Raw genomic sequence first — 60948 nt, forward strand, 5'->3', positions numbered from 1 at the left:
TTCCCCATACTGAGAGACAAAGTAAAGCCCCACAAGTTCTTTTTCAAAGCCCTGGACAAATGGCAGCTGATTCACTGATCCCTGCCCACCCAAAATGTTCTTTATGCTCCATAGTTTCCCTGCAAGTGCCACTCCTGGGTGTGCAAGATTGCTGAGCCATTTCCACAACCAGCTGGCTTTTGGAAATCCTGGCTTTTTAAACTCACAAGGTCACTTTGACACATGGAGAAAAGCTGTATCTTTACTTTTCCCCTACAGTGATGCTATGCACAGAGCAAATTGAAGATAATTAGAAGAATTGAGAATAAAAACTCCTTTTCAGCTTGTGGATTCTCCCTCACACCATGACATTGGTGATCAGTCAAGGAAATGCAAAATCTGGGCTCACATCCGTGAAACCCTTGCTGGCAGTAAGAACATCCTGCTGCAGGACAGGAACACAATGGCACAACTCAAATTCCTTTGCTGGTAAATCACAGAACATCATATTTTGAGATCCCAAACTCTTCACAAATAAACAAGCTTAGAATATTTTATGAAGTTTCTGTAAGCTATTAATTTATTGTGGTCTATTTAGTGATTGCCCTTTATTACAGGGCACATTTCACAGTTGTCTTGACTACAGACAAATCAGGAAAAATAAACAGGCCTATTTTCATGCATTCAGAAATAGAACAGATCTAAATTTAGCTTAATAAGGGCTGTTTATTCAAGTACTAAAATGCTTAGAATGGAACACTTATAACCTAATCATCATGTAAAACTGTAGACTTCAGGGTTGCCTTGCACGACTTTGGTTGACCTCTCACTTTTGACTTTGCAAAGTGAGGTAAATTCACTCTGCTTCTCATCTGTGTCACTGAAACCCTCTGACCAGAGCACATAACCACATCTAAACCAGGGCTTTTGTGTTAAAGGCAAAAATATGTAATACTAAATTAGCTAAAACTGGTGAAAAATAAACATCAACAAACCAAAACCACATCATTTCCACTGGTATTTTAGCTCTGACTTGGGGAAAATGAAGGTGTGTATCTCCCTCTCTTTGTGGGATTTTTTTGTCTGCATTCCAGCATGGTCGCTGGAGAGCCACTGTGAACTGAATGATCTTATCCAGTTAATTCTTTTAGACTTCATTTTAGCAAAATTTAAAATTAAAATTAGCCTCACAAATAAAAATGTTGGGATATTTGAATTCACTGGAGCTTCTGAACACTGGTTAAATTTTAAAATCGATGCTGGTTAAACATGAATTATCATTTTACTTATGAATTACTTTTTAAAAATATTACAATATAGAAGAACTGTAGAGCTACACAGCCATCTACTAAAATGAGATTTCCCAATCTAATAATTATTTGACTGAGCTAATATTGAAACACTTAATAGCACTTAAACAAAAAATGTTCAAATTTCTCTAAAAAGTAGTACTCTGATCATGAGATTTAAATTATCATATTCATTAGAGAAATCCTGTGCTGTGAGCAAAACTCTAACATTGTAGTGAACCAAATTGACACACAGAAATATATTTGCCTTAAAAAGAAGATAGACACTAATGTGGGATATATTGGCACATGGAAATATTCTCTGTCAGGGCTACTGTGTTTTTTTCCCCAGACCAAGTTATCATTTAACTTTTCCCCCTTTTTTTTTTTTAATTGAAAATACAATATTTTGAAATAACGAAACAGCAGCAGCTTCACACAGGAGCGGGCAGCAAAGAAACGCATCTTCATTTTCATCCAAACAAAACCACGAATGTTTATTTTTTTAGCCCGCAGACCAGAGCATCGAATTGATCCTACCTGGGAGACAGGGCCTGAATAAAGGGCCTTTATGCTGGGATGAGATCTTGAACTTGCCAGGAGTTCAGGTGGGGTGTCCCCGTGGCCCCAGCCCCGCAGGAATGCCGCTCCCGCATCTGCCTCGTGCAGCCCTTGTAGGCACCGGCTCCATTTCACCAGAATAACCTGGCCATTCATCAACAATGAGGTTCAAATTGTACTTTCTCTTAACACAACATTAACTCTCAAAGGGCTGGGAATTCGGTATTCTGTTCCCCGAGCTTGGATTCCAAATCAGTCACTGAGAACATTATATGAGCAGTAATCCCATTAAATATATCATCTTGCAAATATCTAAATCCAGTTAATTAACTTGTATTGCAAAAGAACTCCAAGATATAGTTTTCACTGAGCAAACTTACATTTTAGGTTTCTAATTATGTCAAAAATAAGTTTCATAGCTCCTTTTCACTTAAAAAATTAGAGCAAAGTCAACTAGAAAACTATAAGCATAAGAAGAACAGGTGTTGTACAAAAGTTTTAAAAATCTGAATGTTCCTTATTAAACTCTATTTTTGTGGAGAGACTATATACCCTAGAATAGAGGCCCCATAAATGTTGACAAAGACAAACACTGTCTAAGACATTTGAAGACATTTTGTACTTATTAACTAAACAGGAACAAATGACTGGACAGGAGATAACTGAGGTAATTTTGCAGTTTGTGCTGAATGCAGTATTGCAATTCCTCCACTTGGAAAGCTGTTTACTGAAGGCCAGAACTGGAGTAAGTTTCCCAGATTTTTTATTCTTTTAATGTTTCTCGACAAGGTCTCTTTTCTGTACATGCCAGGCAATGTTGCAACATCACTTAAACCAGCACTGCTTTACGTTCATAAATAAAGTCACACATGATTTTAAACAGAACTCCCACCAGTTTCAGGCATAAAGGGCCAGGCCCTTTGTTTTCAAGTCGTGGATAATGGCAAAGATTTAAAAAATGGGGCAGAAAGGATAAACCCTGCTGCCTTTAAAAGATTGACCACAACAAACAACATATTTTCCTATTAAAATAGAAAAGAGGATATTTTAGAAACAAATCAGACACAGTATGTGGTTTGGTGTTTTATTAATTGAATTCTGCCCATATTAGCAAGTATTACTACTTTTTTTTTTTTCCTTCAAATTATTCCTATTATGATTTCTCTTATGAAAATAATGATTCATGTTTCAGACTGGGCTGTGTGAACATGAAATAAAAGCAGTATGGAGTAAAACTGAAAAGAATTCTGAATTATTTCCCTCCAGTTTATCAGCACTTCAGGTCACAGTCCACTCACCAATTATCCAAATGGTACCCAGGCTCAAAAGCACTAATAACTATTTATTCATCAAAGAGAAGCTTCTGGGATTCACAAAACCACTGTAGCCACATCCTCACTTTAAACTGCCATGAGCTGCATCGTGGAGCTGCAGTGTTGCTGGCTGAGCATCACAAAAAGTCAGGGATGCATGAACAGTGTTATTTTCCCCCATTTTGTGGAAATTCATCTCCCTTCCCAGCTGCCCAGTTTCCTTTTGCCTTTATGGGTTTTGCTGTTGTGGTTTCTGATCTGCTGGCCTTGCTCAATTCCCTCTACTGGAAACTCTCATTTCTCCCAACACTTAGGACATCTGCCTCAGGGGTAATTCTGAGCTCCAACATTCCTTCCTCTAGGCATCTCTCCCTTTGATTTGATGGAAGGTTTCTAATTTTGCATGTCCTGGAGCAGCCCCTGACTGGGGACATCTGATGGCAGAGCTCCAGCCTGCCTAACCCTCTGAGTAACTCTGTACATGTGCAGCCCAAAAGGTTCAAGTCCCCTGCCCTGGCTACCTTGAAGATGACGTGCCTTTGTTCCATACTGCCAGAACAGTCTATCTGCTCCTGAAGAACAAAACATGAGCTAAAATCCATCCAGAGCAGTGAGAAATCCACTGTTTGTCCTGGACAGAGCAAGTTTGAGACAGGGATGCAGAGTCAACTTGGACTTGGGAACCAAAGTCTTGGACCATTTCAGCACTGGTGAAAACATCAAAGAGAATCTAATCTTTAACACCTTGGGCTGGGGCTGCTTGGGATTTTGTATCCATTTTGGATACAGGGGTTGAACATCCAAGAGAAAGCAAAGAGAAAGCCTTGAGGTTATATTACAGCATCATCTGCAGACTGCAAGTTATAAAAAAGGCAAGTATTTTTCACCTCATTGATTAAACAGCTGCTTCATGAGTTGAAAGTGACCTTGCACAGCTCTGCTGTCTGCAGCCCAGTGCTGTTATCTGCTCTTGGCTCCTTTCAATGGTTTGGACAACCCAGTGCCACAAACTTCACCTCACATTTTCCAGTCAAGCAACAATTAGATCAGCCATAAAGCACATTTTCCTTCCCTTTTGGCTGCCTTGAGAAACACATGCCATCATTTCTTCATCTTTGGCCTCTGGCAAGAATGCACAGTGGCCAGGTAATTTACTCTTCAGTATTGTTTACTACTTGAATTTAATACAAACAAAAAACCCTTGTGAATTTTCCAGAAAAATCAACGATATTATGACTTGACTATGAAATAAAATATGTTCTTTCAGCTTGCCTAAATATCCAGCTGTATTCCCAGTGAAAGGGTTAATTCCTGTATTTTACCCTTTTTGGATCAAGTTGTTGAAAGAGGGAAAGCTTCATGCACCATAGGAACCTGCACTAGTACCCTAATGACAGCATAATTAGAAGTATCATTGTGGTAATGATTCTTTTCATCTGGCAAAAGGCCTCCACTAAAAAAGATCTCTTATTCACTTAGCTTCACCTGCCCATTTTCTTACCTCTGCAACACTCCTTTTCTAGGTCAGCACCAGAAGTTAATACTGGGTGTTTGACAAGGCTTCAGATTTTGTGCTCATCAAACTAATTAAAGAGAAACACATCCAAAGCCTAGTGAATTATTTTACTTTTTAAAAATGCTGCCCATTCATCTTGTTTAAAGATTTACCTGGCTCAGTGGGTTTGATTAATGAAAAGGACAATGGGGCTCTTGTCAGTGTAACCTGCAGTCACTTGGTTCAGGGTCAGCAGGTTGAGGGAGAGGCCTCCATGTCTATATTTAGTCTCTCTCTACTTTAAAAATCCAAAGAATTGAAACGTTACTGATTTTATCATGATGCCACGGTTTGGAGGAAAAGACAAGAACCATCTTGATCTCAAACATCATTCAACTCTTTTTTTGTTTGTTCCAGTTAAATGGCAAACAGCAGGCTGTTCTGGCTGGGCACAGGTAGGATGGCTTTATGACAACACCAAAACCAAGTCTAAAAGTGGGATATGGGCTTCAAGTTAACTTAAAATATAAATTCTTTTAAATTGCTACTGGGAAAAATGAACAGTAATATAGATGTTTGCATAAACTCTGTAGGGACAAAGCAAAAACAAACCAAAAGGAGGAGATATGATACATATTTAAATGCCAGTGAGGTTATAAAATTATCATAAATGCCTTGATCCTGTGAACATTTTGGCATACAACAAGCAACAGTATCACAAATACTCCTATCAATAGACTGGGGCTTTGATTCTGCCATAAATTGGAAACCAGATAAAAAGCCACGTTCTTATACTTCCAGAAACAGCAGTAAACAGGATTTCTGCTAAAAGTCAGAGTGGTCCCCTTTGTTTCAAGAGAAGGATGCAGCCTCCTTGCTGGCCTCTGGCTGTGTGTCCCTGTCCCTGCTCTCTGCTGATGGTTGGGAAGGGCTGAGTTTGTCCCTCTGCTCCCCACCTGCTGCTGGGAGCTGCTGCCTCCCTGTGCCACAGGCAGCCAGCAGGGAAGGACCCAGCAGGGATTATAATCTGCCCTCTAGTGATTCCTACAGCTCACATTTGGCAACATTTAATGTTATTTATGCATTACATAATGACATCATTACATAATGGCTCCATTATGCAACAGCGACTGCGCTCCTGCTTTGCACCTTTCCAAGAGGTTCTTGAAGGCAATCAATGGACTGAGCATCCAGCAGATTGCTGATAATGATGGCTTGTGATCATTAATAACTCCTTCTACTGATAGGTTTATAGGCATATAAGACACAAATCATGCCTATCGTCCTGGGACAGCTACTGTTGCACAAAGCCATCTGCAAGCACGGGCTGAGCTTGTGCAAAACAACATCCAATTGCTTCACTCCAGGGCCTGGGGCCAGTGTTTTCAGTTGTGCTATTGAGCAATAATGCCCAGATCCTCTCCTGAGAGGCTGAGTGAGATTTTTCTGACCAATTTAACCAAGCAGGGCTGAAACACACCTTGGCATCTTTGGCCACAAAGGTTGTGGTTTGGAGGGAAGGGCGTGGTCCCTGAGTACTCCTTGACAAGAAAAAGGTTTTGTTACATGTCACTGTACCTCGATTTTGAGACAGGCTTTGAGGTTCTTTATCAGGAATTAATTGCTCCATGCCAGAAAAAACCAGCAATGCATCATGGCAGAGATCTCCTGCCCCGTGACAAGCTCTGATTCAGGAATCATGGAGAGCTTCCACTGTGATCCTGCTAATTCAGCTGGGCAAAACAAGCAGGTAAAAGCTCATGGGGGCCTCAGTCCTTAGTTCTGTCTGTGATGGACACAGGCCCCTGAGTAGAAATAAGAGAACAAATCCTCCAGGAACACAACCAAAAGGAAGGTTTTCCACTCCCACCTGCACCCAGAGGAGCTGTGTGTGCTTTGGCCCCAGGTTCCATCTCCCCAGTCAGCTCTGGCTGCAGTGTCTCAGTACAGCTCTGCAAACCCACCCTCATTCAACAGTCACTTCATTCTTGCAAATAAAACACTTTTGGGTTGGCTTGATCATTTTATCATCCCTGTCATCTGGGAAATGCATTTGGATAAAGGGACATTTATTGAACTGTCTTTTATCACACAAGTATTTCTACCAAAGAAAGATTTCCGAGATTCAACTCTGTGCATTTAAAATGCAAAATTCAAAGAAGTTTTATTGCCAGACTTTCACTTTTCAATAATTATGTCTTAATTGTTCTGCAAGTTTACATTACTATTTGTCACACATTCTTTGAATTAGCATTAAAAATCCATCTTCCTTCTGCTTAATAAATCAAGAAGTTGTATTTTAAATGCTGCTTTTTAAATGCAGCTATGCTCTAGCATTCTCCCTAGGTTTTTAAATAGGTAAATACTACACTAGGCTGTTTGCAAAGGAAAAAAAAAAAGATTAAAAAGAGATGAGATTGTTGGGGGAAAGAAAAGTGTCATCTTTTCCACATAGCAAGTCAGATAGCAAATATAGTCAGCTAAGTAAAAGGAGATCAGACACTGAACTCAATTTTTGTTGTATTATATTTGAAATACCACTTCACTTCATTCCCATGAGAGAGAGAATTTTATGCAATCTTTCACACTGTACTTCTGCAAGAGCCATTTGCAACCATCCTGCCTATGGCTTTTCAAGACCCAAATTTCCAGCACAGGGAGGTAAATTTTTCCAGTATGTCATCAGTCAGAGTGCACCCACCCACAGAATCCTGAACATTTCCTGCAGCAGCTTTGAGATCAAGATTTCCTGATACCTGCAAGCCCTGTAAGAATGATGTTGTTTACAAATGACAAGTTCTGGGGCCTGATATTCCAGGCCATGCAAAGTGTTCGATCTTCCTTCTCGACATAGTTCCGTGTTTCCAGGTGTTAGGCTTTCCATTATTTAAAAGCAGGTAGGAAAGAAAGACAATAAATATTCCTAAAATGTCAGACATTCTATAAAAGGCTGTTTGAGTTAACAGAGGCCATAAAGCTCTCCCTTGTATTAGGTCTGAAAATGATAGTTATTTAAAGGAAATTATGTCACCGCTTAAAATATTTTACCAGAAGAAGCTGCTTAGCACCATATCTTTAAGCCACCAAGAAAGAAATTCCAGAGAGTTTCCACTTCTCCACAGTCTCCTGACAACTCTTGTTAGTATTGCAAAGCAATGCAGGTAAAACAAGGAGTAATCTTCCCAGTCTGGGTCAAGAATACCAAGGCCATCATCACTGTTTTTGCTCAGGACCTGCTCCAGTTGATGTGTTCCAAAGCTGCTTGGTGATTGCCCATATTACTGCCAGCCCTCTTTGTGAAGTCCTTTGCAGCCCTTCAGCTGCATCCTGAACTCTCCAGGTGACCCTGGAGGCCAGCTCACTTCCAAAACACAGAGCCAAGGTGTGGGGAGACAGTGCAGGTGACAGGTGACTCGAGATTAAACAAAGAGCAAGGATCAGGAAGCAGAAATCACATTTAAAGTGTTCCTGCTCTTGGTAAGATGTGGGTGTAGAACCAGAACCAATCTCCCTGGGTTTGGATGCAGAATGGGCTCCAGCTCCTGCCAGGATTTTGGGTCTGTGACAAACACTTGCAGAGTGTATTTTTTGAAGTCTGCAGATCAAAGTCAGCGCATAAACCATGCTGCCACTTTCACCTTCACAAAATTCCCAAGCTACTGAAGAACCCACATGGCTGGTGCAAGGAGAAAAGGAATTCTCTGAAACAGCTGAAAACTATGTCTGTGCTCCAAGATTTCACACTGACATAAATAGATGTAACTTACCTCTATGGCTTTCCAACACCAGCAAGGACTGTTCCCCTCTTGGTGGAGGATCCTTGCTATTTGTACATGTGCATTTTAGAATAGGATGAACAAATAAATGGCACCAAAATGCACTGCTATCCCTGTTCCTGACCTCTCAGGATAGGGTCAGGAATCAGCTACACTGCATAAGATATTAGCTAATTAAGAGGTGGAAATGGACATTCATTCTTTGTGGTATATTCTAATGCATATTTTCTGAGGGGCAATCTAACAGAACCTCTTTATCTGTTATTATAAAATGCTCTGAATTAACAAATAAATTCTGCAGCAGAGCACATGTGCAGCATGTCTGTTGAAGTACACCATCAAAATTGTTGGTGACACAGCGGCTGTGGTGGAGCTGATGGTTTGCCTTTCTGACTTTTGCTGGTTCCTCCAACACAGTCATTCTGAAGGCCCCAGATGTTCAGTCTAACAGCTCACAGGACTTATTTTTGTTACAAGCCCCTCACTCTTCAGGACGGCTGTGCTTATTCCTGTAACGACAAAGTAGGTATTTCTTTCAATAACATTCACTTGCCATTAGAAAAATACCCTAATTATGAATTCAGAAGTGACAGATTGTGAGATTCAGTTTGCAAAGATGATGTCACTGGTGGGGAATTGGTGGGTAACCTCCAATTACCTCCTTGAATAAAGACATCAGTGTTGTATCTCGAGAAATAATGGCTAATGATATGTCTTCCAAAAGGAAATAGTGTTATTAATTACCTTACTGTGAACACACCACTTATTGACAGCTTTGAAGGCCATTCATCCAATTAAGTATAATGACTAAAAGCTTCATTTGGCCTTCATGGTTATACAGATGGGCTAAGAACAGAGAGCAAGATTCTGATTTCATTTATAACCTTCATAAATATTCAGAGAAAGTCACAAACACCCATGGAGCTCCCCTGGTTTCTATTGCTGTGATTAGAGTCAGACTGTGGCAGGTAATGATGGCATAGAAAACGCTGTAAATTGATACCTCTAATACCTTGAAGACTTATTGTTGTGCAATAATACAATCTGTCATCTCTTCTGATTGTTACTAAGCACTTTGCTTCCAAGTACTTTCCTATCAACATTTAGAGGGTTTTGCTTTCCCCAGCTATCATCCAGGCCTGCTTACATTTCAGTGACAGATGATTTAGGTGCAAACACCTCCCTGTATAAATCACTTCTTACTTACTGCGATTTCCACATTTTTTTCCCCTCCCTTAGATAAATCTAACAATAATTCTAAATAAACCTTCATTCACATTATACTTTCCCTCATTTCTACAGATCTGCTTTCTGATTGTGTTCACATGCCGTTGTTAAGAGTAAGCAACTGGAGCCAACAGAATTTCTTTGGAGAACAGAGTCTGGCCTCATGTATAAAGGATCATTTTCATGGACCCATCTAGGCATCTCTAAAGTCCTCATTAACGTGGCACTTTGCTGATTAATTATTTCAATGGGTGGCAGGAGAAATCCTTGTGCACAGCAGAGCTCAGGTAACGTGTGTCTGGGACAGCAGAGTGGCTGCTCACATTGCTTCTGCCACCACTGGCTTTTATCTTTGAGCAGCAACAGGCTGCTAATGACACATGGTTATCATTTTCACATTTTGGAACATCAAAAATGCTGACAGACTAAGGTGGCAACAGTTTGCAAGCACTCAGGTAGAACATCAAAGACCTTACTAAAGGTTTAATACACACCAGCACCAGCAACAGTTTTAGATCTACCTGTACCACGGGTCTAATCGCTCAGAAATCTGATACTGATGCTCACATGACACCCAAGAATTGCTTTTTTTGTTAAGTGGAAAGCAACATTACAGCCAAATGGCAAAGTGTCTGCAAGTGCTTTGTTTCTATGCAACACTGAGGAGCCAAGAAAGTCACAACCTTGTAACAGCTGACATTGTAGAATAACTTAATGCTGCCAACAGGTCTTGAGAGAATGCAGAATTATATGTAAATATATCAAGTGAATGTTTTTAAGCGATAGGTCTTCACCTTGTGCAAACAAGTTGCAGCAGCAGTATTTATCAAAAGGGTGCCTGATGCAAAGAAGTCAGATTAATTGTTTATGCAGAGAAGCATTCAGTCTGCATTGCAATGAGTACAGGCACAGAAATGTTTCTAGAAACCACCTCCTTCACAGGAACAACTGTGGATGAAGTAAACATGGTGGCAGCAGTTTTATGCATGATTTTAATACCTTCTGCCACTTTGCACAGGCTGTGTTCATATGTATTGGGTACACTTAGAGCTGACACCAGGAAAGGAGAATAATTGCTACTAAGCAGGTCAGAAATGTGACCACTTTGTAGATAAGCCTCACACAAGAAGGAACCAAATTGTGGAAAAACACACTCTTGCCTGAGTAGGCCTGGAAGCCCATCAACTCAGGGACAAAATTCTCAGTTTGAGCTTGAAGCCAGTAGATATTAATCCATTTCTGCTGTGTTAACTTATTTCTACTACTAAGGTCTCATACTACTAATGCTACCTGCAAGATGGGCAAAGGGTCCCAGGGACTGGCCCACTTTGCTGTTCCTGGCTGTTCTTCAGAGGCTGCATCTGGCCCCAGAATTTCCAAGGCAGGGCAACCATTTCTGCTAGTAAGAAAATGGGATGTGGGGATGGAGAATCAAAATACAAATAAACCACAAAGGAAGCAGATGGAGCCAAGTGAGAGTCTGGATGTTGGAACCTTGCAGTGCTGCAGGGCTGGTTCCACAGCAGGGCTTTGCAACCTGGCCAGCCTGGATGGAGATCCACACTCAGCCCTGGTGCCAGGATTCAGGGCTTGTTTGTCTGAGACATCTTCATTTATGAAAGCAGGACAGAATGCCTACCCTAAAACCTTCTCTGAGATTTGAAACTAATTAAGCAAGGCCTGTCAAGTGACTTCACTGCCACCACACCCTGTGCCAAATATCAGCAAAGCACAGAGGCTGCACAACAGTGGTGAGACATCTTCCAGCCCTGTGTGCAGCTCCATAATGGATCTCAGACACCAAAACCAGGCAGGGACAAATGAGACATCACCTTTCCTCAGCTGGTTGACACTGAAAGCTGAAAAACAAGTCTGATCAGCATGGCTGGCCCCCCAGGGCAAACAGAAATGTCCTGACCTCTCCAAGTGATATCCTGCTGCCCCAGCTCTTCCCACTCAGAGGAAACTGAGGAAAGCACCAATGACATTTTTTGAACACTTTGCCACCTTCAGCATTTCCTTCTCTGATTCTCTGTTTAACCCAGAGTGAAACAAAACCAGGGACCCCATTCCTCATCTTAAATATCAGTGGATGGCAGAGCTCACACTTGAACTGCCCTAAGCTGGGAGATGCAAATTTTAATCACTCTGGAGAAAACTTGAAGAGGACAGGGTTGCTGTGCTCCATAACTAAGAAAACTGTCTCTTGAAATTGGTGATATGTCAGTAGCTACACATAAGGAGGAAAAAAAGTTCAAAAGCCCCATAAAATCACTAGGGGAACACCTTTAAATGGATCATGTCACATAAAAATAAAATCAAAATTTGTTCACAAAATGTAAACAAAAAATATTTTCCAACAAGGTCTCTAATTATGACAGCTACCATGATGAGTTAAATAAAATAACATTGTGAATTAAAATCTAATTTCTCTACAGTATCTTAATACAGGGCCTCATTTTATAAACCTTTTTAATATTGACATAGTAGTGCCATTTCTTGTTTTCTTTTTTTTGTTATTAAAGGTAATCGTAAATACAAGCTTTTTTCAAGAGTGGAATTTAAAGTTAGCAAATCCGTGATAAAATTTAGGGCTGTCTCCACAGTGCAAAGAGAAGAGTGAAGTAACTTTACCTTCCACAGTCCACAATATTAAGGCAAGCTTTATTTAGGCTTTAAATTTCCTAAACCAACTCACTATCAAAGTGCCTTTGTAGCAAAAGGGATGGATTTGAAGAAAATATTTTAAGTGCCAATGGGCATGAAGAAGAAATCATTGATAACAGCAATGTTGCCAACCAAAAATTACTCAACTCAGTCTCTATGCACAAAGACCTTCATCTAAAAATAAAGTTAGAAGCAAAGCATAGGAGAAGAATCACATTTCATGTTTTACCAGTGCATGGCATATTTATCATCCATGGCAGGTGTTAAAGTGTGGCTGAAACAATAGTGTTGAAAATATATTCCAATAAATTATCTCTACTGCATCACTGAGGCAGAAATTAAAATGAAAAAAGAGAGGCAGAAATTAAAAAATTTGTCAGAAACACATTAAAAATAAAATAAAATCAGGGTTCTGTTTAATGTTTTTGCCCTGAGAAAATCTGCCAGTGGAGTCAATGAGACATTATCTTGGGAAGGGAGCACTGAGCTGGCCTTAACACATTAAAAGATAAATCATATATAACTGATGCAAGTCAGGGGGGGAAAACGTTATGGGAAATGTTTATCTTTTCCAAATCTTTCTTGAGGGCAGTGTTAAAAAGAGGTTGATGTGATTGAAGCATAATGTCATTACTTGCCAGAGGAAATACAGGATGTTAAGAGGCTGATTAACCTGCCTTCACAGCACAAGCATGGGGCCCTAAATTTGTATCACATTAACTTTTTGTCTTCTGAAGTTCTCCAAGTGCAAACACACAAGAAAACTCAAAGGTGCAGCCACTGCAGGCAGAGGGTGAGATGGGAGCTGTGGGACACATTAAAGCCAGAGCTCAGCTGAACTTTGTGCAAACACCAGGAGGGTCAGCTCCAGGAATTTCATTTAGATCCAAGCTTAGCAAATTATGGCCCCTTCAGTCAGAGACTTCAGAGCAATATTGCTTTTGTCAGCATTGCTTGGGCTTGCACTGAACTTCTTGATGTGGAGAACAGAAGCTGATCTAAAACATGCACGTTTATAATCTGCTCTCCATGAACTCTGTGTATAATTTTTTTATGCTCCAGGATAGACCTACTGCTAAATAACTCATTTTCTGCTTTGTAACTAACACTTTTCTTTGGTTTACAAAACAAAGTTCTCACCCTTGGCTGTCAGTTTTTCTATTTCAGGCTGGGGCAGCACTCCTGGAATGCAGCAGAGCACGATTGGGTGCTGCACCTTTGCTCCATGCAGGGAAGAGTTTCCCAGGAGCAGCACCCAAAGGTTCGAGGAGAGCCCAACTGCTCCAGCACAAAGCACCAGAGGCAAATACATGCTTGCCAGCTCATGCCTCTTAAAACTGTAAGAACAGGCTGTTCCAGACATATATAATGAGATTCCCAACCTTGCTGACACCTCAATGCCTGTTGGAACACCAATGAATAGCATCATTACTCTTAAATTCATTAATAAGCTCACTTACTCTCAGATGACTGAAGAGCTGTGAGCTTACCCACCTGCATTAGAGAGAGTCCATAACTCCTCCCAGTGCCAGGAGGAAACAGTATGATGGCAAAATTATATCCAATTTTTGATTAATAAATGTTAAGAATACAAGTTTATAAAGTCAAATGCTCAAAGCTGAGAAATAACAGAATTAGTGTTAAGTGTTAATAATAACAGAATTATTATTCACATCTGATTTTTTCCACAGGATGTACTGTGGAATTAAGAGCTGAAATTACACTTCTTACCCCACTCCTCCCAGCTGCCAGGAGGAGATGAGATTTAAAGACTCATTTCTTAGAGACATTTACAAGCTCTGAGCTGTCTCAGTGCTTCATACTTAACTCACTGTGTTACAACATCCACATGAGTTGAATTGGTGCCTTTGCCTCAGCAGTGGATGTGAAAGCTCAAAGCCCACAGTTGGATGAATGGATGGATGGATGGATGGATGGATGGATGGATGGATGGATGGATGGATGGATGGATGGATGGATGGATAAACAGATTTTGCAGGGAAAGGAAAAAGTGTGACACATATTTGAAGACTATCACACTGGGAGAGCCTGGCTCTTGAGCCAGATGACTTACACTGCAGAGCATGCTGGAGTTTCATTTTACTTCTCCCAGTCCCCATGGCTATAACTTCCCCAAGACAGCTGGCAGGGTCCCTACAGGCTTCTCTGCCCTTTGGACTTGCAGATCCTTGCCCCACCCATTTATAAACACCTGCTTGGGCACACCAGTGGGTCCTAATTAAGCCTTTTCAAGCTCTCCATTGCAGAGTCCCTGAGATTTGTGATGGAGAGGATACCTTACAAACAAACCTGATCCTTTTCATAGGGACATCCAGAACAGAACAGGGCCAGAGGATGATTTGCTAATTACGTCCCCAGCCTGAAAGATGGTGGCTTTGACTCAGTTTTCCTTCTTCATTACAGTTTTTGCATAATTTGTGGCAAATCCCCAAAGCCATCACCTGCCAAAGGATGCAAGTGCAAAAAGGAAGAGAAGAATAAAATGTAGGCCCTGGGGCACAGAAGTGTGACTCCTCAGGATACACCCATCTTTTCAACAGTGAGAAATCCTTGATAATTTTAGCCCAGCATCACCATCACCCTCTGGGGGTTCAGTGCCCAGCTCTAATACTCTGCCAAAACAAGAGTGGCATTGCCTTTAACGCTGAACATCCAGCAGCTCTTGCAGCTGGAAGGCATCAAACCTGATCATCCCTGCATTAGAGAACTGAGATCCTGCCTTTACCAGCTCTGCACTTTGTGTGCTTTCTGCAGTGCTGGAAAAGCTTGAGCTGAGGTGGAGTGTCCTTGTGCCCAGGACTGAAACAGCCAGGGGAAAAAGCCTCTTCCTGGGAAGCAGATGGTTTGGACCCCAATACGGTCATGCAGAGCAGGACAGAGAACCTGAATTTATTACAGCTTGGCCAAGGCTTCTAATCACTAATGTGGTTTTTATCCTCCTCAGATTCCCCTTTCCCTTCATTAAAATTAAATTTTTTAAAGGCCAGTATAACTTTAATTTTTATAAGGAAATACAGAATCATCTTAATTAGAGAAGAGAGTCTAGCTGCGTTATTACTTTGTGTTACACACAAAATAGTGATATACACACACACATTATTTTGGCCAAATCAATCAAAATACCAGCTTCAACATCTCATCCTGGCCTTAGATTCATTTGCATCAGTGAACAGCCTGCAGTGTATTGCAAAAGCACTTTTCCACATATGCCAGTGAATGTAAGAAAACTCAATAACCACAAAGTGTGCGGTGCCAATTAAATATTTTTAAAGTGAATCTAGAGAAACAGAAGTGGTGTAATTTTCCAGCTACAGGGTGCATTTATGTTACTTGATTATCAAACCCTTTATTCCATTTGCTGTAACAAAGGTTCCAAAATTGGAGTGCACCCATGGGAGCACCATTTACAAGATTCATTCAGAGATGTATCAACAGTTCAAGTCCACGAGGTACAGGAGAACATTGTAGAACATTCACAGTTCATAAACCCTAATGTAACAACTGCCAAGCCCTATAATATCTTGCTTTCAGAAGAACAATTCACCCCTTTATACATCAAACAGCAATTTTCCTAACTGCAGTAATTTTATATGCAATGATAAATTCGTGTGGAAATTAGCCTGATAGTTTCTCAGGAAATGTAATGCAAAGAAACTCCCTAAACTTACTGCACCTTTTTCAATATGCATGTATTATTTAAATGCTTAACTATAATTGCATTTCTTTGGAAAAACTGGGTACCTGTGCTCTTGACACCAGCACAGGTCTTTTTCTCCCAGGATTAGTCTCAGTGTGGTTTGCAGGATTTACCATGACTACTTATAATCACTGGTTGAAAAATTGACAGGCAAAGTATTTTTCCAAGAAAAGTACTTTGTAGGGCTTAAGAAATAGATATCTTGGTAATCGAATTCAGAAAGGGAAAGCTCATATGTGTAAAGAGAGGTCATTGTTGGCTGAAGTGTGACAGAGCTAGTCTGCATTAATTTACACTGACATGGTGAAAATCCAGGGCTTCCCTGGATTTTGGGCTGACTCCTGACAATTGCAGATCCCAGCCAAATATAACAGGCTTTTGCTACTGTGACTTTCAGGTTGACCCATTTGGGACAATAAGCTTCACAAAAATGGACAATGAGTGAAACTTAGGAGTTCTTCCAGACTTAAACAGCTCCAAGGAATGAGACCAGCAGCAATTTGAACTCTGATTTGCATAAGACTTTGTGATATCTTGCAGCATCAAAATAAATCCTCAATTTTTTAATTACTGTAACTCTAAGTGCCCTAAGTCTTCCTTAGGAAAAAAAAAAATAAATTAGTTCATCAAAATCAAGTTACATAGAGTCCATTTCAGAAGGAGCCATTTTTTACTGGACTTTAATGATTAAGGAATGCTCCAAAATCTAGATTAGGTATCTTAAATTTCATATTCTTTGTTTTGTTTCCCATTTACCTACTGTAAATTGGGATGAGTAACAGAAGTAATTTAAAAATGTTAGACTTCTATAAAGTCTTTCAAAAGTAGTTACATTTACTAAATTCACAATATTTTTAAAATTAGGAAAAAGTCACACAAGTTTTTTTTAAACTTTGAAAAAAGTTAAGTTACTAAGTTTATTTGAAGTCCTGGCTAAATATCTGTATCAGTTAGTCAAAGTCTAATCCACATTTTGACAACACTATCCTTTTCTATAGTATAAAAATGCCTTCCTTTTTACCTTAGTTTCTTCCACTGGTTCTAATTAGCTCATCCACAGCTGAGAAAAAAATCAAACAGGAATTGCAAAATGGAAGAGATATTATTTTCTTCTTTCTGTCTCTGTATAACAATACAGTGTAAGAGGGAGAGATTTATCATCTCTAAAATTATGACAGATAAGGATGAATGTAAGCAAATTGATTCAATTTTCTAATTAAATACAATATTCACTTTGTTAAATAATTGAATTTAGATGAATTTATATTGTTTTCTTATATATCTAGCCTACCCAGGATAATTGATTTCAGTAGCAATAAGATTAATTCCTACATTTTATATCCACTGGAATTATAATTTATACATAAATGAGAATATAAACATAATCCAGCCCATAATAAATGAGAATAGAAACAAATCTATACAAGAGCCTAAACAATAAATACAAGATAAAGTCTGGCCTATATATAAGCAAGTTATTGCAGCCTTAAAGGTGTTCTGCTTGTTTATCAATATTATTTAAGTTACTTTTTTATTATTTTGCTTTAAATCAACTCAGCATGGCTTGGTCTTTGCAGGCTGCATTGCAAGGCTCTAGCAGCACATCTCCACTCTGATCAGGAGATTGGGCTGGAGGAGCCTCAGTGCTCCCAGGGTGCTGAACTCCCATTTTACTTCTGTTCCTGTTGCAGAATTTTCCATTTTTCCCTCCTTAACCTCATTACCTATCTCACTTTAACTATGCCATTCACACTTTGTTAGCAATCATTTGTGCATCAAATCTGGGGGTTGGTTCATAAGAGGTCACTAATGGTATTTCCATATAAATTTTATATGTCTTTGATTTTTGCCAGTCCAAGGAATGCATTGTTTATCTTACACTACACCCAGAGCTTTAGGGGATACCAGAATATGATTGTCCAGCTTGCCCCCTGAACTTCCTCACTCACTTGTGTTCAAATAGATTTTAGTTCAGTCAGCCCAGCTCCCTTTGTATCCTCTGGCTCTTGGGTAAACACCAATTAAATGCTAACCTCACAACATTTTAATTATTTCCCAAATTCCAGATTATTATCATTTTTATCTCTCTAATATCACTAGGTCAATCAATAAATTGAATATTCCGTGTTCTATTCTACAACTAAATTTATTTATAGGTCCCAGGTGGCTTTTAATTTTTTTCTCCCTTATTGTAATGAGAATATTATTTGACAGTATATTTAGATAAAGTTTTATCATTTTTACAAGTTTCCCTTTCTAACCTGAACTTTGAAGAACACAGAATCATACAGGATTGCATTATTTTTTAATGAACTTGTTGCTGTCTTTATTGCTAATTTTGCTGCTAAAATTGCTTGACTATTTTTCATCAGAATAAAACCAGAAAACTCAATATTATCTATTTTTTAGAGTCTATATTAGCTTTTATTAAATTTTGTTCTTAGATTTCTGGAAGTAATAGTCACTTTTAAACTCATCATGGAGACAATACCAACTTTTACACATCTCTGAGGAGTTCTGCAAAGTTTGATTGGAGTTCATTATTGAGTTCATTATTATCAGCTGACTAGAAGATGACCTAATTCCATTCCCATTCCTGACAAACATAATCCTTTTAACATAAATAGGTCATTGTAAAAGTATTATGGATTTTACATTGCAACAGTATAAGGGATTTGTTGTTGTTGTTGTTGTTTGTTTGTTTGTACATCTTTAAAGTTGGTACCCTGTGCAGTTTTGCATTTTGAAATTTAAAAAAGAGAGCTGCTTATGTTCCTGTAAAGAAATTATTTAATTAGCAGAGATTTCCTGGAAAGGTGATGTTGCCTGAGGGCATGGGAAGCTGGACTAGAAGATCCAGTCTGAGGCCCCTTCCAGCCTGAATTATTCTATGGGAGACATCCCATCCCAGTGAGTCACCAGATATTTTTAAAACTGACTGAGAATTTCTTTCCCTCGAGTGCTTTGGTCATGAAGAAATTATTCAGCTCTCTTGGTTAGACTTGCTAATGGTCTTATTGCACAAACTGTCTCTTCTACAGTGGCCATGAAGAAGAGAGATGCCTGAATTCAGCTTTTTCTCCTGTCCAGGGCCCTGTCCTTGTCTTCCCAGGGGCAGCTTTCCCTAAAGCCCCACCAGCCTGACTCCACACGAGGCACAGGGAGCAGAGGGAGGTGCTTCTGGCAGGTCCTGAAGGGGAAGGAACAGCTTAAACCAGAGTCCTCCTGCAAGCTGTGGAAGGCAGAGGAGATGTCTCGGGGGCTAAACAAATTCCAAAGATCAGAGAAGATCCCAGAGGATGGCAGAAGGAGTCAGGGTTTGAATTTACTTCCTTGGTCAGTGATTCAAAAGGAATTTAAGCAATATTCACAAATAAACTCTCCTTGCATAAGAAAAGGTGTTTGGTGCAGTAGAACTCGTGCAGAATGAACTGGACAGCAAATTCCCAGGCACCCAGATGATTACACAGATGCACAAGGCTTTCCTTCCAGGTGCCTCAGCCCTGCTTGCAAGGAAGCATCACTGTCAAAAGCACTTGAACAAATCCTGTAGCAAATTTGTCAGTTTTGAAACTCAGTTTCTGGTTTTTTTGAAAGAGAAATGCTCTGCAAAAGCAACACATCAGGTTTTTATCTCATCCTTAAGATATTTACAATGACTTACTATTTGTTCAAATGGCAAAAATCCCTTTTAATTACATATATTTTCTGAAAAACTTCAGAGCTACACTAGTTTTATGAGTCATTTGTTAGAAAAAAACTGAGGTTTTTAAGAGGATCCAGCTGTAACTTGCCCTGAGCACTGTATAAATTCTTCAGTAAGTACTTGTGTCTGAGTGATTGAAAAAAATACCCAGTGGTTTTGTTTATCAATGCAAAAACTTGTTTAAACATATTCAGAACTGTGTTTCTGCTTTTATTGAACATAATCTCTCTGTTTCTCTTATTAAGGATGCTTTCATACAAATGATCATAATTATGAAACCATGCACCTCAGAGTCACAGAGAGCTGGAGAAATGTAATGCTGGTAAGTTTTGATGTTTTCTGAAGTAGGAACACTACAACATCTCTCTATGGTGTTTTGCTTGGGGATAAGTTCTTTAAAAGCATAGCACATGATGTTCTTTCACCCAAAAAAAAAAAAAAAAAGAAGAGAGACTTTCTTTGGCAAAATAACAACCATCTTAACTTCCAGACAAATCATCCAAGTAAACTGAGTCTGATCTCTTCATTCCCAGCCTTTCTGGGTGTCACCACTTGGCACCACTGTGTGCTTGTGCTTTCCAATTATTGGAAGGAAAAGTTACATTAACAATAAGGGAAAGTTAAGATCTTCTTTTGAGGTCTTCTAAAGAAACACCTAGGTGTGATGGTGCTTGGTTTAACTATTAAGAACACAAAGAGTGAAATCTGCTCTGCTTTAGTGGGTCACTTGGTGTGCCTCAACTGATTTATTTCTGGATTCAGAGGTGCTGTCTCAATGTTCTGCCTGTGCAAACCAATAAAATGCAACAAGGTGCCAAAAGTCTCCCAAGCCCCGTGCTGGCTTTGCTGCCCTCACTGAAATGCACTCACAAAACATCCCTGGGGTAAGAGTTTTCCTTGGCAGCCACTAACCTCACAAGGAAAGCTGTCACTCCAGATTGCATTGTCCTCTCTCGAGATAAAGGGAGAAACAAAAGAGAACCCCCCCTGAAATTCCTCTGATATTTTTACCCAGGTAACCTCCCAGGTCCCAGTGGAGACTCGAGGCTGTAACTCAACACATGATTTTGCATAATTGGACCCATCTTAAATTGCTGTCTCCTCGTGTTGCTAACCCTGGCTCTGACCTTGGCTTTAATTTTTAAGAGTTTTCTTTGCTGAGACTTCTCCTTCTCAGCTTCAGGGATACTCAAAACAACGACAGAGCAGCTAATAACTACAAAGTGGGCAAACAACAGAGCAATCATCAAACTTTTTTGTTCTCAGATACCATTTTAGACACCAGTGATATTAGGAACAGAGCAGGATTTAAATGTGCTTTGACATGGGAGATGATACCAGGGAAGATAAATGTTTTAAATCAAACTCTGTTTAAGATAAGCACAGCATACAAAGTAGCTACTTGACTCTTGATTTAAAAGTGCAGTTATTCTGATACATACTTAAATATACAGAACTGTCTCTGGAAAATAATTCCAATGAGCTATTATATGAGTAATGAAAACACAACTCTCTTGGGCTGAATGCCATTTTATTTAGTATTATTCTTCAACTACTTTTTACAACTTCCCAAAGTTCATGCTCTGTACTGTTTTGAAGCCAAATACAGGTACAGGTGCACCAACATGTAAAAGTGTTGTCAAACAGCTGAAGGAGAAGCTTAGACTCACAACTGAAGCTGTGGCAAACCAACACCTTTGCCTGCTTAGCTGTGTGCCAGAAGAGGAAAGAGACTCAGAAAGCAACAGACTGGGGCTATTGCCAGCTCACAGGAATCCTGGGCTACAAACACATTGTATTTTGTGGAACTTTGATATCAGACAAGCCAAAATATTTCATTCCCAAGGACCAGGATTTATGTTTAGCCCTAAATTTTCCTCTTTGTCAGCAAAGCTAATTGCTACTTTGAAAACAGGTGGGATAAGGGTCCATTCCCCTGGATCTAATACATCCATTAAAAAAAGGGCAAAGTGGCAATAACTCTAAATATTGGGATTTAGTAGCCTTTTAAGCTCTTTTTGACCTGGTATAACGCCAAATTTTGTGTACTAATACCAAGGTTTGAAAAAAATAATTACATTTGTTAAGGATTCCACAACTTTATACTTAGTAAGGATCTGGAGAAAAAAAATTTAAAAAAAAGAAAAAGGAAAAGAAAAAAAGTTTTCCACAGAACTGAGCCTCCTGAGTTTTGCTGCTCAGGAATAGTGGTCTGATAAAAAAAAAACAAATCATGTTTTTTAGGAGATATGCTGCCAGCTTTTCTCACAGGAAGCAACAGGCATTGTAACCTCCAGGGGCACATCAAAATAAATACATTTTATACCTGTGGGAAGCAGGGAGGTTCACTAAATAATTAATGAACAGCAGTTGAGGGAGTTGGCAGATTAGGAATTAGGAAGGAATTGTTCCCTGTGAGGGTGGTGGGTGCTGGCACAGGCTGCCCAGAGCTGTGGCTGCCCCATCCCTGCAGGTGTCCAAGGCCAGGCTGGTCCCCTGGAGGGTTGGAAGAAGATGATCTTGGAGGTCCCTTCCAACCCCAGCCATTCTGTGTTTCTGTTACACAAGCTGAGACAATGCAGATAACACTAATCCAAGTGTTGTGCTGAGATCCTCTCCTGTGCAAACTGCAAGGGCTACAAACTGCTCAAAGGTTTTCAGACACTGACTATGATGTCCAAGTACCAGTCCCAGGCTAGCACTGAGAAAAAGATGAAATCCTGCATATTTTAAAATGTGATGATCTTATCCCTCAGTAATTCTCAATGTGCTCTAATGAGAAAGTATTGCCTTCTAAAATACTTCAGAGAAAGCATCACTTTGTACCTGGGGCTGATGTGAGTGGTTACTCCAGCTGGCCAGCATCATGTCAGGAACCCTTCCCAAGCTAGAATGCCAGCTGCTTTGCATGGGGATTTATTCAATGGATTTTTTTGTATGGGAAGGACAGTCCCAGGGCATAACAAAAAGCACTCCTGGCAGAAAAGCACCATTGCACTGAAAAATTTTAATAGTAATAATAACAGCTCTGCTAACCTGACATTTCCCCTTGGTAACTGCATTACTCTCTGCTTATATGTCAGTTTTTGAACAACTCCATTAGCCTTGAGTCTAAAATCCACATTTTTTTTCCAGGACAAGTCAAAGGTAGAACAAAATAAAGAAGAAAAGTGTTTTGTTTTTTTTTTTTTTTGTGTGGGGTTTTTTTTGGGGTTTTTTTTGGGTTTTTTTGCATCTGTTATTGTCCAAAGGCTTGTACTTGAAACAATTTACTTTGGAAGAAAATTTGTGTGATTTTATTTTCCCAGGCACTAAGAAAATCTGAGAAACCTGTTACTATTTGTGTTCACAGCATCCACTGCTCTCCTGAAGAATGATGCTTTACTGCAGCCAGCCAGTTATTGCCTCCTGGAAGGAATCAGTTATTGCTTCCCATCCCCTGCCCCTGGAAAACTCAACAAGCTCATTCTCCACCTTTTATATTCTGAGAGCTGCTGTTCCCTTCCACAGCTGCATTGTATATTGGCACTATCAATCCTCATCACAGCCCAAGCCCCTCCTCTCCCTCTAAAATTAACAATTCTCTTTCCAGCTCCCAATTGCTACAGACCATCATTGCTGAATGGTTTTCTCCAGCTATTTCTAAACATCTTAAAGTCTTGTGACTATGAGAGATGCCATGATTGTGAGAGAGGCTTAGGTTTCTCACAGAACTCTCTCTTTTTTCCAATGCCAGCTTTTTAAAACCCGCATTCAACCACAAAGCACAGCCTTCTCCTCAGTTACAGCAGCTGCTTTTTGCAAGTCTACATGTTTCTGTGAAGGATTCAGGGAAATCCTCCTCATTTAGGTCTCCTCTTTAGTCACATGAGCTGCCTAAAACTAATGAATCAGAGCTGAATGTTCTCATAAGCCAGATGAGGAAGACACTGTGAATTTAACAGAACACGCCCTCAGATCTGGCAACTTTTCAAACAAGTCAGTGATGTCCCACATGACATGACCAGCAAATTTTACCTTTCATTTTGAATGCTCTCTGGCTGACACACTTCTGTGTAGTAAACCCAGACAGGAATTGCAAAGATTTGTGGGCTTGCAGACAAAGAACACCCCGAGCAACACATCCTGATTGATATTTGAAATTCATCTGCTGATTTGCTTCCTTTCCCCTAGCACTAAAGTAACTTGCTGGTCTTAGGGGGACACATAGCTTATTCAAGAAATCTGCTCTCACCTTGCCATTCATTTCACTGTGGTTTGCTCTGTTTAGAACGTGGCTTTGAGTCATCCTTCCAAAGTTCAGGATAGTTTTCCAGTGAGCTCCTCAGAAACTTGCTTTGATCCCGGTCTTGGCAGTCAGCTCTTGTCACATATTTCATTTGTTACTTTAGACCAAAGTCCCCGTCCAAAGCAGCCCAAGAGCAGAGAGGAGGAACAGCCTCCAAATACGGTCAGAGCTAAGCCAGTTTCTGGAGTAGTTTAACACATGGGGCGTGTGTAAGAATGAGGAGAACTGGAATGGGTTTTAAATAATGCTCTAAATAGACTGTGCTGAAATGTTGGGCACTTAAAGCTAAACAGAAAATCCTGAAACAGATAAAAGAATAACCATGAGCCTGTCAGCAAATAGAACTGTGCTGATCAACTCCAGCAATAAAATTCTGCTTAAACCCTCTGAAATCATATCCAATGAAACAAAGGTTAAGCAAAAGACCCTTATTGAATATTTGGTTTATAAAGAGCTAATAAAGTTTATACCATTAAGCCCAACAGAGGAGGTTTTTTCCAAAGCAATTATAGTGGACAGTTCTAATAAAAATACTCACCAGGAAAACTACTCTTCAGTATCCACCAACTGAATCTCAACTCAGATCACAAAATTCTTTTGCTTTTAATTAGGATTAGTTCATTTCTCCCCACTATTGATGGATGTTCCTTTCATCAGTCTCTCAACTTCAAATTCACACTATTTCACAGTACTCTGTGTGTGGATTATGAGGCCAATTACAAGAGGGTCTCAGACTGCAGTCACATTAATCAAGTGAAATGTTACATGCATTGTAGCCAAATATAATCTGGCCACTAAGAAAAAAAATTCAAAAAAGTTTTTAAATCTGAAAATATCAGAAAATAGGAAGTTTTCTATCTGGATCCTGGAAATAGGAAGTTTTTTATCTGGATCCTGGAAACATAAAAATGCCTGGTATTCACGTGCCATCTACTTCACAAACACCAAAAAGCAAAGACCACATCTCACAAAGCATCCACGTTTTGTAACTTGGTCCTTACAAGTAGTACCCAGAACCTGCTGCAGAAAGATTCCTACTCTCTTGTCCTTGAGTTATTAGGTAAAAAAGTAAATTTGATGTTATCCTGTTTGATAAAGGAGTGACTGAAGCTAGACACCCAAATTGAGCTGCACTGAAATTCAACACAAAGGTTTCTACAAATTTTGAAGGAAAACCTTACTTCTCCCAGAGTTCACTTTTAACTTTTACAAAACACAAAAGAGTCTATCAGATACTTTGGCTTTGTGTACTTTGGAAAAGAATAATTTGAAGTCTCACAATATATCCTCACAATTTAAAATAGGTAACTGAGGTAGCTTTTGAATCATAACTATAAAATATTGGAGCACATATCTATAAAGGAATTAAAACTATAAATTGCATGAACACTTCAAATTGTTTCTTGTTATAGAAGTTTAATTATTTAGTTTAAAATAGCATGTAAAAACTCCTTAAAAATTGCATATTTAAAATGCTTATCCAAATGCAATTGCTATGCACAAGGCAAGACTTTTCTTTATAAAAAACCCTGACATTTTGTATTTTGTGCTTCAGTGTTCCTTAAAAATAAGAACTAAGTAATCTACAATTAGCAAAATATAAGCATATTTAAGCTATGAATTATAAGTTAATGAAATAAGCTGCTTTAATGGGAAAACATTTTATTAGGAAATGGAAAATACTCATAGCTGGAGAGTCAGCAGTTGCTTTTAAAGGATGCAATTAAGCTGCCATTATTTTGGCAAAGCTCTGGTCTCAAAGAGGCAGATTTTCCTAATGCATTGTAGAAGTCCTTGGCAAATTACACAGTATTCATTAAATTTAAATGGAGACCCTTGATGTCTCCTGTAAAGATGTCCCAGGGAGTCAATTTTCAAGGAATTCATAATGTGAGCAGCAAGTTATCGGAGAAGGAGACACTCAGCACCTCGGAAGGCCCCAGATGAATGATTTAGAGGAGGTGAGGTGACACATTTTGGCCACTCCACCGGACCCTGAGTCAGACACCCACTTCAAGTAACAGCAGAGGAAACCTGGCCAGCCACATGCTGCATAGCCCAAGTTTCCTCAGACACTTCCTAACATTCCTAGGAATGTGGTTTGTTCAGTCCCTGAATTTAACACCAAGCGTCAGCAGGGCTGAAAAAGCAGAAGTGACAGCACTGCTTCTGCCCAACACCTGTCCCACAGCTAAAACTTTGAGAATTCATCCCTCTGATAAACTCCCACTTTTTGGGGGTTTTCACCCTGCCAATAATCTTGTTAGAAGGGATGCTGTGTTACCTCTTCCTACTGTCAACATAACCTGGCTCCTACTGGGCATATAGATCCCTTAAAATCAGACTCCTAGTCCTACTTACCTTTTATTGTTGTTGGGTTTTTGGATCCCAGCAATGGAATCTCCCCAGTGTTGCTTCTACTCATTCCCTGCATGTCACACAGCAGACACTGTTTGGGCTGAAACAAACAAAATACATCCCACAAAGTTTCTCCCCTTTTTAGTATTCAGCTTCATTTAAACATTGCATGGCCCTAAAACCTTTTTAAGCTGCTTACTTTTAAAGTATAAACATGTCAGTGTTTAGCCACGGAGGGTACTTTTCTGTCCTAAATCATCATCCATTTATCAAAGACTGATCTACATTACTAAATGCTGTAAAAACACATTATAAATACATTGCAATAATCCCCATGTAATAGCCACTGGCTTCCAGCACTGAAAATACTGATATTTATATAAACATTACACAATCAATGCCACACAGTTTCCAGGCTGGGCTGCACTCAGTGTGGTAGCCTTCTCTCATAATTACTCAATAAGTAGTACAGAAAAAAACAGCTTCCTTTAGCAGATAGTCCTATTCCTATCTCTTACAAAATGGCACTATTACAAAACAATCCAACAAAATAATACAACTCCTAATTAATTAATCCAGAAAAAGAGATGCATTTTTTAATCATCATTATTTATAACTTTACAAACATGCCCACTGTTACACAAAAGGGCAAAATATCCCTAGTGAGCTGCAGCCAGAACTTGCACAACACTCCCATAAAAACAAATCAAAATAGGGAAATGAAATCCTGAGTTTTATTATGTGGTTCCATAAAAAAAATAACTTCAATAAGTGCAACTGGAGAGAGAATTGTCTTCAATGATACTTCTAGTTTACATCTAATTTCAATAATTCTTTAACTTTGAAACTATATTTAAAATATCCTTGAAAACCTTTATTAGGGGGTTGAGATGGTTAGTAATGACAACTGCAAAGACAACTTCATGCTGGGGAATTTGGAAGCTGTTTAATCCAGTTGAGCTCTCATATCATCAATAGGATTGTGGCTGGTATCAGCTAACAAACCTTATGGCTCTGAGGGAGGGAAATGGTGTGGCTCCCTTTTCAAAGGGGCACAGGAGCTGAGAGTAGTTACCAGATGTGAATTACAGATGGAAACTGGTTTCTTACAGGCAGTGTGGTGCCTTGCCCTCCTGTCCTTGTTCCTCAGCTCTCACACACCAGGACAGTTGCAAAACCTGTGAGCCATGGGGAGACAGCAGAGAGGATCTGCTAACACCACCTGTGGAAGGCCATGGACAGCTCCCAAACTGGCTGTGATTTCCCACAACCACCACATTTCATGGACACTCTAAGAGATGAACCCTTTCTAAGCTTTCTAAGTCCACAGATGTATTGACAAAGGACCTGCTCACAGGGCAAATTAACTGTGAGGAACCACATCCCTGTGGAATTCAAAACTCCAAGAAACTGGGTGGAAGATTCACAAGGTTCCTCTCCCAAACCAGGACTGCTCTCCATACCTCCTCACCATCCAGAAAACCTGCTGTTGTCAGGGGACACACTGCTGTTTTACTGCTTCATGGAAAAGGAGAAAAACTTGTGGGAGCATTGAAAAAAATACTTCTGGGTGATGGGGGAGGATGCTCCAGTTTTCTGTCATTCTGGCTGGGTTCTTATTCTGTCAAGTATTAGGAGAAATATGTGTCATGTTTTTCATATCAGAATTTGCAGTGTTTGTTCTCATGCTAAATGCTGCTCTGGCCTGCAGTGCCAAAGATCTCCTGGTAATATTTACACAGCCAGGGCATCAGAGGAATAGTGCATTTAAAGGGATTACAGATACCATACTAAAAAAGACATACAGATTAGGACATTTAAGAATGCACAATTTTTTTCACTAATTGGAAGTTCTGGACACTACTGAAGAGATTTCACTTGATGGCTACCCTGCAAACATCTGGGAGATTCATTTAGAGCTGTCCCTAAGGAAATACCCCTCTCTGTGGTCTGAGAGCCTTAACACCGTGGAGTTTAGGAGTCACATGCTTTGCAAAACACAGATTAATGTCACAATTCAATAAATACTGCAGTAGTGCATTGTGGTGCTTTATTAGTGTCAGACATGCAATATTTATTTAATGAACAGAAATTAAAATATTAAGATAACATTTTCATCAAATTAAAGGATCTGAAGTTGCAATAATGGAACAAAAATAAAGTTTTTCATGCATTCTAAGTTTATAGTTCTCACAAGTGCATATAGTTATGATTCTGTACCATTATTAAATGTAGACAAACTACCATTGATGCACAAGACAAAATAAAACCCTTAAGTTATAAGTAGAGATCCTATCTTTTACAGACTTCCTATATAACCTGGATCTTCAGCTTTTTATAATACACTGTAATACATCTGGAAGCTTCTAAGATGAATAGGAATGGCTCGACCACTTGTACCATACAGTGGCTTCCTCAACATAGAAATTATAAAAGATAAAGCAAATGCCCACCTTGCTTTAGGAGACTGTGACCTTTTCAACAGAAACAAATCTCAAACCCCTTCATAAACAGATTAAAGTGCTACCTATTGCATATTAAATACTTCCAGTGACCGTATTGAAATTTTAAGTTTCAAATCCCTGAAAATAGGGTTTCCTACTGAAAGTGCTGACAGACCCTTAAATCTAGCATCATGAACACAGCAGAGCTATAATCCTCCAGCAAGTACTTCAAAGAAGGGCAAGTTAGTCAACATGCTCTAAATTCACCATTGTAAAAGCCCAGCTAACACCTCTATCATATCTACAGCAGCAATGGTACAAAGAGCAGAAAAGCATCAGCTCACTTTACATACTTGATGTAGGACAATAATCTTTCTTTAAAGCTGGAAGCATAAATAAACCCCCAGTGCAGCAGTAAACACATTAAGACAGCAGTTCTGTTTGTTTTAAGATGCATCCAAGAAAGGGCATCCTGTACAGAAAGAAATGCAGGCTAGTATCTAATGAGCATGATTTTCATCAGGTCCCCAAATCATGAAACCTTTCTAAATACAAGGCAGCATTTCCACAGCTGGAAAATTACAAATAGTTCTTGACACAGAGCCAACAGCAATAAATGCAGTTATAATCTAGAGAGAATGCTACATTCATTAGAAGGTGGAAAACCAAGCTAAACTTAAAATACAGCAGCAAGAGGTAACATACATAAATATTAAACATCCCTCTTGAATGGCAGAAAGTTTACATTTCTGACTTACAGCATTAAAGTATGGCCTTCATATTTGTCCTTTTAAGTAAGCAAAATACATGGCAGAGCTGTTTCAAAGGATAATTTCAAAATATAGTGCATGCATGGATGAACTCTTTTGCTAATTTAGGAGAGAAAATATCAAAGTAATACGGAGATGTTCAAAATTTTCATGCCTATATTTTAAAGGGCCAGAAAGACTGACCACAAGTGGCAAGTTTTTATGGGTTTAAAATGATCTGCAAGAAAGTCTACAATTTTATCCTATGGGAAAAACAGAACTTTCTTTTGTTTTCAACATACAAGTTACTCTGTATGAGTTTTCATTTGAAAGCTGCATGGTTCAAAAAATACATGTGGGGTAAAGATGCTTGTTAAAAATAATCTCAGAATATAGGAAAATGCCAAAATTTTCTTTCTAAGCAGAAAATGATGTGTATGTAATCTTTCAAGAATTGCTCCAAAAGTAGCCTGTATTTTTACCTATAAACTCTATAAAAATATCTTCATCATTTTAATGTCCCATTCTGCCTCTCAGCAACTTTACCTTTTCCTAAATTGCATTTGTTGTTCTCTCCTCTTTCTTGACAAATTGTTAGAAACAAAAGGTGCTTTTACTCACCAGAGATCAGATAAAGACTAGATAGCACATTCAAAGCTTCACTAAATTTCTTCACTAATGCACAAAAATTGATCTTTTCGCTACCTTTAATCTGCTTATCGTTCTTGGTATGCAAATATGTCAAATGATCTGCTTTTAGTCAATTATGCAGTTTGATATTCTACATTTACATTCTAAAAGAAGTTATTTCAGAGGTGCTAAATATAGTAGAGTTTCATTTTAATAATTATAAATTGGCTTGCATGTGAGAAGTCACTGGAGCACATTCTCTGGTTAGTGCAGTTGTTAATCCTCACTGGTGTGGGTGATTTAAGCACTGTGGATACTAGAGATGGTCTCATACCAGTTAGCTGAAAATTAGTGGAATTCAAAACTATTGCAGAACATTTCCCAGTCAACAACAGGAGAAAACCACTGGCTTTAGCCAAGCATTTGAAAATGTTTAAGAACTTTTATGGAAATACTGAGTAACTGAAACACATCCTGGTGTAATTAGAAAATGAAAATCTAATTGAGTGTAAACCCCAACTTCTATCAGCAAGCATACCATGAACTAGTACCTAACCTTTGGCACTTTGAATATATTACAACAAATTTACAGTCATCGAGATCTTAAGTGGGTCAAAAGAACATTCACGTGGTTTTTGAGGTACCCAAACTTGAGACATCCTCAGGCTGACAAGAGAGAGACTGCCTGGTGTGGGATGGATTTCTGCACTACAAAACACAAATGCAGAGCTCTACAGCTGGGCAGGGCTGGGACCTCTCAGGATCCATCCAGGCACAGGGATCCACACGAAGGGATCCCACTGGTGGCTAGGGAACTCTGGCTGCACACATTTTAGGGACAGTGCTAAATGGGGACTGGGAGGTAGCTGCTAAATAAAAGAAGAAAATGGAAGAGAAAAAACCAAAAATAAGTAAATGAAATCAGAGAATATTTGTACAAAGAAGTTTTTTTGTAACTAGACTACTTCTGTGCTGTCCTACAATACTAATGACATCATAAGCAGGCAGAGAGAACTTTCTCAACCCTTCTACATATAAGTATTCAAGATATTACCAATTTCTGCAGTTTTAAAAATGAAAACGTATTAAAATATTTTACAACAACAACAACAACAACAACAAATTTGGAATTTAATTTCAAGCTTTTTGGACACCTCAGCAGCAGCCATGTCATGGTGCTGTAAAAAACCCCAACAGATCAGGTGCAGAAAGAGAGGAAAAGATGGTTATCTTAAATCCAAATCTAAAATATTCTCTGTACATGTTTTAAATAACATTTTACTGTTTCACAGCAACAGAAAATCTAAGTAAGACTCCTATTATAGAAATTAAAGTTAAAATCTATTCATCTTACTATTTTGAGGGTTCTCCTAGAGTATTTTCCCATTGTACCTTCATCACTATATCTTTCCAACTCCTTGAATAACAGATACCTTTTTCATACATCATTTTACAAACAATTAATAAATGATCAGGAAGATATTTACTACATTCTTCTTTCATTTTTCTCAGTGAGAACTGACTTTTAGAACTATTTACATGGAATACAGACATTTTTAATGAAAAGCCTAAGTACTCTATATGTGTTTAAGCAACATGGCCTATGTCTAAAGGCATATACTTTGTTGTCATAAGATTTAAAAAGTTAAGACACTATATATCATGTAAAATTCAACCTTAAATTGATTTATCGTGTCTATTTAAGTCAGCTTCTCCATTTTCATGGCAGTAGACTTTGACTGAACAGAAGTATTTATTTCTTTATTCCATACTTGAGTTCTCCAGTTGTACCTCTGACTCTGTGAACACTGTTCAAAGTACTTTTAACACATGAAAAAGCATGCAGTAACTTCATACAAAAAGATCCTCAAAACAACTTTATGTCATGAGCTCACTACCAAAGTTCACTCACAAAATTCAGCATTTAAGTGTAAAATAACTGCTTCCAGCATGTGCCATGACAGAAAGGGCACGGGTTGTTTTTACATTGTTATAGAAAAAGCACATTGTATAGAATACAGCATTTACTCTGCAAGGATTGTGCATCACTGTTTGCCTCTAATATGTGCAGGACTACATTCCATTGCAACAAATCACACTTAGGTTTAGTAGAGTACTACACTGGATTGAAAACAGTGGTCTTGATGGCATGCTGTAAAAAAAAACCAATGTATTTGCTTAATACCAATAATCATTCAAGAAAACATTCATAACAGCACAGGCTTCTCTGGTGAAACTGCCACATGGTGAATACTAAGCCATTATATAAACTGCATGGACATATTTATTATGTATCATTAAGTATTCTGTACCTAAATGTATTTTCAAAAAGAAAAAAAAAGTTACCTAAGTAATCTAACATAAAACAACTTTTGGCAGCCCCTGCTAGTGTTTGGATTAAAAAAATTAAAGGAAAAACCCCACGCCATTGTCCCTCCTCCCCATTTTGCTGGAATTTCTTAGGAGAAAAGGAATGAAGAGAAGACAAAATATTAAAGTGTGATCTCCTTCCACTAATGCATTCAGCAGAAAGCAGCACTATCTCAGCTTTTGGAAAATTTGCCAGCTTTCCGAGAAGGTTCATATGGCACTCTGAGAATACTGGGGGTCTCCTCCATCACTCGCACCAGCAGATTGTCAATGTAATCCTCCAGCTCACGGATGTGGCTGTCCTTCTTCTTGAGCTGCTCCTTGTGTTTCACCAGCTCCTGCAGAACCTCCTCATAAGTGAGGTTTCGGTATCCTGCAGTGGCATCAAAAGGATTTCCTTCCTACAGGTAAGTGTAGAAAAACACCAGATTTTATTAAGCAGTTTAGAGTCTCCAGAAAATTAATTGGTTATTGGTTTTTATGTTTCTCATGTGCATTTCTTGATGTGAAAAGCAATTTTTTTCAGCAACACCTCTGCTGCAGTGCTTTTCCCTCCAGCACCCCCCATTGAAGCAGACCACTGGAGATGGGCTGCCCAGCTGGATGAACATCTCCCACTCTGTCATCTCAGAAAAAATCTCAGTGAGGTGGACACACAGTCAGTGTGTCAGAGTTAGTGACCATAAGAGCAGTGACCACAACAACAGCTGGCAGGTCCATTTTGGGAAACCAACCCCTTTAATTATGGAATAACAAGAGAAGAGCCCTGAGAGTTCAACTCCTATGGTAACTTCTCTGAGTCTTTGCCTCTGGAGAGCATCACAGCAAAGCATTTATTCAGCTTTAAATGACATCAGCCCTCATCTGTCTTTCACATTCACATTTGTAGTCACCAGTGGTTCTCCAGGCCTTGGCTTCTGAATCACATAATAAAACTTTCAATTTTAAATTGCAGGTGAAGGTAAAAGGTTACATCTTACTTGCACCAGAGCACTTAAGGCAGAAATAAATGTGTACTTATAAAAGACTTTGCTTGCTTTAAAGCAGGAGAGGCCCAGAATTAAGTAGTAGGGAAAACAGAATTGTTTCTGTAATGATTTCTGATGACTCAGTAAGTGCAGGTATTAGCAGAGACAGACAAATTAGTCATCTTAAAAACGACAACATGTAATCCTAAAGACTGTAAACTTGAATGTCTTCTTGTGTGTTGGTTTATAAAAGTATCAGCACTGTTAGACATGTTAAGCAGTATGCTTCATCTCATTCAGAAATGAAAACATTTAGAAGATATGGAACCTACAAAGTCCTGCACTTCTAACAGGGCACACGAGATAGCTTTTGTTTACAGTAGAAGCATGTCATTAAAAATTATAAAGCTTGCACAGCTAAGAAGCACACCACATAATAGTCATACTCATTCCTTTTCCATGCCCCATTCTTTTCTTTCCATGCAGCTCCATATTTGCACATTGGCACATGTCGACCCATTAAAATATGCAGCTGGCCAAAGTTTTCAAAGGAACCTAATTAAAAGTGATGGTGCCCTGCAAATAGGCTGAAGTGTGACAGATCAGCTCTCCCCATCAATTATACTCTAACAGTAGCTCTCAAAAATATGCTTTTAAGGGTTTCTCTCTACACTTGAGACATGAAATGTCACATTTATGGATGCATATTCAGTATTTTAAATATACCAAGTTAAGGGATTGTAAGTAATCAGTAACTCCCACTTTATTAAAATGGCTAACCTGATGAAATTTATCAACTGGTTAGCAATCCATTTTCAAAAAGTATAGAAGAGAAGGTAACTCCACTTTGTGGTCATATTCTTAGCACATTTTCTTCGACAAGAAGGAAGTAAAACTTTCTCTTTATTAAATTTTATTCTCTTTACTAAATTTTTCTACACACTGGAGAAAATGCCATTAACACTTACATGCCTGAAATATAGGGTTTGCCTAATTTGCTGATTTGGCAAAAGAACAGGAATTAAGGTGCAATGATGACTTTAATTATGCAATCAAGTTTACTGGAAAATTGTGTGTAATATATATGTTTTAAAGATGTTTTGTCATACACATTCTCCATACATGTCTTAATTATGCAAGAAAATTCTAGCAGAAGTATGCTAGCATTTAGAAATTAATATTGTTAAAATTAAGAAGAGTTTGTATGTTCAGCTTGAGCCAGTAGGTAATACTTAAATGTATAAGGAAAACTTATTTCTTTACAAAAATAGACACTACAGTTTTAATACATAAGAATAATCTTATAATGAATTTTTAAGGGAAAATAAAAGATTCTAAACAAGCCATGCAAAGAATGATTGTCTCAGCTACAAACCCCTGTTGGGGTACACACTGCCAGCCACAGGAAACGACAGATAAAATAAAGGCCTGGCAATCCCTGATCATCTCCTCATTGTTCTAATGAGGAATTCTGCTCTGGGAATGTCATCTAAGCTACTTTCACATCTTTTGTCCTACACTACTTCATCTTCCTTTCAGTTCTTAATTAGGCCTTAAAGAGCTCACACTGCCCTTTCAACTGGCTACTGCTCCCATTTAAACACTGCTTTCAGAGACAGGTGTTGGCATCAGAGGAGAAGACATACAAACATAATTACTAAATAATATGCACAAGGAAGAAATGTAATAACTTGGTGAGGGCTAATATTACAGAATCTAATAATAAATTACTTCAAACACCTTAGAAAGCAATCCTGAATATTTAAAAAGAAATTCAAATGGTTTCATTCAAAACTATGGCCGAGATAGAGTTTCTTCCCCACCTAGTTTGTATTTTGCATTAAATGAGCACCACCTCATAATCCTATAACAGACATTTAGGGTGGCTGGTATTCCAAAAGAAAAATCATCAAGGATTTCTTTTATCACCTTTAAATCCTTTAAATAAAACAATTCACATCTTATTTCTTAAAAGAATTAAACCAATGCTTTTACCAGCAATAAATGACATGATTTGCAGTAGTACATTTGCAAGCACATAGAAACTGTAATTACGGTTACTTTACAGACAATGGCTGCTAAGTTAAATCAATTTTTTGATGTCTCTTTTTGTCAGAGATTAAGTAACTGCCTGGTAGAATTCAGTTTACTATCTGATCAAAGGCAGCCTTCAAATACTCTGACATCTCCCACCAGCTACTTACATTATAAAAACTTGGGCATTTACAATAACATCAAATGTTATTACAAATCATTTACATAAACCAGCAGAAAACAAACAGTACAAAGTCATATTTGCTTGTGAAACTTGTTTTCTATATATTTTAGAGATTGAAAACAAACCCACTTTTAAAGATGTCATCTATTCACAGAATAAATTCTAGTAAGACCACATTTTCCTTCAAACAAAGACACTGTCCAGGCAATCTGTGGATTATTTTCTGTTTCTTCTTAGTACACAATTTATTCTCAGTGCTTTTCAAAACAAGAGCATTTTAGTACTACATTCTAGTATTTCTATTCTTTAGTATTTTCATCTGTTCATTTATTATGTGTATTATTAATCCTACAATATATCAGGTAATAGTTTTAATTTTGATCTGCCTTCTAGAGACTGTCCTCAAGACTTTGATTATAGTGATGCTAAGCCCCTGTCTGGTTAATTAATTATTCACTGCCTAATGCAGAGTTCCTCACCTGACCATTACTTCTCTAGAGTCATCTAAACCACTCCTAAATTCATGTTTTGGGGGTTCTTTTACTTTTTGTGCAAAGAACTAAATATTTCCTTCAACATGTCACAGCTAAACTCCATACTGAGTTCAAAACTCTTCTTTATTTCCAAATTTACATTAAGCCTTTTCTACTTAGGTTTTCTGGATATGTAAAAAGAAAAAGAAAAACCCCAACTTTTCCATATAAGAGGTTAAAAAACAACAAAAGTTTATAAGCTTATAAAAGTGTCAATTAGCTGGCATTTACTGATGGCCTTCCATGACATTTCATAACTCACCGTTTTTTTCCTGAGATCCTCAGAGCCAGAAGGATTCACATTAAAACTGTAGGGAAAAAACCATACCAAACAAATATTAGCAGGGCACACTTATTTGAACAAAACATCTGCTGAATTAGACACACAGCTACAAGTATTTAATATGGTTTATTCTCTTGATTTGTTAAACTTAGGAAAAGAAAATATTAGAAATTAAGGAAATTTGAATATATCCTTTGTTCACAATTCTTTGTATTTTTCATATTCTTTTTGTCACCAAATTTGAATAACTAATTAAGAAATGCAAGAAAGGCTATTATGGATTTGGCTTTCTTATCTCTCCTCTTATCTCTAGACTTAGCTTGAGCTTCTAAGAACAGAGTGCTACTTTAAATGAAATATCCTAGAAAGAGATCCCTGGATGAGACTGATAAAAACCAACAACCAAACTCTACAGACTAACACATATTCCCACCTTTCCTGGCAGCTCCTAGAGGACAAAGTTCCTGCAGAAATTCCAGTGAGATCACCAGCTTAGGGCTAAAAAGCCATCTTCTGTCAGCCACATTTATTTTGTACTTAAAATTGAATAAATAATCTATTGTTTTATAAACCTGGTGATTAGTTGTTGATACTGATACTGTTTGTATCAGTATCAACAACATGATGAAAGAGCTTTCCTTTCTGGATATGCACAATAATCACCAGGTTTATAAATGTTTAAATGTCAGGCTTAAGAAACTGTCCATCCAGGCTGGTGTAGTTATTAGCAAGTATCTTTAAAAATCAGTGATGCTGTGTTCTTACGTACTTGCTACAGCAAGTTTGGAGAGAAAAAATTCTCCAAAAATGTATTCAGAATCTGGATATGGCTCACAAATATTATTTACTTGGTAGCAGAACAGCAGGCACATTCTTTCACAACACAGAATCTGTTAGACTGCATGTACTGGCTTTGAGAGTGATGTGTGACTGAGAGCTACAAAAACATACATATACACATATATATCTTTTTTTTAATTGTGAAGATTTTTTGTATTAGGGAATATGTATTTTGTGACTGCTCACCACCCTGTTATCTGAATTTATAAACCACATATTTCATGGTGTAAAAGTGGAAGGGCAAAATATTTATGAACTAAAAATACATAAAATATATATATTTTACATATATATATATATAAATTTATGAACTAAAATATGTAAAATATAAATGATAATTATATTTTTCTGCAAAGAATTTTTTTTAATTTTAAAATCTCTTTCTTTAACTTTTTTTTTTTTTTATTCTGTACACAACTTTTAATTTCCAAAGCAGACAAACTTTTGCTCACACAGAAATCCTGTAAACCATCCAAGGGTATTTGACAGAGACTGGATTAGAGGAACAGTCACAAGCAGACACCCAGAGGTGTCATTAAGCCTGGCTAATTCCCATTCTACCTGTCTGTAACAGTGATCCCCAGCAGTCTGCCCCGTTTGCTGGAGACCCCTATTGAATGAGGAGCCTTTTTCATGGGGCATTGTCTGCCCAGCCAAAGGCAGGGTCCCTCCCTCCCAGCCTCCTTTCAGCCCCACTCTGATGTGTCAAACTCATGATGAACTCGCTCCATTCATGGCTGCCTTCCGTGATCCCAGCACAAAAAAAATGAGTTAACTGAACTGGATCGAATTAGCCTGGTGAAAACCAAGAATGTCTCTATTTAACGAAGTGTGGCGTTAATTTGGGATATCTTTCTTTTGGGACTGTTTCCTCATGTTAGACAAGATATAGAATAATGCAGCCTGACTGCTCAACTGGGGGGCTTTCTGAAAGGTTAAAAAAGCAGGATCTTTCACTGCCTTGAATGACTTTTTAGTTTCTGTGAAATAAGTTCTGGGACTCTTTTTCGTAGTGGCAGCTTAAAATGAAAGCAGCAGTTCTGACTAGGAGAAGCTGCGTTTCAAAATTAGAAGTATAAATCACTGGCAATATGGACTAGTTGTTTGGGGTTTTTTTAAGCAGTAAAAAACCTGCAATAATTTCTGCAAAATTGTGGACATCATAACTGCAGTTTCAAAAGAGAACATCTGCGTATTTTGCAAGAAGAAATTTGAACACAGTTGCAGAAAAAAAAAAGGAAAAGTTATTAAAATATTCCCCAATAAAAACCCAAATGCTATGAGGGCTCTTACTCACACTTTAAGGAGATTCATAGAAAATATACTGCTTCTCAAGGAAGAAGCAGGTGCTAAGATTGCATATAGTAACATTTTTCTAAATCAAAGTGTCTACTGAGTAAGGTGGGAGCTCATCAGCCTTGCTGAGCCCTGCAAGGTTTCCTGCCAGCGCCCCAGCCCAAGGTGAACATGAGCAGAGGCAGACTCCCACCACTGCACCCCTATTTCAGTGCCTGAGGGGCAGGTAACACCTCAAAAAAACATCCTATAAAATGATGAGTGCAAACAGCTGGTGGAGTTGTCTGTTTGGTGTATTGAAATTCACGAAGCATTTATTTTTTAATTTAAATTTCACCACAATAATAGACCCCTAACTCAATTATTGGCAAAAATTGTATAAAACAGGCCTCTAGGACTGCAGCCCATGCAGTACAAGCAGCACAAGCTTCCTTTGACCAGCCTACAAGCATTCTGAAATCATTGATCTGAACAATTATAAAAAATAACATTCTTTTCTCCTGTGTTACACTCGCAGTTCATAGAGACAGAATTAGTTATAATCCAGTCTCTGGGTTTTTTTTCCCAGAGTTCCATAAACTGACAGGGAACTCCTGCTATAGAAGAAGTTCTCATGTTCACAGCTTGGGAAAAAAAGTATTATTTTGGATTTTCGTAGGATTTTTTTGAGTGAGGCTTACTGTGAACGTGATTGTGAAAAACTGGCACTGTGGGATTCTATAATTATTGTTTGTCAATTATACCCAAATTAAATTTGCTCAGTTTACAAGTAAAAAAGGTATTTCTTTTCTAACAAATGGACTTTTCAAGTGCCTTATGTGCCTCCAGGTGATGTCTCTCACAGATTTTTAACAGCTTGTCTCTTACCAGTAATAAATTTTCATTCACTCAAATCACCTTCAAGGAGCTATTAACAGGGAGGCAAATCCTTCCAGCACAGATTAAAAATCAGCTGCAATTGGATCATGGAAGTGACACTGAGCCCCCAACTTGCACATCCCCCCTACCCTTCTCTAGGCAGAACAGGCTTCTCCAATCCAGCACAATTAGTCCTGTCCTCTATTTCACTCATCTGGGAATTCAATTAGTGTCCTTGACAGTTACTTTTTATAACAGACATTTTTACCAGATTAAATCATAACCATTATTTTATTGTTCCACATTATTTTACAGCTGTGGACATAACTTTCTTTTTACATTTTTGTTGAATAGTAAAGTTTGTTTGAATTTCTGGGGTTTTATAGGCTTAGATTTCAATTTTAGCTCATCTGGGCTGAGAACCCTTTTATATTGTCCTGCTCCTGAGAGGAGAAAGTGGCGAGAAATAAAAATAATATAAACTAATAATAGAGATAGATATACTGCAGGGCTGATTCTGTAGAGTGGTTAGGTTTACTATTTCATAGTCATAGCCAGCAGATTATTTTGTACTTTATTGTTATTTTCTCTATTTAAAAATATTTCATTAGAACTAATTGAACACTAATTGAAACTTTTTTTAATAACACTTTTTTATGGTATTTTAATACTTCCATTGCATGTTGACAATTAACAGTTTGCATAGGAAGAATATGGTGGAGTTGAGTTCAGGATGTGCCACAAGCTCTAGTTTATGACTCCATCTTACAACTTTGTCTATTGAAATTTAATGGTAGTTAAAAATTCAAACATCAGGTCTAGTGGCTGCATAAATATTTAGCTTCTGAATGCCTAGAGATTAAAACAATCTCTAGCAAATCTTTCTTATAACTGATTTAAACATTTTAGTGCCATTTAGTCTGACAACATAATGAATGGGAATCAGACTCCTACATTTGCTCCTTGGAAAGAGTATTTTCTTAAGGACCAAAAGCTTTTTACTTACCATTTGCTATTCCTATTAGTTATATGATAGTAGTAACTAATCTAATAGTAGTGTATACTATTAGAAATTAAAATTAGGATATTTAAATTAATCATTACTATTCAAAGTATTAAAATTTATGTTAACATTCTGTAAAATACCTATTATACCAATGAGCTAAGTGTGAGCTTTCAGTTTCTCTCCTTTAATATGGAATGTCTGCACACAGGTAATTAGCAAAGCTCTGCCATACTCATTTTTCACTAGAGTTGAAATTCCTATTCCTATCCTACTTCTTGGTCTTTGGACTGATTCTGACTACAGTGTTTATGCATTTTTCTTTGGATTCTCACAACATATATCAAAATCTTGAAATATTAGGATGCCTTTTAGGTTATTACTATTGCACGAGGAAATAAAAAAAGAAAACCAAAACCAAAAGAATTGAATAAAATCAGATACAGTTAATGAAATTCAGAAACTTAGCCTTCCATAGAATATCAGCCTGCTGTGCCTGGCAATGCAGAGCTCACTTTATATTCTGAGAAGGAATGACTGTCTTGTCTGGCAGCTAAACAAGTACAGAAAAAGCACATTACCATCTATTTTGCAATTAGATTCTGGGGAACATCACTTAAGACACTTCACTGTATAAATTGCTCTGCTGTCAAGCCATGTTCTGTGGCCTTTTGGAGCTTGGGTAACCCCAGGAGGACACAAAAAGAGGATCAGGTTTTGTGTCTCTCACTACCTTTTCTTGATTAGTTAGAATTCTAAGCATATAAATATTTCTCCTTTTACTAGGAGTTATGCTATAGCAAATAAGTTTTTTTCTCAAGAGACCAATAAAGAACTGTTAGACTAAAAGTTGTGCCAGGATCTCCACTGGAAGGCCCTATTATTAGAGATCACAAAATCAACAACAAACAAACAAATCAAACAATCCTAAAATCACATTTTACACTGAAACTTACAGATCCATTTTTGAATTATTAAAGGAGTAGAACTAATCCTTAGTTCTTATAATGAAATAGAAAAAAAAGTGCATTGCTTTTACATAGCTTCTGCATTTATTAATAAAGAAACAATAGAACAAATTATTCTATTTTAAAATGAAATAGAACAGGCAGTGCATTTTCCCTTGGGAAAGATAATACGCCTCATGCATCCTCTCAAAAAAGATTTCACATGCCCTAATGTGCACCAAGAGACATTGAAAGCTTGAAAAAATCTTGTCATGCAGCCAGCAGGATGAACTTTCCTAACAGTATTCCTAAAACAGTCAAATCATTAGGAGTGACTGATTGCTGGTGAGGAGTCTGCAAAAGTCAAGATTAATATCAAGTATTTCTGCAATATCCCTCAAAGAGTTGATTGCTCCAGTCCACCTTAGTCATGTCCCAAATGCTGTGACCAATGCTATGCAGGAGCTTTGCAAAAGATTTCATTATTCTCTTATCACATGCAGTGATCTTTTAAATCAGATGACAACAGTCCTGGCACAACAGACTAAGAATCTCTGCATGACCTGCTTGTTTTGTAATTTCTCTTTACCTCTCATGTACTATGAATGTATTTCTCTTATTGTTGAAATAATGTTCCACTGAGAGCTTTACCACAATAAATTAGTCTAGAGTACAATTAAAGCACTGTCATAGTCCACCAATATTCTGCCTAGACTGGAGATCACAGGTGACTAAAGTCTAGTCAAATTTCAGTAGAGAACTGAAAAAAAATTACTAATTTCAAGAAAAGCAATACAGAAGTACACTGTTCTTAAAATAAGACATGCTAACACTGACAGAGAAAAGAAAATTTTGAAAATACCATAATTACCTGATGTCATTTTTTTTACCAACCAAGAAATAAATGCGCTAAAATGTCTGAAAAGACCTTATTGCTTTAGCAAGCAAAGCAATATCTAGAGAGCAACATTTCTGAAAAAGGCACGTGAAAAGCAGAGCAAATTGCATTGTACACTGAATTTCCTATTTGGCAGAGAAATACACAGCCACTACAATCCTTTGCTCTCATCAGGCAACTTTTGGGGTTCATTCCAATGGAGCTGTTGCCAGTAACTCTGCAAGACTGAAACCATTTAACAGTGACTTTGATTATGCTGAAGTTATTGCACTAATAACTCACCCTCACTGTGGTTTGGGATAACAGGTTTTACTTTAGAACTTCAGCTCACTCGAGACTGGCACCTGCTCTACTGTCACAGCTCATGTGAGAAGCAGGAACCCAGAGGAACACTAAGATGTTGCAAAAGCTTCTGTAACCACATGACCAGCACATATTCAAAATGTTACAGACATCAGCTGTTCTTCAGACTTAACAATTTAATATGATCCAAACACATCACTGTCATCAAAACCCTCCTGTTTTCATGGCACCTCACTCGTGGCCATATCAAAATGCAGAGCCATTGCTTATTTCAAACATTGCCTCCATTGGGAAAAACAAAACTGCAGTCCCTGATTTGTCTGGAACATGTGACATTGAGGAGACAGGCAGCTCTAACAGCCACATGTGATGAAGGTGGGAGAGAGGCTGAAGAAAATCACCACATTCAGAAACTACAAGCAGAAAGACACAAGAGTTGAAGGTCTGAGTTGGTGTTTTTTCCTTTTTGAGTTGCAAATTTGAAAGACTGCTGAAGCAGTAAGAAAATATAAAAGAAAAATTAAGTAATATTTTCATAATTTATGCTCCAATTCACCTATGATTAATATTATAAATATAAGCATTATGTGTAATTGTTACACTGAATGCTAGCAAGACACAAGTTCCTTTCTCCTCCACTATTCCATCTTCCACATTGCTAAGAATGTAACATACTTATTGCCAGAACTTGAGATAAAGTGTAATCTGTATGTAGCCACTAGCTTTATCTTCTTTTCTATGAAATATAACAATAGTTAGGTCAAGGAAATGCTGCTTTAGAAGGGTTTTTTTTAATGCCTCTCTCTTGTATACATATATGTGTCTATACAGACAAAGACTTTATTTGTGTATGTGTATATATTTTATATATATATATATATATAATGTTTAAAGCTCCCAAACACTTACCAATCCAGTTTCCCAGATCTGGAATTTGATCTGACTAGTAACAACCTGTCAGCTTTAAATATTGGACTATTTGTCTCCCTGTGTCCAGTGCCTGAGATCTTGTTAATTACCTAAACTCCTTTTCTGTAGGTCTTGTTAATTACCCGTCTCCTGTCTCAGAGGACCTTGTTAATAACTTGTACAATCTCTCTAAAAAGGTCCTAATAACACATTAAAATTAAAGATGCTTTTCTTTTAGCACTTGTCAAGTGGTGTAAATTGAGAAATTTTCACATCAGTTTATTAGCCTGTAGTGTAGTGCCATGTATTTTCCTAAACAAAAACAATTTCAGAAAAACGATGCACAAGCTTTGGTTATGGCACAAAAAAATCTTTGTTTTCCAGGAGCACCCTCAGTTTCTTTAACTGTGTTCAACACAAAAGCCACGTGGCTTCTGACTGCAAATTAACCTCCTGAGAGCCACAATAGCAGTGATTGTAAGAATGAGTGCAATTTAAGGCAATATTGGGTAAAAGTTTCAAAACAGTGCATTAAGGAAATACAAAACCAAAATCATTATTGGTAAATGCTGGCTAACAGCACTAGACATTTTTTGATTAAAAATTCTTCATTGGCTGTATGATACAAAACCTCTGGAACTAACAGATTTTGTAGTATTTGCAAAACCAGCATTTTTTGTTTCACTGTGAAACTCCTACATTTTTTAATTGTCAAGGAATCAGCTCATAAATATCTCTATGCCTACAACAGACAATGGAACCCCCAGTCTTAACACTTATGTAACACTGCTATGTCATACCTATAAAAACACTTTAAAAATACTCATTTATCCACTCAGCATTTGCAGGAGGCAAAGTATCAGCCCTATTTTACAGATTTAGCCAAAGCCAAGGAACAACTTTGCCAGATCAGAGATTAATAGAAATTAGGAGTCCATATTTTGTGATTTCCTGTCAATAAGTATTATAAACAAACCAAATAGGTTTTGTTTTGCTTTTCCAAAATACTTCTAAAACCTTCTTGAAACAACAATAATAAATAATAGCAATTAAAAAAAATCAAATAATCCTGGCATACTTGCTTTTGGAAAAAAAAACCCCTACAAGTGTTGCTGAACTACTTCTATAATTCTTGGATCAGCAGCCAACCAACACGTGGAAGATGTACTTATCTTCATTTGTTTAATTAGTAAGCAGGAGTAATTAGTGACAGAGCATGCAGCCAGCCAGACTGCAGGATGGGCTGGTGAAGGGCTATTGAGCAGCTCAGCCAGCTGATGTCATGAGCTGCTGTCCTCCACATTGTTACTGCTCACTCAACATTACCAACCACAATTAATTAGGAGGGACTTAAGCCTGACCCAAAGTTCACCAAAGTCACTGAAAAGCTTCCCCCTAAGGTTAGATGTGGCTTCACCAGCACTGAGAACGTGACAGTCACACCACAGCCATGAAGGAGCTGGGTTTGGTGGATTTTTTTTGAGGGAGGGATGCTATGGGTTGGGTTTTTTCCTTCCACTTTTCTCTGGTCCCAGAGACTGGGTGTTTTATGGCTCCAGTGTGCTCCTGGAATACATCCTCAAGTGGGATTTCATCAGCTCAGGATGTTCCATCACCCAAACCAAGGCTTAGCTAAGTGGGGTTAAGTGGGAGATCCACCTGCAAAGCAAATACCAGATCCACAACAGAACACTAATTTTGGATACACCCTAATAAAAATATACTGCCTGGTTTACCTGCAGAAATGGGATTCATCCAAAAGAGCTTAATAGCAGGTTGAGTAAATAAGAAACAACCCACAGACTAAATTCCTTGTCTATGCTTTCTGCATACTGAATTTGTTACCCAGCCTCATTTATTTTGTACTCACATATTCATACAAATCCTGTCTTCAGTATTACTGAAGTTCAAAAAATTAAAAATGGATTCCATCTGAGAAATCCTCCATAGATAAAAGGTAAACTTAAACTGTAAACTTATTAAATATGCACATTTTGTATTAGTTTCTACTTCAAAAGAAAATCATTCTATAAGATATATTTGGAATAAAGTAAACTAAGTCTAAAAGGTTCACACAGAACATCATAATGGAATATATAAAAATCAAGAGCTCCTAAGTTAACTTATTGCATGCTACAGATTATGTCATAATAGCTGTTTCACAAAAAAGGTCAGAATGTTTACTGGTTTTGGCTTCTTGAAAATTAAATAATACCAATTTGTCTTATCAAAAGTTTATGTTTACATAAAAGTCAAGAACTAGTAAAAGGGACTCTCACACAAAGACAGAAACAAATTACTAGAGTCCTTCTGAATGGGCACTGTGATGAGCTTTTTAATCACAAAACAAACAGTCCATCATGATTACCATTAAGTTTTATATTTATCAAGATCTGCTGCATTCAAGAACTTCAAAAGATTTTGCTAGTTATATCTAGCATCTGCCTGAATACAGTGTTTCATTAAAAAAAAAAATGCTATGCAATTTTAATTGTTATTTGAATTATTTCTCTTTAGAGGAACTTACTAAAATGGAAGTTTAACTTCTGACAAACCAAGCTGCAACCCAACCATACACTAATCCAGAGAAATACTTCATTAAATAAAAAATATTCTAAGATTGTCTATCACCATGTCATTTAAGACACTAGGAACTGACTGGACTCATGGAAGGCACTAAGAAGGTAATTTGTTGAGATCAGATGAGCTTCCAGCAACAAATTCTTTTCTAAGGCAGTTCCATTTCAGTTCATTTCCCTAATTCACATCCATGATTAGTTTTGCTAAGAAAATGATTCTAAGTTTAAAGCAGGAGTGCATGCATTCTAACCCATGGAGAAAACTGAGCAGGGACACAATAAGATCCCTCTCTTCTAAGAGAACAAGACAACAAAAACCATTTTTTTTTTAAGAGACTACTGATATCATTAATTAAGGAATTAATACACAGCAAAAGATGAATTTTCTAGAACTAGGTTTTCCTTTTAAAACAGTGATTGATTTTACAGCCTTTAGATTCCAGTTTGAAGCATTTTAATTTCAGCTGCATTTTCTACCAAATTTAAGTAATTACATAGAAATTAATGATTATCTTGAAAAGTAAGGATTGCTAATTCCTGTCATTTATATACAAAAAAAAAAAAGAATGCAAAGGAATAAAAGTTTATTAATTTCTCAAACATTTATCTATTGTCAACAGTATATGTGGGTGGCAGTGTACACAAATATATACATAGATATATATATAGATATTTATGCATGTATAAAGAGAAACAGACAGCCAAGATTATCTTTCTCACTAACATACAAAACCCAGGAAGGAAACTAAAAGTGGGTTACACTTTTTCTTAAGGAAAACAAGTAAAGCATTGATAGACAAACAAAGATTAAAATGGATTATTTAAATCAAAATTCCTTATCAGCCCTGTAACTTAATTCATTCTGCTCAAGACATAAACTGCTGCCTCGTGCAACAATTTCAATGCACAGAACTCAGCAAAGCTGCAGTGAGCCAAATGAATTCAAGTGAGATAAGAGTTCATGTGGGTGCTCCCATTTAGAAACAGAATGTTCTTTAATTCTTGTACTCTAACATATAGAACCTGAATACTCCTTTGTTTCCCCCCCCACCAAATAGTGACATCCACAGGATTTCTTTTCACTAATCCCATTTGCACCACTCTTATTTAGTCAGTTTCCTCTTCCCCTTATACTTGAAACCTTTCCCTCTCAAAACCTGACTTAGGGCAATGTAATAAATTAGCAACAAATGTTCAGTTAAAGCAGAAGACTGCAGGGAGAGCCCATTCTGAAGCACAAAGAAGGTCTTCCACAAACACAAGCACCCAAGAACCTTCACAGCATATACTAATAACAAAAAAAGTCACTTCAAAACAAAGAAGGAAACAATCAAATTATATAAAAAGTTTGTAACATACTTAGAAAAGCACCGATATAAACGTGTATAAAGCACAAAGATTGTGTTCCTCAATACTTCACATTTTCATTTATATAACATGTTCAAGATATCAGATTGAAATACAGCAAAAACCTACCTTGAAGATGGCAACACGCTTGTAGGCTTGAAGTTTGCCAGAAACGGATTAGTGGAATCATAATCAAAACTCTCCTGATGAGCTTCCCCAAACGCACTCGGAGATTTCAAGTCACTAGAACTCTCTGATCCCCCATTGCTAAGTTTATCTGACCTCTTGCTATCTTTTTTTCCAGTCACTCTTTCAAAAAGACTAACTTTCTCTTTTTTCTCTTTTTTAATTTCTTTTCTGATCTCGACAGGTTTGGAGAACAGACTTATGTTTTGATCCCACGTTGCTGGGCTTTCTTCAAATGGATTCTTCTGTCTTGGCAGTGTAGCAAATTTTTGGGGTAATGAAGCACTCACATTAAATGGGTCATTTTGTGCTTCAAGTGCAGTTTCATCAACTGTGCTGTCAAGTTGGCTCATTTTAGAAGTATCAACACTTAATGTCCTTCTGTGTGGAGATTTTAGACTCCCTGCAAACAATCTGTCATTAGTATATTATCAATGAGACACTATATCACAGTTTATGACATGCAGAAAACCCATTTTAGCTTAGATCTAGGAGCTTTGCAATCGAGTCTTGGTTCAAAACATTGGTGATTAACTAAGCTATTAAAAAAAAAAAATAACAGCTGTGGCCTTGATTTCATGTTTCAGAAATATTTATGGATAGGCACCATGGGAAATTTTTGCTTCCTGCATGAAAATGAAGTTCTACAGAGAAGACAGCTATGACTGGTGTGCCATTCCAGAAAGAGACAATAGTATGATGTTGCATAATAACTTTGAGCAATTCAAAGTATTTTCAGTTCTTTGTATAAATCAGATTTAAAATTTGGTGATAGTTTTTGACTTTTTAATTAGACTTATTTCTCACGAGATGCTATTTTGCCTAGAGTCCCCTCTGGAATGCAATATACTCTCAGAGAGGACATAACAAGAGACAATGCTAAAATGTCATACATGATGAGCAGTATAAGTTATTTCTTATGCTCAGAAACAGCAATCATGAGTTACCAGCAACTAAAGAAAGCACAAAAAATAGGCCAGCAATATTTCTTAACTTTTTGGCCCTGTAAGTGCTTCATAAACTAAAGCAACAGATTCTGAATGCTCTAACAGTGAGCTGTAATTGTAATGGTCGTGAGTGTTACTTACCCCCTTCATCAACAGAACCAAAGGACTCCAGCTGACGCCTGAAAAGCTGGGTGTAGCCAACAGTGCTGGATTTCATCTTCTCTGAGGAGACGTGGGGGCCTGTCAGGTCTGACATGGAGTGAGCTGAGGACAGCCGCTGAGGGCCCAAGAGGAAAGGTTTTTTTGGTTTTGATTTCATTTGCATTTCACCACTACACACCTCTAGATTTGCATCAGGTGTGTGAGTGCTTGGGATGATTGCAGAGGATGTATCTGAAAAGGTCCCATCGTTTTTCCGACCCTTCATTTTGTCTTTTAGTTTAGCAAATGGGGATTTGGTTTTGTCCTTCATTGATAAATCAAACATGCTTGCTGTCATGTTATTCCTCATAAACTGAATATTGACGTTTATTTCTCCTCTGTCTTTAGTCCTCTTCCCTTGTCTGGATTCTAGGGGAAACCACCTTGAAGGAGAGAGCAAATTAAGTTGTGTTTTATCATTACACATTACACTCCTGTTAGTTGGTTAATGCATCTGGTTAGAACAATTTATAGTATGAAAACCCAAATCCTGTATCAAAGATTCAACCATTCCTGCACTGAAAAACTTTGTTTATATTTGTTTTCACAGCCAACTTCTTTGTTTATATTTGTTTTCAACAAAAACTTCTTTGTTTGCATTTGTTTCAAAACTAAATAACTAAGCAAGAGGAAGCTCTTTACAGTTTTCACCTGTTTCAAAATCAGAATCAACTCTGGAAGCTGACAAAACATCACCAGAGTTAAGGGCTTCCATCTGCTTATGAAGGAGAATTTGTACTTAATTATAAATACAGATACACTTTTATTTTTATAGTCTTCAAGTGTCCTTTATTTAGTTGTGATGTATATTAATGTATATTATATTCTGTGTGGCACCTACTTGATCTAGTAACCTTGTCTCTTTGGATTTTGCTCAGGTTTACACACTAGCAAACATTTTCCCCTCTTTCCTTCCTTCTAAGCACTGGTTAAGATTTATGACAACTGCAGCAATGCTGGCTAAGAAATATCTGAGAGCCCTGAACAGACAGCCACCATTTAAATTCTGCAACTGCCTCCTCTCTGGATGCTGACAGAAACTCCACAGGCACAACTGAGCACGTAGGTGTATCCAACAGCATCCTCTCTTTTGCAGGGCACCAGCAGGATTAACTTCAGAAATATTTCCTTTGGAACCATGACATAAATCCCCACTCCCTGAAAAGAGATCAAAGGTGTGATCATCTGTTTCAAAAAGCCAAGTGTGCTTCTTTGCCAGGTCCAGCAAAAGCTTTATCATTATCCAAGTGTCTTATTCATTCCCTATTGTGCTCCATTGTCCCATGGAAGCATCTGCAGAATTATGGCTCAATCTTCCCTCCACAGCTTCACCTAAATCAATGACCAACACACAATCCCTTCTCCACAACCATCACCAAGAGCCTTCCCTATTTCAAAAGGTCACAGGGGCATATTTCAGATCCACCAGCTCCAAAGAAGTGCTCTAAACCCACTGTCAGGAGAAATCCATGCACACAGACTCACACAACAGTGCCTTACCACTAGTGACTTTTGAATTGGAGAGACAAAGAAATTATTTGCCTAGTAACACAGATATAAAATGGATTATACAGTTATACACACATACATTATTCAATCCTGCCAAATATAAAAAAAAAGGTCAAGAAAGAAGAAAAATAGCCCTCAATTTATTTTCAGATTTCATAAATATATTTTAAAGATGATAGCTGTAATCAAGTTTTCAGGCAGAGATTACATGTTTTCAGTTGAAAAAATACTTCCAAAAGTGACAAATCAAAGACCTAACAAAAGGATAAGGAGTATTATTATGCCTTTTTTTTTTGATGTTGCTTTGTGATGTTCACAAGATTTTATATTTCATACTAAAGCAAAATAATTAATCAGACCTCCTCTGTTCTCTCAATGAACAATATAAATCCAGACCAGTAGACCCAGAAGCTCAAACCAGGTGAAGGATAATTAAATCTTTAGGAAAACAGCTTTTCTTCTGCTGTGAGGTAACTTCATTTATATACTTTAAATGAAATACAAAACCTGGAATATGTGTCTGAAGAAGATGGATTGTTTTTCCTTTTAGTTAATAATGCTTCAATTCTTTGGTAACTGATTCCAGAAACACTTTAAGTCATCTATAGAGTTGTTACAGAAAACAAAAACAGAACCAAAAGTCAATTGTCTTTGTGCTACATAACATTGGAAAAACTGGAAGACAAGATAGCCTACTTTCATTAAAACTCTTTTTTAAAAGAAAATATGTTCACATACTCCCTTAAAAAATTACAAACAGTACACAGTCATGTACTGTTTGTACATGGCTGTGTACTGTTTGTATTTCAATGAGAAAGCCTTGCTCAGACAGCTCTTGGACAGATAAAAAACCCCAAACAAAAACCATCCTGGACCTGAGAAAGTCCTCCCTCAGCTCCTCAGCCACACACTAAATATACACACCAGCACAAATAAGGCTCATGAGTGGTTTAAGAAACATAGGAGGCAGAAGGAGTTCACTTTTTGACATTAAAAATTAAATATCTCAGCCTACACTGTAAAAAAACATTCTTTTTCCCTCTCCTCACAGGGTTCAAACATTCATACTCTATCTCTGATAAAACTGGTGAATTTTTCTATATTTCTGCTTCTGAATGAGCAAAACCTTAAATTGATCCATGACACTTGTTTTAGTACAAGAAGACATAAATTCTTAATCTTTTGCTATGGGGAAGAAGGTATTTTATTTTAAAAATTTATTTAACAATTATTGGCATTCTTATCACCAATTAACAACACTGTCATTACCAGCACCCACCTGCTAAGGGCAAATTCCATGAACTACTTTGACATTTACCTCTTCTTAAAGAGATGCCCACAACTAATACCTTGCCTTCATAGCTTCTACATTTCTTTTCAAAGTATATCTGGAAGAAGTTGACATTTAAAATAAGTTCAGGTGGGAAAACAAAGAACTCTCCTTTCCCGAGGAAGACAACAGAAGGTCCTGCTGGAACCAGGTTCAACACTGCTACTGATTCCAACAGAATTTAATCACAAACTCTTTTACTCCAGAAAAATTCCTCTGGTCTTCAACGGAATTTCTATTTGCTGGATCAAATCTTTGTATGAAAGACAGATATTTAATTTTCATAGGCATTTCAAGGAGGTTTCTTTGTTACCTTGGAGAATTTATCTTGTTTTACTTATAATGAAGGTTCCATATGCTTCAGTTCGTAACAAGACAATATGAGAAGCAGACTCAAATCATGATTTTCTTCAAAATTCAAAGGCAACTAATTACTTTTTAAAACAGATGAGAACAAATGCAGGCAATGCATTTATGTGGAGCTGCACGTGAATGACCAACTACGACCATAAATGTTTCTTATTAGAATCTGTTTCGACAACACATGGGTGTGAGCAGCAAATAGAAAAAACAGCTCTATAGAGGAGAGGAAAAAGAATGGGGAAATGAAGTCCACTGTTTTCAGATAACAACATTTGGGTCCTAAAACACTAAATTCCACTATACTACTGCCAATTTAAAAAATTGAAATGTATTATAAAAGCCAATAAAACTTGCTATTTTGGTTTTGTTTACAGTACTTTTAGCCACAATAAATGCTCCACTTGTCAGGCTGCCATGAGCTTATTCTATAGAAAGCCTTTACAAAGTAGGAAAATAGCCAATAACATACATGAACAAAACAGGGTGGCTTTTATGAGAGCAGATGCCCTTTTACTTAATAACCAAATATTACATCCAGTCTTGCAGACAGTCTTTATTTAAACAGACCTTGTACAAAGTCTGGCAAATTTTCCCAACTTCAAAGGAAGCCCTATTGCCTTTGGAATCACATTCATTCTTCTTGCTCTCACCTTCAAATGTTCTGTAGGGCAATGTCCTCCATACACCCTCTAATTTCAACTTTTTCCCGATGGCTTCCATCAGAACAACACTTGCTTCTTTCTCTCATCTGTTTTTCAGGGCTTGGCCTGCCTTGCACAGGCTTCTGTTAATTTTTACTTTTAAGTATTCTATAAATTGCCCCTCTGCATGCTGACAGTTTTCTTGAATGTGCAAAGAGAAGCTTAAGGTGCAAGGCTAAATAGGAAAAATCCTGCTGACCAGGCAGCCCTGAAAAGCTAAACCCTTATGTGAAGCAGCATGCCAACTTTCTACCCATGACAAGATTAGTTTATTCTGGCCACACCTACAACTAAGGATGGAAAAAGCAAACTCTCCTAACTTGAGCAGTCTTACCAGCAATGAACCATCACCTTGGGGAAGACAGACAAGAAGGGTGAAGGAGAAAACTGCAGCTACTATAAATGAGCAAGTTACAAAACCCTGGCCTGTCTATTTAATTTAAATAGATAGTGATCTACAGGCTTTCAGCTGGTTTTTTCCTCCCCTTTTCTGATTATATTTGTCCTCCAAATCTGCATCAGAATCTGAAACTTCCAAGTCTTATCCCTCCCTGTCCTTTGAAGAAGCATCAGTCAGTCTGTTCTGCTCACCATGTAACAGTGAGCAGGATGGGCTGACAGCATGGGTAAGAAAAAGCACTACCTAATTTCAATTACATTTTAATTATATACTTTAACAGCCTCCAAAACCACTGGGTAACTTATCTACCAGTTTCAACAGGAATTAAGAGTTCCAGCCAGCACATTCATCCTGTGCATAACAGATGATCTCCTAACTCTGTCTTCTGGACAGTGCCAAAGATGGAAAGTATTGAAGGAATTTTCCCATCTTTCTGCTTCTCAAATACACCACTCTGCCTTCACTCTATCAGTAATTATCTGTTGAGCTGATCTAGCTTTGCTTTGCTGAAAAACCCAAAGAATTTTGCAAAATCTTTATTTCAATTCACAAATTACTGAAGAAATTTTGCAAAAAGCCACATAATCATCACAGCATCCATCAAGGCTTCTGACCTTGATTTTACAGGCAAAAGTCAGCATCCTGATCTGCTACCCATTTAATGATAATTTTCTATGCAGGAAGATGCTTATAAATTTACCCCTATAAAAGACCATCAGAATCTCAATGGTAGAACATGTCCATTAGCTGTCACAAAAACAAAGCTGATGACTACTGTTAAGCTAGATACACTGAAGACACTTCTTTCACAAAAGCCCACTAACATAAATGTCCACAGCTAATTGATAAGAAACAACATCCAAAGCCCAGAACTGTCTGACATTTCCATTTAGCAGAGTATGCACTCGGAAAAAAGCAGAAGTATGTTTTGTGATAAATCATTGTGATACCATACTGAGAGGCTGCCCCAAAAGTCAGCAAGTAGAAAAATTAAGGCAAGGGGCTGAGCACAGACTACATCATGCATGAAGGGAAATTAAGAAGAAAACAAATTATTTATTAAAATAAGTGATGACACTCACAAAGATGAATAATCTTACTTTCTGGAAGCCAACTGAAATGAGATATTGAAAGCAGTTTAAAATAAATACTACAGAGTGATATTGTAACACCACAAAACATATGGGAACTGACAGCTATCACAACACCCTCGCTATGGGGTTTGCTAACAACAACTGGAATCAAAGTCATTAAAGGGGTCTTAGTTTACTTATTCTTTTGGCTAAAGGCTATGTGTGGATACTTCTGTGTTAGAAACAAACTAACTGAAGGTATGAGAATTAAGGCCAGTTATTTGAGTATGTGTGCACAGAAAATGGAGAAGCAATTCAATACAGATGGCACTTAGACTCTGACTCAGAGTTATGACTTATTGAGAGGCTGTGCATAGATTTGTTATCAAAATGTAAATGCTGGGAATATTATTAAATAATTTGAAAATATCACTGTAAATCCATAAAGCTACAGCTGGGAAAAACTTTGTTTTCTCCCACAACCATCTTTCTGCTTTGTCCCTCACTATTCACATTCCTTATTTTCTTCATGTAATGAGTGGAACCACAAGATAACCCATACAGAATCTTCAGGCTGCTCTTTATTTCTGTGCCTTTAACAAATTTCTAAATTTCTACTCTTCCCACTTTTGACTTGAGCAGAACAAGATTTTTCTCTTGCTTTAACCACAATAAAGACATTTTCTGTTACACCCTCCCATTTCCACTATTATTGAAGCTCATCCCTTCATTTTTCTTGTTTAAACTAAATTAATACTAAAAATGAGTAAATAATAGTGTGCTATGTTTTGTAGAAGTATTATTAAAATGGTTGCCACTCATTAACAAGCACTGAGCCCATATATTATCTATTTACTAGTTGTTTGATTGTTCATAATTCCAGATGTATTTGAAGCCTCCCTCTTGCTTATGCTGCTACAGATGAGAGAGAGGACAGAGCAGAAGCAGTTGAAGAGGGAGTTTATATCCAAGACAGAAGCTGCCATGAAAGAATTCACATTAATTTGGAAAAAGTCGCTTCCAGGAAGCTCAGCAGCACTAAAGTCAGTGCCTACCACAAAGGGGTACTGATCATGGTCAACCAGGAGCTCTTTTTGTTTGCTTGCTGAGAAGCTGGTTTTGACTCTTTTTTATAACCAAGAGAAGTTGTGAAGTATCTTTGGAAAAGGCCAAGATTCCCTCACTGTATTATGCTCAAGCAAGCATTTTTTTAAAAACTGCTGCAATTTGTGTGTGTGTGGAGGGGAGTGATGTTGAGGTATTACAGACCCCAGGGAGAAGAGGAACTAAATCACAAATAAAAGATGTCTCCTCCACCATGTCCATAAGAAATAATAACTCTACATCACCTGCCTTCTCAAATTTATAGCATTCCAAACAAGTGTTACATCTTAAATCAGCCAAACATACAATAAAATGAGACGTCCAGGAAAGCTCATGAAGGAAACAGAGTGGAATGAGAGAGTAACAAGGATGAAGCAAAAGCAGAGGAAATAAATAACACTGGGAAAGTTAAAAGTCATTGTAAAAAAACAACTGAAAAATAATTCAGTAAATTAAGACGTCAGAAAATTAGGTTTTTTTTATTTCATGGTAACTCAAAAATTTGTTTTGATCCTATGCAATCAGATTATGAGCAGCATTAAGGCAACTATGAATTATAACTGAATGGAAATTATTAGAAAAAAGCATATATGCTTTAAAACAATATGTTCATTGATCATAATTTACATTTCAAATGGAAGACTAGAAGAGGTATATTTATTTTGCAAGAGCAGACAGAAACAATTGCCATGTATTTCTTAGGCTGAATTAAAAAACCCACGCAATGTTATTGTAAAAAATAAAAGCCATGTCAGAAATGTAACATTTCAAAACTTATGCTAAATACACTTCCATTAAAGCAGTTTTTCCAAAGCTTTTTGAAGTGTTAAAAAACCTCAGTAAAATCTTTCAGCATCTGGAGCCTAGTTTTGAGCTCTGAAAAAAAGAGCAGAAGTAAGAAGTCCCTGTCCATTTCCAACTACAGCAGAGATGTCAGAGACACAAATTTATGAATTTCACAGTACAATGGGCATTTCTGCACTAGGAAAGAAAGAAAATGAACTGGGATCCTGCAGATGCTTTGGATGAAGTCTCTGGAAGAGATCTAGTGAGGGACCATCTGAGTTGCATCTGGATCTAACTGTTCCAGCAATTTTTACTTTTAAGAATTTGAAAAATCGTCAGTTTCAGAAAGCAAAAGGATATTGTATGATGCTGCGTACAAAATTTTCCCTATCGTGTTATAGTAAAGAGACTACATTGTTTCATTAAATCTTGAGCCAGAGCAAGTTTCTTAGAACACAAGACAAATCCCATCATGAGGCCTCTGCCTGAAAACTTTACTGCAGGGAGTATTTGTCTTAAGATGTGACAAGTAACAAGAAAAGCTCCACAGAAAAACAAAAAAAAAAATTCCCTAACATAATGTTCCTGAGTCTGCAATGATTTTTGAAATTTATTTCTTCCAAATTATAAAACATTAAATTAAAAAAATATGTAAAAAGCCAAATGTCACACACCCCACGGTCTTCCTAGGAATTCAGAATCAGCTGGTAGCCTTCACTTCTCATACCTCCTTACTAAAAAAGCACTAGGGAATTGCTGACAGGGTTCAGCATTGTGCAGAATATTAAATATCTTTTTTGCAATACCCTGGTGACTCTTGAGTCTGTCTCTTACAGCACCATATGTACAGCTGTGTTGGAAAGAGGAAGCTATTAAATATATTAAAAAGTAGAAATATTACCAATAGACACTTCATCAAATAACTGGATCTCATTCATCCCCAAACAAAGCAAGAAATGTTAAGGTTACATCAACATAAGAAAATAACTCTGGATTTAATAACAGCACAAGCCTGTTGAACATATTTGAAAGTAAAAACATTGCTTAATAAAACAGATTAGTGTTTCTGAAACAATGAATATAGCTTTCAACCATCAGAATGCTTCGGTAACAAAGACATTGGACTTGGTTTTGAAAGGTGCTGGGTGTCTCAGTTCCCACACCACATTCACAGTTAGAAGGTCTTCAGGTCCAAATATATTACCCTTAGTTTACTGCCAACACAGGAATAGGAATATTTTCTATCAAAAAGGATTTAATAAAGAGGAGGGAAAAAAGAGCATTTTGTTTGAGATTGCATTCGTAAATCTATCCTTGAAAGTTTGCCCTCGTCCCACACACACGTACAAATATTGCATCCACATCTCCGACAAGTGCTTCAAGGAGACAGCCACGACCCACCCACATGGCACGAGGGGCACACAGGCACACAACCACAAAAACTTCTCAAAAACATGTAAACTTAGGAACTCAGAGTTACTTATTTTTGGAAGTGAGTTCTAGAAAAAACATTTTTGAGGTTTCTAAGCACCTAAATACACCAAGGGGAAAACTGGACCTTCAGTGGCTCCTTCCTCATAAGAATTTAAATCAGCATTACGCGAGAACGCGCTGCCAAAAATCCCACTTGCCGCCCAGCCGCACTTTTACACTTACATAAGACTTTTACAAGGACGGCTGCTCGGCCCTAGAAGCCTAACACCCATCAACTTTTAATAAGATTTGCAATCTTAAATGCTCAAGTAACTTCTGAAGAAAGGACTCAGGCTGTTTGTAAAACTTCCCCCATAGGCCCCCATCTTGTGCAGCAGAGCTCGCAGGCAGCGCGCGGCGTTCCCGGTGATTTCAGCGGTGCTCTGGAGGAACTGCTCCACAGCTACATAGCAGGAGTTCCTCTCTCACACTTCAGAGAAAGAAATGATAAAATAAAGAACACCTATGGAGCCCTGCTAAGCATAACTTCCTATAAAAATACTGCAGATCTGAATGTTTGTTTAACTATCACAAGGACTGTGTTACTTACCCCACTTAAAAATTTCTGGAATAATTTTGCAAGTCTGACTCCAGTACTACTTTAGCTAAACCTGGTGCAGGACCCTATGTTTCTTCCTCTAGGGAAAAGAAGTTTTGTTACTCACAGTAATAAAGGAATAATTTACATATTTTGCTCCAGCTTCTGAACACATATTTCTATCTAGATTTACAGTCTTTACTTTTTTGTAGCGTTCCTCCCTCATTCATTCACCTTGTTTTTCACCTTGTTGCTAGGTGTTGCAACTAAGGCAGTTGACTACTGACTTGCAAGATAATTACAACTAATGAGTCAAGAATTTTTAAGATACATGTCTAAAGAGCAGTGAAACTTCTTGAATCAAGTGTTAACAGAAATTAAGACCCTAAGGCTACAGGCATCACCATGTATTGCATCAAGATAACTGGTTTATCTCTAAAAAGGTAAGCAATTAAACAATTTAATACTCCAGGCAGTGAACCCACAAGAGATTCTGCACTGACTTCTTTCCTGTCATATGGTTTGTGAACATACTGTCTTGCAAAAAATTCAGTTTACAAAAACAAACACCAGGGCAAAGAGACTTGGACTTGTCTTTGGGGCTCTTCAACCTCAGCCATGCATTTAAGTAGGACCATGTTTTGAAGTGGTTTCAGCATAAACAGCTGTCTGACCAAGAAGCCCTGCCTGGTGTTAACCATCTGGATTTCCACCTCCAACTGCCAATGCTGCTGGAGGTCCAACCCAGGCACAGTCACAGACAGACAAGCAACACCAGTCTTTTAGTGGCTTGGATGCCAAGTCCAGCACCTCACCACAGACCCACCATCACTATGGATACCAGACTTTAATTTCAACAGCTGAGATTTGGGCACAGGAGCCTTTGTATTCCTCTGAAGAGACACTAGAGGAGGAAAGGCACCTGGAGGAAGACCTTTGTAACCGCTGCAGACAGATCTGTCAGCGTTCATGTCACTGCCAACACAGCTACTTGGAGGCCTCCAAGCTGTTCTGATTCAATTTCTGTGGGACAAACATATACACCAAACCCAAAGCATGGGTCACAGGCATGCCTGCAGGACTCTCACACCTACAGTCTGAGTTACACATACACATGAAGGACAAATTACACTAGTACCAAACACCTTTGTGCAACCATGCCCTGCCTAGGAATTATAACAACTTTACTCATTTAGTTGAAAGACTCAAGAGAATTAGATAAGTACAGTTCAACGTCGTAAACTGCTATGATGTTTTTTTTTAATTCCTTTTTTTTGCATTCCAGTGCCTGAACTTCCTGGAAAACACTATTTTATTTGACAAAGGTAGGTAGTGATGGAAGCTACCACAAGAGCTGAAATTTCTCTTCAGTCTTCTCAGCTGAGGCCTGTGGTACAGTGCAGCCTGTGGGATCACGGCCTAAGATTAATCAGGACCAGCAAAGCACTGTGCTGTTGTGGTAAGCCTTCATTAAGTCACAGTTCATTGACCACTAAAACATAAATATAAAATATTTAAGGACACGTGGTTGGAGCAACTGAAGGAAAACAATTTTAAAGAGAACCACACCAGGTTTCAGGGCATCTGAGTCTCACGCATGGTTCAAACTGAGGTAGGAGATGAATGGGGGTATGGCCCTGTGCAGAACAAAGAAAAATGCTTAGATAAACAGACTGTAATGAGTTCATGTTACACACAAGAGTTTGTCAGAAAAGTTAATGTTATTGACAGTCCTTCCCTGTGCACAGTAAGCAGCACTTTGATTACAGTAAACTCTGGAAGAGGTCAGGCCACAATGATATAACTGTATAGGTTAAGAGATCTGAAGACAGAATCAATGACAGAAACGTACCAATTTCATTTCAAAACACTTATGTTCATAATAAGGCTCCTATTTCCCACCCTCCCCAAGTGTAACTGTCCAAGGAATACAAATTATAATGAAAAAAACCAACCATCACTTACTCTGTTTTCCGCCTTTGCTTGTCTTCAAATATATCATTCAGACTTATGGCTACCTGTCCCAAAAACCTGTCCAGCCCCACCAGCGACCTGTGCATGACAATCAGGTACAGGATGTATTTTTCTGGATTCTCCTGCATGAGTAGTCCAGGGAGCTCGAAGGAGGCCTCTTCTTTCCAGATGGGATCCAGAGTCTTCTCAGCCACCGAGGTGGAGTACTTCTCCTTGCCCAGCTGTATGATGGTGTAGGCATCGTTGCTGCCATTTTTACCTTTTGGCTTCAGACCTTTGGCTTGAAGGACCGTAACTTGCACGTGAGTTGGGAACCACTTTTGGGCTTGCTCCGCCAACATCATCTTTGAAGATCGCAGCAGCAGCAGCAATAACAAACGCAAAATCTGCCAGTCCTCGAGGGACTGAGTAAGGGCACTTACGGCGAGACACCTGTCAGGGGCTCGGCTGGTCCTTCCTCTAGCGCTGCTGGCCGCGGGTGGCCCTCACCAGCCCGCGGGTCCCCCCCTTCCCCGGCAGCCCCACCTGCGGCTCCATGGCCGGGGGCTGCAGGTCCCGCCGCAGCCCCGGCCCCGCCGCCCTCCCGCGCCCGGCCTGGCCCTGCCCGCCGCTGCCGCCGGCCCGGCCCCGCGCCGCCCCCAGGGCATCCCCCGGGCAGGGCCGCTCCGCCGCGGGGCCCCGCAGGCCGGCGGCGGCCTCCCCCTGCTCGTCCCGGCTCGCTGCCGGCGGCGGTTCGGTGCCGGCGGGGGACTCGGTGCCGGGCTGTCCTCCCTGCCTCAGTCAGTCCGCCCGTCCCCGCCGCGGCCGCCTC

General features: G+C 38.1%; 1 protein-coding gene across 1 annotated transcript; it reads right to left on the reverse strand.

Annotated features, from left to right (window-relative positions):
- Positions 1-28405: 28405 nt before the first annotated feature.
- Positions 28406-60627, reverse strand: RAB11FIP2 (RAB11 family interacting protein 2). The gene is made up of 5 exons (XM_059852038.1): positions 60129-60627; positions 48827-49269; positions 47682-48141; positions 36552-36597; positions 28406-32971 (listed from the first exon to the last, which is right to left on the reverse strand). Exons 1-5 carry the CDS (start codon positions 60479-60481, stop codon positions 32744-32746), a joined length of 1530 nt encoding a protein of 509 aa, XP_059708021.1. The 5' UTR covers positions 60482-60627; the 3' UTR covers positions 28406-32743.
- Between the last annotated feature and the right edge of the window lie 321 nt (positions 60628-60948).

This window comes from Haemorhous mexicanus, chromosome 7 (assembly GCF_027477595.1).
Source record: "Haemorhous mexicanus isolate bHaeMex1 chromosome 7, bHaeMex1.pri, whole genome shotgun sequence".
NCBI lineage: Eukaryota > Metazoa > Chordata > Aves > Passeriformes > Fringillidae > Haemorhous > Haemorhous mexicanus.

What these genes read in the sequence shown, in the direction of transcription:
- RAB11FIP2 (XM_059852038.1), bottom strand. Translation starts at nt 60,481, where the DNA reads ATGATGTTGGCGGAGCAAGCCCAAAAGTGGTTCCCAACTCACGTGCAA. An exon ending in TGGTTCTGTTGATGAAGGGG is followed by an intron (nt 48,142 to 48,826) that starts GTAAGTAACACT and finishes GATTGTTTGCAG; the next exon opens with GGAGTCTAAAATCTCCACAC. An exon ending in AGCGTGTTGCCATCTTCAAG is followed by an intron (nt 36,598 to 47,681) that starts GTAGGTTTTTGC and finishes TTTTCCCTACAG; the next exon opens with TTTTAATGTGAATCCTTCTG.